Raw genomic sequence first — 68,659 nt, 5'->3', positions numbered from 1 at the left:
CCTGGGTGGCTCAGTTGGTTAAGCGACTGCCTTCGGCTCAGGTCATGATCCTGGAGTCCCGGGATCGAGTCCCGCATCGGGCTCCCTGCTCGGCAGGGAGTCTGCTTCTCCCTCTGACCCTCCTCCCTCTCATGCTCTCTGTATCTCATTCTCTCTGTCTCAAATAAATAAATAAAATCTTTAAAAAAAAAAAAAAAACAATACATTAAAAGGACCTTCCTTGATCTAGTGGGATTTATTCCATGGATGCAAGGATGGCTTGACATCTGCAAAATCAGCGTAATATACCACATTAACAAAATGAAAGATAAAAATAATATGATCATCCCAATAGATGCAGAAAAAAACCATTTAACAAAATTTAACATCCATTTATAAAAATTAAACAAGAAAAAATCTTGAACTATGTTAACTAGATATATTGTGATCATTTCACAAATATATCAAATCATTATGTTGTACATCTGAAACTAATGCTATATGACAATTATATCTCAATTTTTTGGGAAGGTTTACCTTCCCTTAAATACTTTATTGTTACTATTATTATCATCATCCAAACAGCTTAATAAATATTGGGCATATTTTTCTTAAATAACTACAAGAATTTTTTTTCATATGTCAGAAAATGTAGTGTTAACATAAAGTGTTCTTTTTGTCTTGCAGGTATAAAGGGTCAAGTTTTTGATCAGAATGGAAATCCATTACCCAATGTAATTGTAGAAGTCCAAGACAGAAAACATATCTGCCCTTATAGAACCAACAAATTTGGAGAGTATTATCTTCTTCTCCTGCCTGGGTCCTATGTAATAAATGTAAGTATACAGCCCTCGTTTTGGTTATTAAAACATTTTAGAACTTGCAGTAGTTACCCAGAAGGAATCCGAAATAAGTGTGGAAAGTCCCAAAAGTAGATACATCAGGACAGAAGGAAAGGTCATCATCAGACTTGCATTTGGCAGGGAGTGGGAGAGGTGGGAATAATAGGAACATACCAAACAAATCATGTTTTTTCCCAACTGGCAGTGTTTTCAATAGAAGCCAAAACCTATTTCTTGCAACATGTTCTATGATAAAAGATGGAATGAACCTTATTATTAATAAGAATAATTAAACAATGTAGTCAAAGTACTTCCAAGCTTCATGGAATACCATTTCAACGCCCATTTCATGAGACATAATTTCTGCTATTAAAAAATGGACTGGGACACAAGTTCCTTAGAATTCATTATAAATAAAATTTGATCCACAAATTTTACTATATAAAGCTAGTAATAGACATATTTTGCAGCCCTTCCATAAGCAAATGATGGTGAGTTCCAATCAATGCATGTAAAGGTGCAGGTTTAATTCTATGAAGATGTTTGAGTCATTTATTCCTAGAGGGAGGCTTGGACTAGTTTGAGCCCAAACAGATGTATGTGAATGAACTAAATGAAAAAGTACCTGATTTAGTTGGCCAGATTGTGCCTCTTCCTCCTTGATAACGACTTTCTCTAACTCTCAAGATTCTTCTGCTTTGCTTAGTGGGTCTGATGCCAGTTACAAGCAGTCATTCTGTATAGAGCGACTCCTGGGAAAAGGTGGTCATCTACTCAGTAGTAAAAACTGGCTTTGCATTGTTAGATCCTAAAGGTGAAATAATGAAAGGCATGTTTTTCAGTTCATAAAACTGTAGGATTCAGAGCTTCTGTGTTCCATAGGTTATTCCCACAGAGCCCAGCAGGGGGCCCATCAACTGCTAATCTTCTTAAGAATCGCTCCTAGAACTGGAAAGACCTCAATTCACTGTGAATTTTTGCCTAAAAAGGCCCTTTATTTTCCTGTTACAGTGACATTTCCATTCCATGAAAAAATGTGTGTGTGTGTGGGGGGGTGTCTTTGTAATGAATCTAAATTATTTTTATGTAATGCCAAAAATAAGGCACACCTTTATAAAGTTATGAATTGTTCATTTCCTTTTAGACTACCGTAGTACCTGTTGGCTTTAGCCTCTAGTTCTAGGACAAGGTTGGAAGGCAAGACTTTGGAAGCTGAAATGAATGACTAAATGATTTTCCCCCATTATTTTCCTTCTCCATATATTTCTATATTATTTCTATTTCTCAGGGGCGCCTGGGTGGCTCAGTTGGTTAAGCGTCTGCCTTCAGCTAAGGTCATGATCCCGGGCTCCTGCGATTGAGCCCCCGTGTTGGGCTCCCTGATCAATGGAGACCCTACTTCTCCCTCTCCCTCCGCAACCCCCAACCCCGCACTGGTGCCACTCACGCTTGCTCGCGTTCTGTCAAATAAATAAAAATTTTTTTTTTTTAAAGATTTTATTTATTTATTTGAGAGAAAGAGAATGAGAGAGAGCACATGAGAGGGGGGAGGGTCAGAGGGAGAAGCAGACTCCCTGCCGAGCAGGGAGCCCAACGCGGGACTCGATCCAGGGACTCCGGAATCATGACCTGAGCCACCCAGGCGCCCTAAATAAAATCTTTTTTAAAAAAAGTATTTCTCAGTGGACATCATCTGTAGTTAGTTTAGCATTTGTCCTATTTTTCCTGATTTCTTCCACCAAAATCAATCAATGAATCAGTCAGTCAATAAATCTAGCTTAAGATTCAGACTCAGAGGGAAAGCCAGGTAAAATCAAAGCCTTTTGAGGAAGCAGTAAACTTGTACACTTGGATCAGCTGCAAGGAAAATGGAATAAATTGAGAACAGAATTCCACTTATAAATACTCTTGATACCCAATCAGGATATTAAGTACAGACTTGGAACAAAGGAAAACAGTCAATTCTTTACATTTGTTCTCCAAAAAATGATGGGGAGAGAATCAGTCTATGGCTTCCTTTTCCTAGGATACATCTCCAGATAAGGGACCTATTTCACTTCATAACTCTGGGCAACAGGCATTGGACAACTCATTCAGTGAGTCAGCCTGAAGCTGTTACTAGCCTGGGAGGCCTGGCAGCTGGTTATGTGTGTTTCATAAAGGCCACATTTTAGTGGTGGATGTCAGTGTTTTTAGTGTTGGCACCACGAAACATCTGAAATCACTCTCAGATGATTGTTTTTTGTTTCCTCTCAGGTTACGGTCCCTGGACACGATCCATACCTCACAAAGGTGGTTATTCCAGAAAAACCCCAGAACTTCAGTGCTCTTAAAAAGGATATTTTACTTCCCTTCAGAGGACAACTGGATTCTATCCCAGTATCAAATCCTTCATGTCCTAAGATTCCTCTGTATGGTGATTTGCCAAGCCACTCAGCTGCAACAAAGCCTGGTCTGTTCTTATTTTTAGTGACTGTCTTTCACATATTTGTCAAATAAAGCAAAATGTGAAACACAACCCCCATCATCACCTGGAATCAGGGATTACTCACGCCAGGTTACTGCAACTCTTTTAACTCCCTCTGTGGGACCTTGACTCAAGAAACGCCATGGTCCTTTCCTAAGAAGAGAAATGGTTGTTTTCAAACCACAAGCAATGTGTGGTGATAACAAAGGAATGATTTAATCGTGATGAATGGAAGAAACCTACCTTTCAGGTACTGTCCACTTAACACTTAACCTTGAAGTTGTCTTAGAAATTTAACTTGAGAATCAAGAAAGAAGTTCCTGCAAGAAAAAAACAGAGCAAATTTTGTATATACAGAGAGCCAGATGAATATAAGCCATAAAGATGAACATTCACTGATTACCTACTATCTACAAAACCTGGCCATGAGTGCTGTATGTGAAGATATAGTAAGTGCCATATGTAATTACTTCTCAGCACAGGGAGAAAGGATAGGACTAGGAATATTTCATGTCACAGATGTTCTAAGGAAATAGGAGTGGAGAGAGGCAACCATGTCTCAGTGGCCCAAGAAAAACAATATGGGCCTGATGGGATGACAAGGTTCTAGATACAGAGCCCCAAAACAGGTCAGTTAACCTTTCTGCACTCAGATGCCAGTTCTGTTATGCTGAGGACCTCCAAATGTGTAACTCTAGCAGCTTGCCTGAGCGTCAAACTCAAGTCCAACTTCCCACTGTACATATCCACCTGGATGTGACCCACTGGTACCTCAAACTCATGTTGAAATGGAACGTATTTTTCTCCCTGGAGCTGCTCTTCCCCCTATACTGTCTCTGGTACCAGCAAACTAGAAACCCAAGAGCCATCCTTGATGCTTTCTCCTCCTCCCTCAGCCCGTATATTCAGTCAGTCACTAAAGATTGATGTGAATTATAAATGTTGGTTTGATTCTCCCTGTGTGTGTGGCTGGTAACATTGTCAGTTTAGGCCATCATGACTCACTGGCCCCACTGCAGCAGTCTTACTGGTCTCTTGCGCCCAGCCTTCTCCTCTTCAAATCCATCTTCACACAGCACTGGGGAGGACGGTCTACTCAACAAGCAACAACAATCAACTTGCTTATGGTTCCTGTACACTTAATGCACGGTTTGTGTCCCGTATCTGAATACCATTCTGACCCACCACTACGTTTTCTTTCCCACTCCTTTAAAACTCAGTTCCGGTGTCAACTCCTCCAGGAAGCCTTTGCTGACCTTCATCCCTCCCATTCCACTCCCTCCCAGTCAATCTGGGGACCTTCCCTCTTTGGTACTCAAATTAAATGGGTTACCTCTATTATGAATTTACAACTGTATTATAATCTACTTTCATGTGTGATTTTCCCTAATAGAATGTGAGCTTTGAGGCCAGGGTCTATTTAATTAGTTTGAAAAATACATTTTTTTTATCTTCAGAGCCCAGTACTTAGTAGAAACTGAACGAATGAGTGAACAAAGAGTTCTATGAACCTACTACACCCAATCTCTCCCAGAAACTGTGTTGGGCTTTGAGTCATTTTGTCAAATGAAGTCCTATGCTTTGGCAATCTCTAGCTCAGTAGCAACACTCAGAAGAGTTTTCAAATACGTATCAACAAGTAAATTCAAATATGGTGTTTTTATTGTGCTTTGCATTTATCCTAAGGTTCATAGTAAATTATGTTACCTGTTAACAACACAAACTACCTATTAGAAAACAAAATTTTTACCATTAGTACTCAATTGAAACAACTGTTCTCCACTATCATAGTTAACCTATCTTAAAACATTTTATATAAGAATTAAGGGGGAAACCAACCAAAAAAGAGCAACTCCTAAGCAGATTTCTAAGTGCTATATATTGCTCATGGAATGTGAGTTGCCTTGGTTCTTTAAATTGAAAGTTCTCTAGGATCTGAAAACAAAGCTATGCGGTGCTTGGTATGTGATGAATGCGTGAGAACCACAAATGAGTGGGAGATACCTGGGCACTTAGGAGCTATTCCTGTGCCAATCATACTTGTTCATCTAAACAGAATTTGTAGTCTTTTTATCTCTTATAAAATCTGGTAATAACTTGAATATCTGGATCATTTTTATTTAAATAAACAGTAATTTATTATGTACTTGAAAGTATGTATCAATATTACAGAAATGATTTCGGTATGCTACAAAGCACATAAACTCGATTTACCATCAAGCCTTATTTTTCAGTCAGACATTCTGAGTCCTAACTTTTCTAAGATACCAATTTTCAAAGGGACATGAACCAAAATCTGAACTGATTCAGCCTTAATGTAAACTCCTTAAGGAAATAATGTTTTTTAAAATCAGAAATTTTATCAAACTTAAAATCATTTAGAGACAAGTAAAGCAATCTCCAAACCAAATCTAAACCAAACCTGAATTTAATACAGAGCACGTTCAGGGTACATATTTTGCAGCAAAGTGCTCAGAAGTAAACTTTGTAGTGAGGGTTTAGTATGATTGAATCTCCACTAACCAAGTGTCCAAAGGGAGAAACCACCATGTACTTCCAACCATACTCAGACCAGAGCCCCAAATCTCCGCTCATGACATCTTTCCTACTATCCTCTTACCCTCTTAGACTGGTGGTTATGCTCCTCAGGTCCTAAGTTCAGGTATAATTCCTTTTATGGAGGAAACAACATGGTAAAGGTTTACAAGATAGAGAAAAGAAGATAGAATGCAGGAGTCAAATTTTAATTAGAAGGCAAGAACCCTGAGTTCAAACCCACCCCACATTCAGTTTCCTTACCGATTAAATGAAGGCCCCTGCTTGACTGATTCTGTGACTATCAAAAGCAGTGGTTTAAGATGCCATTATTTTGATGTCCTTTTTGGTACTTGCCCAGGCAGAGAAAGGATAACTAACACTAGGTGACATAAATATTTTGAAAGCAGCATAATATACCTTATTAAAGACCAGGTCTTTTGTCTCAGATACAAACAGAATTGACCTGAAAACTGAAACACTGGCTAGGTGGAATGAGCATTAATAATAGTTAAGGCATCTCCTGAACTAACACAGCTTTTTATGTACCTATCTAAATTATGATAAATGTTAACATGAGTAAATCTAAATGGAAGGGAGTATTTTAGAGAAACGTTAAGTCCCCACAAGTTAAGTGTTAGTTTGATTTTGGTACTTAATTATCACGTTCAGAGCAGAAGTATTAAAAGCCTCTTAGCATTTTTTAAAGTCTAAGAAATCAATGTTGTGTTTTGTTCCCGAAGCGGATTTGCATTTGTAATGTTTTTAAAACTGTTATAAGAAGTTACCTCTAGCTTTAGAAAGTAAAAATATCTGATACTGGATTGGAAATACCTTTCCTAGGGAATCCAGAAAAAATGAGCACAGCATATTGTCTCATTGCAACAGGGTAAATTGCTTATTAAGAAGTTTGGTTTTTATTCTACAGTGACAATAGTTTATTTTATGACAGATCCTTATATCTTCCTCATGACTTTAGATGGGGGAAAGGGGGAGAAAATGATTATTGAAGAGCCAAAAAAAAAAAAAACAAAAACAAAAACAAACCACCTCACAATACCTAAAATAGAAGTTTAGGGAAAGAGTTGAACTTCATTAGAGACTTTACATTCTATCACTAATAAGCAGATACTCTACTGGCCACAAAACATCTTATCCTACTTTAGCATATGAACTACTCCACAGCCTTTTATAGATGTTTCACAGCTGATTTATAAGTTTTCTCAGTGACTTTCTTCTCTACTATAATTAAGAACTTGCATAAATTGTCTAAGACAAAGTTTATTGGGTAGGGGCCATGACTACCTCTGAATTTAGAATATTCTGGGGTTTTTTTTAAAGATTTTATTATTTATTTGAGAGAGTGTACACGAGTGGGGCGTGGGGGGGAAGGGGGGAGGGTAGACAGAGGGAGAGGGAGAAGCAGGCTCCCTGCTGAGCAGGGAGCCTGATGCAGGGCTCAATCCCAGGACCCCCAGATCACAACCTGAGCTAAAGGCAGACACTTAGCCGACTGAGCCACCCAGGCGCCCCTCCTGATCCTTAATAAGAATATTCATGTAAGCAATGAATATGGTTTCCTTCCATTACCATTACCTTAAAAACAAATATGCAAATGTAACAAAGTCTACATAACTAGACAGAACTGATTACCACCAAATAAAGCCTGGACAAGACCAAATTTACTTATCATTTTATGAGGCAGTAATATTGCAACAACTCTTCAAAACCCAGTCACTCCAGGACAGTTATGATAAATACCCATCCTATTATATATGTTATATCCTAAATCACTTTGTACCATGGGGCAGATGATGGATGAAAAATGTGCCTTCTGATTAAAAAAAAAAAAACCTGCAAACTTCAGAATGCACATTAATGTAGTAAAGGCTTTGAGAAATCATGCAGGAAAGGAATGCATTTTCCAAACATAAGCCAGAGAACTATTTCCTTAAATAGTTTAGCCTAGTACCATCCCTCTGAACTTACATTCCTTGATTACCAAATACATTTTGGAAAATGCTGGTACAGGGAGAAGTCTTTTGTCCCAAGTAATAAATTTTGTGGATTTCAAAGTGTTGTGAGACACAGAACGTAGTTATAAACCAAGATTTGCCTTCTGTAAGAACTGGAAAATTAACAACCCTTAACCCTCATCACTGTAACCCCTGATGTCAAATTTCCAGCAAAGGACAGACTCACGGTTGCCCTCTGAAACACATATACAACAGTTTAAATGAGACACGGCTGAGTACAAAATGGCTAATTTAGAGGTACCAATTTCTAAAAAATGACGAATATCTCAACTTAGTAAGTGGGAAAAGGTTTTCTATTTTCAAGAGAACTCATTATATGCAGGACCCCCTTTGGCAGAAGTTCGATGGAACATTTTAGCTAGACTTCAATATTTGCAGTTCTTTAGAGGGTCCATTACTCCCCACTCCCCCAAAAAGGTAGTTTTAAAATGAACTAAATTTTAAAATATTAGAATAGGGAAAAGAAGTAAAGCAAGTAATTAGTCCATTTTTTTGGATGACAGAATTATGTGGTTTTTTTTCCGACTTCATTTTTGAAAAGAAGTTTTCTATTTCTATTTTTTATAATGAAAGAAAGCAAATGATTTAAAGACTGGAACCTCAAATTTTAGAGGTACCAGTTTACACAGGTAATTGCTACACCTTAACACATTCATTAAACATTTCCCAGAGTTTATGCTGAAATAACACTTATTTAACTTAAGTCAAAGTTAATTTAAAAATTGTTTTCCCTTATGGACCACGGACATGAAGTTTTGAAGGATGAATAATGAAGGATTTCTGGACCAAGATGGGAAGTTTGTGTTTAAACAAGCAAGAGCAGAACTCCCATCACATCTTTGCTCTCTAGCCCAGCAAGCTCTCCCGGGGGGAGTGTTCTGTCCCATTAGAGGTCTACCTACCATTAAAGGATGCCTGCAGAGAACTCCCAGAGTAGCGCTTCCACCTTGTGGTTAGAAAAGTCTTTAACTAAAGAGATTTGGTCTTCTCACTTGCCTCTTAAAAAAGAACAAAATAAATGTGAGAAAAGGTGGAAAAACTTAATACAGAGGGATGTTTTAAGAAAGCTTTACCAATTGTTACAATCCTGATAGCATATCAACTTTTGAAAAACCACTGTTTTGTTAGAATGTTTCTCTTTTGCCTTTGAAGTAATTTTTGCAATTATTGCAATATTGCAGACTCTTTTTTCTGGATATTTTTTTAAAACTGTCTTTTCCTCTTATAAATTTGAGAAAACTACATAGCTGTTTTCTTTGACAATCATCCTTTACTGAATGCCTACTGTCCACACAATGCATTATATTAGGCACCTGGGGGGGGAGGAGATACAAATGGATGTTAGAACCTGCTTTTGGAGAGAAGATCCAAAGCAACATATAAATAAATTTAAGTGTGAACAAAGTACCTCAGAACTGAGACAGTGTAGAAGGGAAAAAAGGTTAATTCAAGGCTAATTCAGCTGCGTTTTGGAGTGGTAATGGTCATAAATGGATACAAGAAAAGTATTAAAAGCTACCATTTATAAGTCTTTACTACCTGCCAGACCCTGTCGTATGTAGGTTCTATAGATTTGTCTCTAATTCTAAGGTCACAAAGCAAGGGCCAGATCTGCTATTTGAATTTAACCCTTCCCACTCCATTAGAACAAAAATAACTCACGAGAGAGGATACAAATGAACTTTGTTGCAACCAAAGGGTTTAAGAGTACAATGGTGAAAACAAAGTAGCTGTTTCTAGAGAAGTCTAAATATCTAAAATGAACACCCAGAACATTTGCAATAATATTCAATAAGAAATAGAATTATTGAAGTTTTTTCTGTATTTAAATCGGGGAACCAACATGAAGCTATCTGTAAATTATCTATAAATGAACCAAAAATGGGAGAGACCAAAGGCAGTGAGGTCAATTTAGGTAGGTTTTACTGTGATCTTGGGAAAAGGCCTAATACAGGGTGTGACCTGGAAAGATGTGAACCAAAATTAACACATAATAGTACTATAATTTAACTGAGAAATGTTTAAATGGAATTCATCTAACATGACAGTAACAAAGATGAGGGAAAAAAGACAAATTTTGCAATTTGGAATGTGAAAGATACTACTGTAATAAGTTGACTTTCTTAGTAGGACATCTAAATATATTTTCAAGCAGATCTGTGGGACTGAAACAGGATGAAAGGAAAATGTCTATCAATTTTTTTTTAAGATTTATTAGAGCATGAGCGAACGGGGGGGGGGGGCGGGGCAGGGGCAGAAGGAGAAGCAGACTCCCCGCTGAGCAGGGAGCCCCGTATATATAGGGCTCAATCCCAGGAGGCCGGGATCATGACCTGAGCCAAAGGCAACCACTTAACCGACTGAGCCACCAGGTGCTCCAATGTCCCTAATTTTTAAAAACATGAATCTTTAAAGAGCTTTAAAAGAGAACAAAAATTTATGTTTTAGGATCATCTCTCTCCTAAAAAAAATCAATTACGGTCTTCTTATCCAAAATATAATTCTAACAATTTTAGTACATCACTTCAAATGTATTACCTATAATAAATTACTGAACATGTGGGGAGTCTCCCATCCGCTTGCACTTGAGACTACTCTTGTTTGTTCTGTTGCTTTTTATTAGTTCCTGTTAACAGTCCATTTTATAATTGAACATATTTAACACTTCTGAGCACCTTATGCGCTGCTGCTTTAATATATTTATCTTTTTAGGGGCGCCTGGGCGGCTCAGTCGTTAAGCATCTGCCTTCGGCTCAGGTCATGATCCTGGGGTCCTGGGATCGAGCCCCACATCGGGCTCTCTGCTCTGGGGAAACCTGCTTCTCCCTCTCCCACTCTCCCTGCTTGTGTTCCCTCTCTCGCTGTGTCTGTCAAAATAAATAAATAAAATATTTTAAAAAAACCTTATTTTTAAAAGCAGTACTTGTAAATGTCAATAATTCCCTACCATACATAAGGGAAGGCTTGCTCTGTATGATAGACAATATGGCCACAAACTTTTAAACGGTATTTTTTTAAGCTGAAGAAACACTTTCTGTAAAGATGAAATCAAACTCCAGTACAAAATCCAAACAGCGAGCAAGTGCAACTACAAACTTTCCACGATGCCATGACAACTTGCAGTTACCACCCTAAACTAACAGAGGTCTACACACTACACGCTAATCAGTACCTTTAAAACCTTCATTAAAAATGAAGGTGAACAAAATGATGCCAACAGCTAACTCTAGTCTGACTTTGGAGCCTACAGACTCCTGCTTTGAAGTCAGCTTCAAGACAGGTCCGAATGCTTTGAGATTCACTCAATAAATTCTTATTGATCACCTATATATCGGTGTCACAATCAATTGGCCTCATGGAATTTAGCTTCAGAGATGATGCAGAGAAATTACAGAAAATTACAACAGGGCTTTTCATGCTGACAAGTAGCAGGGTGGTTAGTCCTAGCTCCCCTCCCTGCCCCAGCTACATCCCTTCCAGAACATTCACCATCATTTGTTGAGAAACCACGTAAGCCAAGCTGCCATGTGATAACACAAGTGAACAGGAAGGAGAAAACAGCATTTCATGGCCCTACTAAGTAAATTTGTAACATCATTCTCTCAGGTGAGTCTTACTCCATGCCTTGCAGGCTCCCTGCTGCATCCAGCTGTCCATTCATAGGTGTACTGTCACAGTGGGCAGCCTTGGCCATTCCAAAATAGAAGCACATTCACACCTGCACCTTTGATTACCCAAGTAGATGATATTCAAGTAGAATTTCTATTTTAACAGAACTCATTATTATAAAAGTTTATAAAATCCAATAATCATTCTAGAAACAATTCTTAATCATTTAATATTTTTATTTGTAAATCAATAAATAAGTATACTAAACCTAAAAATTTAGACAATTTAATGAATAAGCATGGTGAATGAAACTGTCTGCAGATCTGAATGTTTTGTAAGTAGCATAATTACTGCATACCATAACCTGAATGCACATAACTTATATTTAAATGTTATATTTTTTAAAATCAGGTACTTCTCTAAATTTTAAGGAAGTGAAAATCATTTAAAATATGAGGAGTAAGGGGTTAAGATGAGCTATATGTCCAATTTTAATTACATTAAAACCCAAATATAAACAAAAGTGAAATTTTTCTAAAAGAAGTATTTACTATCGCCCCTCCCAGAGTAGGTAAATTACACTACAGAGAAGAAATCTACAGGTACAGATAATTTCTTCCTTTGATATGTGTAAAAAAATAATTTTATGTTGTCTAAATTTTTAGGGTTATATAGTTACAAATATAGAACTCTACTTTTATAGACATGTCCACTAGGGGAAATAAGTTAGCACAATCATTTGAATTGGTTGTCTACATACTGGACAGGGCTTATTCCTTTTCTTTAGCTTCTTTGCACACGTAAAGCATGCCATAAGATGTCCCGTTTTGCCATGAACAATGCAACCATTTTTAGGTCGACCTTGGCAAATCACACAAGGTTCAATGGCATTAAGGGGAAAACTAGATTCCACAATTTCTTCTTTGTCTTGTGTTTCTTCCCTCTCAAACTCTTTGACATCTTCTTGGCTGCTATAAATGATGCTGTTAGAAGTTGATGGCTGGGAATAGTCCTCACTTTCTTGGGATTGGGAGGCTTGTGTGATTTTATCATCATTTTCCTCAGCACATGATTCTCTGGAATCATTCACTACAGTTTTTTTACAATCAGGGACATCAAAGCCCTCTTCTACTTGTGTTGAGTTTTCTAGTTTGGCTTTCTCAGGCATTTTCCCTTTTTCTTCAGGAAGCCAGTTCTCACGAAGGGCCCAACATCTGTTGCAATGAGGTGGAAGAGGAGGATTCATTTCATTGCACGAAGCACACTTCCAATAGTCCTTCAATGAAAAAAGACAGAGTGAGTTTCTGGAACCCTTTAACACAACTAGTCATAGCCAACACTAGCAACTTCAGTATGTCTGAGGTAAAATCTATCACACAGTTCAATTCTCAGCATTTCATGTTTTATATAAAATATCTGACATGTAACAATCTTTCCTCAAGCATGAGATTATAAAGTACATAACTTTTTCAGCCAAACCATGCTAAAGAATTCTAAAACAAAAAATGTATTCACCGTGATCTTAACCACGTCCCAATAAAGTTATCTGTTTAAGGACAAAGCTGGTTCATTTAGTTGAAGCAAGGGTGATACAGCCTTTTATTCTAAAATGAGGCCTGTACTCACTTCACGCCCTTAAAGGTTCAACCTTGGATGCTGTGCCCAATGTCCACCCAATCAATCTAGATGAAGCTACCACCCAATGCGCCATTGACTAAGACTGCCTCAGAAGTGCTCTAAAACCTGGGCTCAACTGAGTGTTCCCTAACTTCATACACAAAGGAAACACTAAAACATTCTTCTCAGCAATCACTGCCAGCTACAATCTGTCATCCTTGTCATTACCCAAAATGTATGCCCCTTACTTACCTCTACTTTCCTGTGTCCTCATCTCTGTAAGTGCTTATTGCTTCTCCCATACCTCAACTTACTTCCCAAACCTTTCCAATGTGGATAATAAACTCCCTTACCATCCCCAGCCTCTTTAACAAACATATCCCTATCCCCCTATCTTAACTGAAGCATGGTTCTTGCCTGAGGACAATGTCCATGTAAAACCTGCCATGAATAACCATTTTCAATTTGCCTCACAAATGACCTAAGAAATTAGCAGTATAAGGATGGAGACGACTTCATTCTCCCACATTAGTGCTTTCAAGTTCTCAACTACCCAACTGATAAAACCAAAGACAAAAGTTCTACAATATGGGAAAGAAAGTGCTTCAAAGAGCCCAATAAATTGCAGGATCTTTGGCATCAAATGAGTCAACTAGTTACTTGAATTATTTTCTAATACAGCAGAAGTTTTTTTTTGAAAATCTTACAATCTCATCTTTTTTGCATTTGGATAATAACTTTTAAACTAGCAAAGGAAAATGAGATTTCCCAAATTAAAAGCAATATTAAGAACAAAAATTAAAGCATTAATATTCAGTTAAAAAAACACAACTTCCAATACCTCAGGAACCCCATGAAGCATGAAATATAAGTATTTTTAAGTCCTGAATTCTTTTATTATTATTTTTTAGAGAGGGCGAGAGAGAATTTTAAGCAGGCTCCACGGTGGGCGTAGGGTCGATGCAGGGATCCACCTCAACAACACTGAGATCACAACCTGAGCCGAAATCAAAAGTTGGACTGACTGAGCCACCCAGGCACCCCTTAGTCCTGAATTCTTTTTTTTTTAAGATTTTCTTTTATTTGAGAGAGAGAGAGCAAGCATACATGTGACCAGGAGTGGGGGGGAAGAGCAGAGGGAGAAGGACAAGCAGATTCCCCCCTGAGCGCTGAGCCTGATGTGGGGCTCAACCTCAAAACCCTAGATAGAGATCATGACCTGAGCCGAAATCAAGAGTTGGGACACTCAACTGACTGAGTCCCCCAGGCACCCCAGTCCTGAATTCTTAAATGGCAAATCCTACCTACCACATTCTCTAGTAATAAACAAGATTGGCAAAATGTTGATAACTGTTAAAGCTGGGTGATAAATACACTAGAAATACATACTACTACCCTCTATGCTGTACATACTTGAAATTTTCGATAAAAAAATTTTCAAAGTTCAAATCCCAACACACACACAAAAAAAACCCTAAAAAATTCAGTAACAGGGGTGCCTGGGTGGCTCAGTCGGTTAAGCATTTGCCTTCGGCGCAGGTCATGATCCCAGAGTCCTGGGATCGAGCCCCGCATCAGGCTCTCTGCTCAGTGGGGAGCGTGCATGTCCCTCTCCCTCTGCTGTTCCCCCTGCTTGTACTCGCTCTCTGTCAAATAAATAAATAAAATCTTAAAAAAAGAAAAACTCAGTAACAGATTCTGACACAACAAATAAAAGAACAAAAATGCTTTAAAACTTTTCTAAACAGATTTTAATTTTATAGAAAGTACTTCATTTTGGGAAGCAGACTAGCTGTATTTTTCTAACCTTAACCTCTATGTTTTCTTAATTCCTTAAAAAAGCAGATGTATACTTACAGCTAAGGAAATTTCAGGATCTTCTTCAAATGAATCTGTATCACTCTCCCCTGCCTGATACACAGTTACTCGATATACCTAATAAAATAAATTCATTAGCATCAATTCATCACCTTTTTTCCTTAACCAGGAAAGCTTCTTCGTGATAAGTCCTAAACGAAAAGCATGTACTACTATATATGAGAAATTCTGAGACAAAGGTCAACTGGAATAAGTGAGTATAAAGGGGGAAAAGTGGAGGACCATGAAATCCTGCCCCACTATGGTTAAAAGGCAACAGACAGGATGTTTAAAATGAGTAAGGCAAAAAATTCAGTATAAGCATTTTTATTTTATAAATATGGAGATATTAAGTAACTGTGAAATAGCAATGTTGAAGGTAGTCACCTCCAGTGACTTTAACTGTGTGCATACTTTACTTTTGTAAAAAGTAAATTAATAATAAAAGAGGGGAATTTTTTTAAATTTATTTTTTAAAGTAAACTCTACCCCCCAATGTGGGGCTTGAACGCATGACCCCAGGATCAAGAGTGGCATGCTCCACCTACTGAGCCAGCCAGGCTCCCCAAAGGGGAATTTTTTAAAAAAACAAGACTATTATAAGAATGTTCATTAAGGAGTATTGACTTTTTGACATTTACAGTTACAGGAATATAAATCAGACAACAAGGAACTACAAAAAGCCTCAAGTCCACATAACAATATTCTAGTTCAAACAAATCAAAAGTCAAAGAGTAAGTGAAATCAGAATACATTATTTCAGTTGTCATCAATGAATACAGAAAATATTAAAGATCTTTAGACTTTAATTAGAGAAATAAAACTACCTCATCATCTTCATCTGAGAGTTCTTGTCCTTCTTCACTAAGACTATAATCTTCTGAATCGAGAGACTCAACTTCAAATTCTACACTGAATTGATCTGAAACTGAATCCTGATCCAACCAATCACCTGAATGTTCACTTACACCAGCATCAAGATCCTAAAATCAGGGGGGAGAAAAAAAAAGTTAAAGTACATTACCTGTTGCCTCTGTAACAGCTTCCTAGCTCATCCCTGCAGTCATATTTACTTCTTAGATCCCCCCTGCACAATGACACTAGATTAAGATTCTGGGTTATTACTACATTAATATTATTTACCCTGTTCAAAATCCCATTAAAGGAAAAAGGCTAAATCCCCTTGACATTCAAGGTTCACACAGGACCGTATTAACATTTTCATCTTCTCTCCAACTAGACACCCCAGTTACTAACTGGCCCTTTACAGGAAAAGTTTGCTAACCCCTGTATTCTAGGGTGCTATGAAGAAAGCAAATTAAAAGCTGTTTTTTAAAGTTTTGGCTAATGTTCAAAAAAGAATGACCCAGAAACTTTTACAATATTGTACATGTAAAAAGCATCAGAAAGATCTTAAATTTTGAAGTCAGAAGTCCCTGGTTTTGCCTGAATTCCAACTGTGGCAATTATGAGATCTTAAACAAGTTATTTAAAACCCTCAAGCTTATCTTTCCCATCTGTAAATGGAATTTGAGGCTCCTGAGATATCATATAAACTGCCTAGTATAGAGCCTAGAATATAGCCTTTAGTTCCTCAACTTATTAAACCCATAAGAAAGATGGAAGGTAAATGCACTTTTCTTTTTCTCAAGAACCCGTATTTTTTTCCATAGCATTTATTAAATGTATTAATTACCTGTTTCATTGTTGATGATGTGTCTCCCCCTGAGGGCAGGGACCATATCTACCTTGACTACCCCTCCACCCCAGTGCCAGACAGAACCTGGCACAGAAAACACCAACAGACCGAATGACTGAAGAACTTGCTCTCCGTGCCATCTAGTGGCCTACAGAAGTAATAACAGCTCTAGTAAATCCTGTATCCACTAAAATCACTGCTTTGGAAGAGAAAAATGTAAACATAGTATGTGTAAGAAGTAACAATACAGAAAAAGTAAGAATAAGTTTACTATCACAACTGATTCAGTCCCTTACACCTTCTAGGAACTATAAAATGATCACTAATATCCAGAATAATGACCATGAGATACTGCCATATCACAAATAAAAGTTCTATTTTTAATAGTATTTTAAAGATAAATGTTTAATGACAAGAAAGATAATATTCCATTTGTCAGGTATTCTTGTTAGCAAAGACCTTTTTTTTTTTTTTTAACCAAACTTCTTTCAATGACATCTCTTTTTTTTTTTTTTTTTTAAAGATTTTATTTATTTGACAGAGAGAGATACAGCGAGAGAGGGAACACAAGCAGCGGGAGTGGGAGAAGCAGGCTTCCCGCGGAGCAGGGAGCCCGATGCGGGGCTCGATCCCAGGACCCTGGGATCATGACCTGAGCCGAAGGCAGACGCTTAATGACTGAGCCACCCAGGCGCCCCTTCAATGACATCTCTTAAGAGTTTTCCTCCTAATGCTTTGGGATTTTGTATCAATAATCAAAAAGTACTAAAATTCTCCCACCATCCATGCAGTAACATACCTATATTCCACAGCCTTAGTATGGAGGCTTAGTATTATCTAGGCCTACGTATGGCAAATGTGTAGCTTAGACTATGCTGACTTACTTAGCTACAATAATAAAGATACTGTTACTCTAAATATTCAAAACAAACCAGCCTTAGAATTCTAAGATATCTAACTGAACCAAATTTGCTTTTCTGTTCCCTTATTTTTTAAAAAGTAAAACAAAAATCCGCAGACCATCCTATACTCCAATTTATTTGAATTTACTATTGGTGCAGTGGCCCACAAAGATTCTCCAATATGTAGGATGACAATAACAACTATTAATATTGGTACTAATTTTACCAACACACCCCACAACTATCTCCCACCCTTCTCTCAAACCTAGGGTTGGGAGTAGAAAAGATTTATATAGTAGTTTTATTTTTATTTCTTTTTAATATTTATTTATTTGACAGAGAAAGAGCACAGGCGGGGTGAGGGGCAGAGGGAGAAGCAGGCTCCCCACTGAAGGGGATCCCAGGACCCTGGGATATTGACCTGAGCTGAAGGCAGCCACTTAACCAACTGAGCCACTAGTAGTTTTATTTGACAGAAAAATTTAGCACTGTGTATAACAGCAATAGCACAGCATATATGTGCATTCTACCCAAATGCTTATTAGGACTTCTAGAACTAGATTTTTTTTTTTTTTTAAAGATTTTATTTATTTATTCATGAGAGAGAGAGAGAGGCAGAGGGAGAAGCAGGCTCCCAAGGAGCAGGAAGCCCGATGCGGGACTCGATCCCAGGACCCTGAGATCATGACCTGAGCCGAAGGCAGACGCTTAACCATCTGAGCCACCCAGGCGCCCTCTAGAACTAGATTTTAAAAACAAGAGTTTTGGGTTTCTTTTTCTTTGAAGATTTTATTTATTCATTTGACAGAGAGAGAGCACAGACAGGGGGAGCAGCAAGCAGAGGAAGGGAGAAGCAGGCTCCCCACAGAGCAGGGAGCCCCATGCGGGCCTCAATCCCAGGACCCTGGGATCACAACCCGAGCCGAAAGCAGATGCTTAACCGACTGAGCCACCCAGGCGCCTCAAGAATCTTGTTTTATTTAAAATGAAAAGATTACCGGATTTGATGGCGTCCCTGTTGATTCACTGCTACTGCTTCTTTCACAACATATCTCCCTTATTACACACAGAGCAAGGCTTTCATCAAAGGAAAGGGAAATACTATCAGATTTGTGGCGCTTTCTCTGCCGTTCACCAGGTAATTCATCTGAATGTTCTTCTGGATACATAAAGAAAGACAAGTCAATTAAAACCCTATACTGTGATTCATGTAGCAAATGAGCTGCCTTGAGTACCTACTTGTACCAAAATTTAATTTCAATGATATTAAACAGAGAAAATAGTCAATTACTACTGTTTCAAAAGTCAACACTTCTATTGGATCAATCCAACTGAGAGCTATGACAGAACACTGTATTTTTTTTAAGTAAGCATTATACCAAATGTGGGGCCTGAACTCATGAACCCAAGATCAAGAGTCACATGCTCTACTGACTGAGCCAGCCAGGGGCCCCCAGAACACTGCATTTTAAAAAAGCTTTTCAAGCTTCTGGGGTGTGTGGTGGGCTCAGTAGGAGAAGCGTGCGACTTCTGATCTCGGGGTCATGAGTATGAGCCCCACGTTGGGTGTAGAGATAACTGATATACATACGTAAATAAACTTAAAAAAAAAAAAAGGCGTTTTAAGCTTCTTTCAGAACGTCATCTACATTAACTCACAATTTAATCCATCTAGAGTTTTCATTAACCAATCAAAATTTGTCAAAAATCATACTTTAGGATATAAGATTTGTTTCTGAAAAGAACCAAAAATGTTTAATTTACTTAGAAGGCTTTTTTTTTTTTTTTAAAGATCCACCTATTTTAGAGAGTGAGCGAGCATGAACGGGCGGGGCAGAGGGAGAGAGAATCTCAAGCAGATTCCATGCTCAGCACGGAGCCCAAAGTAGGGCTCAATCCCACGACCCCGAGACCACAACCTGAGCTAAAACCACAAGTCGGATGCCCAACTGACTGAACCACTTAGAAGGTTTTTTTTTTTTTTTACATTCCAATTTCCTCAGTACCCTGTATTTTCAATAAGGATCAAAAGCAGTGAAAATGGTTTATTTTATTTTAAATAATGAATTATCTCTGACTTAGAATGTTACCAAATCTGTCAGGAACATAAATGAGAGTCCTACCATGTAGTGTATCAAATTCCAAGTGAATTAAAGAGCCAAACACAAAGAATAAAACCATCCAAATACTTGTAAGAGAATATTCTTATAATACTGGGGTAGGGAAGTATGATGTAACACTGCAAAGCCCTCAAGAAAAAGTTTATCAACATTAGACTATGTTAATTAAGGCTTACATGGCAAAATAAAAGTTAAAAAGCAAATGTCAAACTGGAAGAAAATATCTGCAACATACATAAAACAGTTACTATCCATTATATACAAGTCCTCACCAATCAAGTAAAACAAAACTTGATTTAAAATAAAAAAGTCAAGGGACCCCTGGGTGGCTCAGTTGGGTAAGCATCTGCCTTCAGCTCAGGTCATGATCCCGGGCACCTGGGATCGAGTCCCACATCGGGCTCTCTGCTCAGCAGGAGCCTGCCTTTCCCTCTTCCTCTGCCCCCGCTACTCATTCGTGCTCTGTCTCAAATAAATCTTAAAAAAAAAAAAGTCAAAGCTATGAAAAGGCAATTCACAGAATACAAAGAACTAATAAACATATGAAAAAATCTCCTACCTCTTACTGACCAGGGACACGCAACAAGATTAAAATGAGATACCATTTTTCACCCACAAGAATTACAAAATTTAAAATGAGAGTTTCAAGAGATTTGAGAGAAAGGACATTTTTATACACTGTTGGTAGAAATCTAAAATAATACATTCTGTGGGCAATGTCTATCCTAGAGATTGATCGAGAAATACCTGCATAATTACTTAAGGATGTATGTGGCAAGGTGCTCATTGCAGCCTTTTATCTAAGTACCAAACAGGGTTATGGGATTAAATAAACTATAATCCACATGCCTGAAACAGGTACAACTCGCACACCTCTGCTCACTCCATTTCCTTCTCTTGACCTTATTTGCCAGAAGACATCTTTTTCCTCTGAATTGCCCAAACACTCTTATAAGTAATTCTGTGTTGATCTCCACAACTAGATCACAAGTTCTTGATAGAAATTCTTAATCATGTTTATATTCCCTATAAAAGGTGATCTTAGAGCCTAAACCACGCTGATTCATAATTTTTACCTCCATTAAAAATAATATTTGGGGCTTTTTTTGTGACTATTAAAGTATTATATTACTCATTATAGATTAAAAAAACAGGAAATTTTTAAGAATGTAATAATTTGTAGTGCTACCATTGAAACCAATATTGGAAGTTTACTGTAGGGGCGCCTGGGTGGCTCAGTCATTAAGCGTCTGCCTTCAGCTCAGGTCATGATCCCAGGGTCCTGGGATCGAGCCCCGCATCAGGCTCCTTGCTCAGCGGGGAGCCTGCTTCTTCCTCCCCCTCTGCCTGCCGCTCCCCCTGCTTGTGCTGTCAAATAAATAAAATCTTAAAAAAAAAGTTTACTGTAATAATTTTCCAGTTTTCATTTTTTATTTCCTTTTAAAAAACATATCTGAATCATACTAAATGTACAATTTGGGATGGTTTTCTCTTAAATCTTCTTTTACATTATTTTTAATGGCTGCAGAATATGGTGTCCGTGACATAGGTTCATATACTGTTCATCATTTTTAAAGATTTTATTTATTCATTTGAGAGAGAGAGAGAGAGCATGAGCAGGGGGGAGAGGCAGAGGGAGAGAGAGCAGCAGACCCCCACTGAGCAGGCAGCCTGACACAGGGACTGGATCCCAGGAACCAGAGATCATGACCTGAGCCAAAGGCAGATGCTTAACCATCTGAGCCACCCAGGCGCCCCTATACTGTTCCTCATAATTCAATGATTTAGTCCACAAATCTGAGCACCTGCTTACTGTGTCACAGTGCTAGGCCGTGGGTATACAAAAGTGAAGTCAGCCATCATCCCTGCCACCAGAGGAAGTTTAATTTCAAACACCAAGGCAACCGAAACATAATTATTTACAAGCTATAATGCATACTATGGGGAAACAAGCAGGGGGCTAAGGGAAAGAGAGAATTTGCTTTTCTGGCTGATTAGAGACAGCCTCTCTCAGAAGGTCACATTTAAGCAAAAACAGAAAAATGAGGAACTGACCACGTAAGCAGAGATAGGAAGAACTGCTGGCAGAAAAAAACTGTGCAAACACAGGAAGGAGTTTTGACTCGAGGAATCAAATAATCAGCACAGTGGAAACAATAAAGGTAGGCGGAAAAGGCCAAAAACCAGGTTAAAGGTAGGATCATGGCCTTGTAGGCTGAGGTAAAAAGTGTGTCTTTTTTTTTTTTAAAGATTCTTTTTCTTTCTTTCTTTGAGAGAGAGAGAGAGAGAGAGAGAGCAAGGGTGAGTACAAGCCAGGGAGAGAGGGAGAAGCAGACTCCCTGCTGAGCAGGGAGCCCAATGTGGGACTGGATCTCAGGACCCTGGGATCGTGACCTGAACCAAAGGCAGACGTTTAAACAAATGAGCCACCCAAGCGCCCCAAAAAGTGTGGGTTTTACTGAAGTAACAAAAGTGGCTAAGTGGGAAGTGATACAATTCAATTTACCTTTTACCATCTCTTTTGGTACTACATGAAGGAACACAAAGAGCAAGAGTAAGAAAATCAGAACGCTGTTGCTATGGTCAAGAAAAGACAGGGCAATGGTCTGAACCAGAGTGATGACATTTTCTACTATATATGTCTTCAGTTATAAATGATGCTGTAAGGGGCGCCTGGGTGGCTCAGGCGTTAAGCGTCTGCCTTCGGCTCGGGTCGTGATCCCGGAGTCCTGGGATCGAGCCCCGCATCGGGCTCCCTGCTCGGCGGGAAGCCTGTTTCTCCTTCTCCCACTCCCCCTGCTTGTGTTCCCTCTCTCACTGTGTCTCTATCAAATAAATAAAAATCTTTAAAAAAAATAAATAAATAAAAAAATAAATGATGCTGTAATTAGTGTCTCTACATATATAATCTTTGAATTTCTGATTATACCTCTAGAATAGATTTCTAGAAGTACAGTTACTGGAATAATGGTAAGAAATACAAGCCTTTTTATAATTTATAAAGGTTTAACACCAACAACTTATACACCAGTAGTACATCAGTACCAACACACAAGCTAACAAGGATGAGTCAAAAATTCATCTCTGCTAATGTGATAGCCTAGAAAAGACACTTTTGCATTTTTTATTGTCTATAAAGTGAAATCATGAAGATCCATCCACTCCCTCCTCTTATTTATCAGTCATTTGTATTAACTACGAAAAACTTGGGTTTCTGGCCTTCTTGCTATATGGATTTTTAATATTTTAATCAATTTTGGGGAACTTTTTATGTAATAAGGGTATTAACACTGTCGAGTTTAAAGTGACTATCCTTCAAATATAATTTTTTTCATTTATCTTTTAAACTTATTTGGAATTCATTTTGGCATATGGTACAGATAGAACTTGTCTTTTCTTCCCCAAATAACTAACAATTTGTTCCATGCAGTTAACAAAACATCCTCTGTCCTTACCGCCCTCTGCTCTCATGTACACACTAGTCCGGGTTTATCTATTCTATCTCACCGATCTGCTGAACTCCTCTTTCATCTGAATCATACAGTTTTAGTTATTATGACTTTTAATCAGGCAACACAGCCTCCTCCTCCTCCTCTACTATCTTTTCTCTGTAAAAATGTTCTCAGCCATTTTATCTCATCTTCAGTTCCAGAGGTTGTTCACTTTGCTTTTAAACTGAATGGTGTGTTTTATCACTTATTAGAAACAAATATTTTAACTGTTAAGGTAACTAAGGACTAAAATAGAGTTAATACGCTTGTCCTCTATTATCTTGAATAATAGACAGCTAACTATGAACTCCAGTGGGGCCCAGGAAACCGTGCCTGCTATAGTCAACCAGAAAAATGTTGCTAAGAAAGCAATTTTTAAACCAAATAAATCACATAAAAATAAAAATGAAACTCAGAAATTCATCTAAAGCAAAAAAAGCGCACAATTTCATTAAGCCTAAATGCATTAATTTTATTAGAGAATAAACAGTAAAAAGCTGTTTGAAAGTGTCAAATAAGCATATATACCTGTCTCACTAATTGCTCTCCTTCTAGATGAGGTAGATGGTCTAGAAACCAAATCTGAAGATGAAGGTTTCTCTTCCTGCAACTCTTGCACAGGGTCCTAAGCATTCAAGGGGGGCGGGGGGGAACAAAACAAAAACTTTTAACACCAGGAAGCTAACAATAATTGGTTTAAAATAACCTAACTTTTAAGAAACATCACACTAGGATGTGTTCATTTCAAGATTACCTTTTGATCACTCCCACCTTCAAGGTGACACCTATTTTCACTCACAGATGTGCCTGAATCTGATGGTTCTGATGGGGAAAAAAACAACAACAACAAAGAATCACAAACTAAGAAAGAAAAACTAGTTTGTCAGTCCAGGACAAACTCCTTACACAATTTAACCTTTCAACAAACATTAAATGTGTATCTCCCAGGAGCCAACCCCATGCTAGATACTGGAGATGTAAATAAGATAATTCAATTTTAATACTGAGTAGTATTACATTAACAGTAATAAAAGTATAATAAATAGGATAAAAGAAGTATTATAAGATAAATCAGTGAAGAATACAGAGCAATGATTATTTGGTAGGGACAGGTCAGGGTCTGAGGAGCAAGGAATCAGGAAAGGTTTCACATAGTAGAATATGAAGAAGCAGAACTAAGAAAGGCTATTCCAGACTGAGGGAACACCTCATGAAAAAAGCATCCAGAAGTGAGTTGCAAATGCCTGCTGCAGGGAATTATAGGTAGTCAATTATTCCTGGAATGCAAGCAGGATCATAAAGGATCCTGTGTGTCTTGTGAAACAGCACAAGGACGTCAACGAGCGGCACTCCTGCCATCAGGTCTGCATCACTGCATTCTTCCCCATCGACAGTTCAGAATCTGCCCTGTGGCACTGCTGCAGCCACTCACCATTAAAGAGGTTTAATCCAAGAGATAAAACTGATTTGCTAGTTCACAGCAAGTTTATCCAGAGAACAATAAGGAACCCCTAAATGGTCATTTTAAGCAGAGGAGTGACAAATCACTTAGGCAAAATAGAAGAAAAAGAGAGCAGAGGCAAGAAGGCCAGTGCCAGACAGTAACGGCAATAATACAAATGCCGAAGTATTAAAGCCTAAACCAAGGCATGGAAGAAAGATCAATTCCAGACAAGTTAAAAAGGTAAAAACCAACAAGGCCTGGGGTCTGATATACAAGGCAAGGGAGAAAGGTGTCAAGAAGGACTCCAAGATTCTGCCTTGGATGGATAAATGGTGGTGCCATTCACCAAGAGAGAAACTTCAGAAGATAAACAGATTACGATGGAAATATAATGAACTAAGCGGATGATACTCATTCAGGTAGGTAGGTTTCGTTTGTAGTTGGATGTATAGACCTGGAGCTCAGAGTCAAAATTTTAGATAGGGAGTATACACAGTTGCCAAAAATCATAATCAAATACGCTTTGTTACTCCCTTGGAAACATTTTCATCTTAATAGGAATGTCAGGCCCACACATTAACATTCTGAATTTATGCACATTATCATAATAGTTTATTTCTTTACACTATGGGTTATGTATTATACTGATATATATACTCTACATTGTACATAAAGAGAGGTTATATTTTGTTTTAATGTAATAGAAGAGATGTTACAATACAGATGTAATAAAAAGGAAGTACCAGGTGTGACAGGTTGAGAACACGGTTACAGGAGGAAGTTAATTCTACTAAACTGAAATCTGAAACAAACCCAGAATGGAAATAACCTAAGTAATCTACAGGTTACCATCTCATTAATAAAATTTTTCTAGTAATCTACCAAGGTTTCTTTACATGAATGAATGAACACATCAGGGATAATATTTAAGAAAACTGAAAATACTACTATAATACTACAGTAGTTTGTTTTATTTGCCTTCATTTGATTTCATAAAGAGCTTTGTAAAACAATAAAACATGTCACCAGTCTAACAGTCACTTTTACTCTAGGATAAGACAGTGATGCCCTTTTCTGGGTCTTAAGTCCTAACTGTGGAAGACCATTCAACTCAACACATTTATTAAACATCATATTAATAAAACACTGTACTGCTGATGCATAATGCAAACCTGATTAGGATACAAGAAACAGAAATGCAAACAAGTGTAACAAAACAACATAACAATAAAGTCTAAATACAGAATAGTGGAAGCACAAAAGAGTGGCCAGTTCCCTGTAGGAAGTAAACAAGCTTCTGAGAACAGTTTTTAATTGTAGTTCAAGGATGGGCTTTAAGACATCTATGGTGTGCTGGGAGCCAGCTCCTACTGGTACTCAAAGCGGACTGTATACCTTTCTTACCAACTCCATGTATGTAGCCTGAAAATGGCCACGCTGGGAGTTATTCACACCATGGAACTCAGGGAACACCACAAATCAGGGCTTTTCCCCCTGAAAAGTGGGCTGTTAAACATTTACCAGCATACCACTGTATATGTTTTATGTGTATCTCTCTGAAATAAGAACCCAATGCTTTCATCAGATTATCCAAGGAGTATGTAACCCAAAAATAACCAGTTAAGAACTGCAAGTCTACAAGTAGGGAAATTAAATGCCACTTACCTGAATGAATTGATAGTTTTATCTATTATAAAAAACAACAAAAAAGGGCTCATCCAAATGGTCCTACTTAGGTATCTATATTACTTCCCAAAGCCTTTCAATACATGTTTCAAGGTTTGATTATATCTCGAGTAAGCATGCCTTGAAATTATCTACCTTTCAGAAACAACAAATGTTGGCAAGAATGTGGAGAAAAAGGAACCCTCACGCACTGTTGGAGGGAATGCAAACTGGTGCAGTCACTGGGGAAAACAGCATAGAGGTTTCTCAAAAATTAAAAACAGAATCACCATATGATCCAGTAATTAATTCCACTAATGAGTATTTACCCAAAGAATACAAAAACACCAATTCGAAAAGATATATGCAGCATTATTTACAACAGCCAAATTACGGAAGCAGCCCAAGTGTCCATCAATAAATAAATGGACAAAGAAGATGTGAGATACACACACACACACACACACACACACCCAGGAATTAGTATTCAGCCATAAAAAAGGATGAAATCCTGCCATTTGCAACACTATGGATGGACCTAGAGAACATAACGTTAAGTGAAGTTAGTCAGAGAAAGACAAATACCGTATGATTCCACTCATATGTGGAATTGAAGAAACAAAACCAGAAAAGAGAGACAAACCAAAAACCAGATTCTTAACTATCGAGAACAAATGATGGTTACCAGAGGGTAGGTGGGCAGGGGAATGGGTTAAACAGGTGATGGGGATTAAGGCGTGCACTTGTCATGATGAGCACCAGCTAATGTATGTAATTGTTGAATCACCACATTGTACAGCTGAAACTAATACAACACAGTATATTAACTATACTGGAATTAAAATGAAAATATAAAATTTAAAAATAAAATGTTTAATAAATGCTTGTGAAACCACCCCCCCAAAAAAACCCAGAAATTATCTTTCAAAACAAATTCTAATACTGATATCCCAAGGCTTAAATTGATGGAATAAGGTATTTAACTTTACATATCAGAAACAGACATTAGACCCTTAGTATTATTATTTTAGTTCATGTAGTTCATTTCTTCCTGTTAAATGACTCCACATATACAAAATGTGTTTCAAATATTTTTATGGTTTTGTTTATCGTATTCAAAATTAACTTACCATGCTGATTGACTACTACCAAGTTTTTGTAGATCATTGTATATATTTTCCTTGTAGGGAGGAAAAAAAAAAAAAGATGTACATTTTAAAATAAAAATATATTAAACTGGACTTAACCAGACTTTTAAATACATATTAGCATGAACTATATTGTACACAAGCTAAATTTTAAATCACTGTATTCAAACTATATCACTGGCAAGCTTCTAGGTCCTAAAAAGTAGCATGATAATTAGTTGTACAATGATTACACACAGTTACTCTTACTAATCACAAAGGTCTCTCTAGCTGAAAAGACTTCATATCTCCATTTCCTGAAATGTGCCTTGTTTGGACTTTACCAAAAGACCCAAGGGTGTGAATGCAGAAAGCTGGTTGATATATGTATTTTCAAACAGAAAAGAAAATTTTTAGCTCTGTGCTTAAAGCTTAGAAGTAGACTGCCTAAAAAGGCAGTGCATTGTGCAAAACCCACTATAGAAGAACTTGATTTTGACTTCTATTAACCATGAACCAATCACCTAATGGATTTTTTTAATTTTTTTTTAAAGATTGTATTTATTTATTTGACAGAGAGAGAGACAGCTAGAGAGGGAACCCAAGCAGGGGTAATGGGAGAGGGAGAAGCAGGCTCCCTGCTGAGCAGGGAGCCCAACGTGGGGCTCGATCCCAGGACTCTGGGACCATCACCCAGGCCGAAGGCAGACACTTAACAAACAGCCACCCAGATGCCCCTGGATTTTCTTTCTTGATCTTAAAATCTATTAAAAGATGAAGCTTCCTTCAGTCATTTAATAAATACAGACTGAAAACCCACTATGAACCACTGTTCTAGAAACTGGGGAAAAAAAAAAGGAATAAAATGGAAACAAATCTCTGCCCTCATGGACATCCCAATAGGAAGACAATTCACTTACTCTAGTCTTCACTGATGTTATGGTACACTTTTCTTTTAACTAATGATTTTAGGCAATGTTATGGTCACATGGTATCATTTTTAATTCTCATGATTAAGGGGAAGTGCCAATCCCAAATATTTCTTTTCACTTTTGGGACTAATGATACAGCTCCATGAACTCATAAATATCAATATTCCTATTCCTGTTCTTTTCCAAGTCAGTAACTTCCCCAGTGTTTAACCTCTCAACATATTAGAATTCAAGTCAAAGATAACTTTTAAATTACACTTTCAATATGAGAAACTATACAATACCTCAGAACATTAACAGAAAATTCAACACTCAAAGGGTACAGAATCACCAATACTGTTAATTTTTTTTTTTTAAAGATTTTATTTATTTATTTGAGAGAGAGAGAATGAGAGACAGAGAGCACGAGAGGGAAGAAGGTCAGAAAGAGAAGCAGACTCCCCGCCGAGCAGGGAGCCAGCCCGATGTGGGACTCGATCCCGGGACTCCAGGATCATGACCTGAGCCGAAGGCAGTCGCTTAACCAACTGAGCCACCCAGGCGCCCCTGTTAATTCTTAAATTTATAAAAATAAAGCTTATATCTCAAGGCCAAGTATAAAATAGTAACATAAATTTATTAGATAAATGTGATTTCTTAATGGAAAGATGTTTACATAGTGTTAAATTAAGAAGCGTGACAAAATTAAATATGGTATGTTCACAACACATCTGCACATAATATAAAAACAACAGGTAAAAATACCATTCGAAGGACACCTGGGTGGCTGAGTCAGTTAAGTGTCTGCCTTCAGCTCAGGTCATGATCCCAGGGTCCTGGGATGGAGTCCTACATCAGGCTCCCTGCTCAGTGGGGAGCCTGCTGCTTCTTCCTCTCCCTCTGCCCCTCCCCTCTGCTCATGCTCTCTCTCTCTCTCAAAATAAATAAATAAAATATTTTTTAAAATTACCATTCAATGACAAACTATAGTCTTTTTTTTTCTATTCTTAGCTTTCTGTCTTTTCCTACTGCCCAATAATATACATTATGCTTATATAATAAAATTGTTTTAAAGTTGTAAATATTCCACTTAATTACTATCTTTTTAGCTATAGTATTACTGAACATTAAATACTAGAATCTAGTTAATTGTTTCAGGTGAAAGGTATTCATTCCATTTATGAAGATACACAAGCATGCTAAGCTCCACACAGACTGTGCTAAACCAAATGGGAAAAGGAATTCCAAATGTAAGGAAAGACAGACTGAAAAAAGTCTTCAGTTTCCAGTAGAGTAATTCTAGAAATGTTATCTGGGTTAAATTCAGCTGATTAAGTGCTGTAATGGTATATGACAAAATAATCTCCAAAGTAAGGCTCAAACTTAAGCCTTTACCACAGTGTGATCTAAAGATTGTCTTTGAAAGTAACTGCAATAATAATTTTTTTTAATATACAGTAACTGTGACAAACATTTATTTATTTATTTGAGAGAGAGAATGAGACAGAGAGCATGAGAGCGGGGAGGGTCAGAGAGAGAGGCAGACTCCCCGCTGAGCAGGGAGCCCGACATGGGACTCGATCCCGGGACTCCAGGATCATGACCTGAGCCGAAGGCAGTCGCTTAACCAACTGAGCCACCCAGGCGCCCTTTTTTTTTTTTTTTTTTTTAAGATTTTATTCATTTATATGAGAGAGTGTGTGCACAAGCAGGGAGAGGGAGAAGCAGGGAGCCCGACTCAGGGCTCCATCCCAGGACCCTGAGATCATGACCTCAGCCAAAGTGAGATACTTAACCAACTGAGCCACCCAGGTGCCCCGGTGACTAACATTTAAATGATTTCTATGTGTCAAACACTGCTTCTTACACACTGTCTCTTCATAACCTCCACATGAGGTATTTATATTATCCCTACAAGTAGGGTAAACTGAGGCTTAGAGAGGATAAATCAATTTACCTAGTCACACAGCCAGTAAATGACTGAGCTAGGTCTCAAACCCGGGTTTATAAGATTCCAGAACTCAGGTTCTCAAGCAATATGCTATTATTACTAAGAAATTAAATTTCTGCAGCTTTTATATATACAGGAACAATTTTTCTCTGACAAAAGGCAGTGAAGATGCAGGTAAACTGAAACGTTTGTCCCGCCGGCTTTTTACAATGGAGCTGAAGTATTTACCTGTGCTCTTTCACAGAGAAGCTTGGCACTCCAAATAAATCCCCTAGAAGATCATTGGAACAATACACAATATGCTGTTGCTTCTCATCGTATAATCGTTTAGTCATAATATACTGGCCAAGATAAAATATAACCTGAAATAGAAATAGGATTTCTGAGCATTAAAGAAAATTAAGTGTTAGTTTCAAATACATTCAATATCTCATTTATCTAAAGATGGTTAAACAACCTGCAACCAAACCCATAACTGTCTAGAATAACAACCATTCTGTACTCTAAAAGCTTTTAAATCTTTTCCTTTTAATTTGATGGGAGTAGACACTGCTTTTCCAATTTACTTAAATGAGTGTGTGTACGTAACAGACTTTAACTCTGCCCAGATATCTAGGTACCACATACTAGGAAGAAGGGAAAAGGCAGCAAAATGCAAAACCATTGAGAGCAAGAAAAAGTTGCAACTAAAATACAGAAATGACCTGGAGTCATTTAGTAAATAGTAAATAGTCCCAAACACCATACATCTCAACAGCCTATGAGGTAATCATGGATGAGGACCACAGGAAAGTAACCAATTATATCTACACAACAGTTTGGAAGAATTCAGTGAATAAAATAAACTCTTGAAGATATCAATATAATCTATGCAACAATAATCAAAATAGTGACCCTGAACCATGCATATACAGTTATTGTATGCTCCATTAAGACAAAGAAGTGATACACCTTAAGATATCCACATACAAACCTATTAACCACCTAAATATGTATGAATTTTTTTACAGTTTAAATGTACTCTTACAAGTACTGCCTCATTCTCTGATATTTCATAGAATTGTTTTCACTGTATTAAAGATAAGGAAATGGGACCTGGTCTTCTGACTCCCAGTCCAGTGTTTTTTCTACCACCCCATACTAGCTGTCATCACTCTCCCATATGCCCCAGAACAAAGATCCTGCAACTGAAAACTCAATCAGACAATAAGTATATATATTACTGTTACATGGTTTAGCATAAGCATTCTATACCTTTATAATGGCCTGATCAATTTTCTCCTTATTTCTACTACTAAATGCATACCTTTTTGTTTCCTTAACCAATTACGTGATGATAATGAGGTCAAACCCAAATTAAGAGCCCTAAATACATCCTTAACCTCGGAAACATCCTTAACCTCGATGCCCCCCTGCAAGCTCCCCTACTGTCTGTAGACTTAAGTGGTTAAGAAGGCCTCAGACTTAAAGGAATATTCCCTGGTGATTATGAATTGAAGATAAGTTGACAGACAGTGGGAAAAGAAGAAGAGAACCTACACTCCTACCAAACATCCCATAATGAAGTTTATAAAAGTGTGGCTGAAAAGGAAAATGGTGTAGAGTCTCTTCCTGACCCACTAACCTGATGTAGATAAGTTACTTCAGTGTTTTAAACAATCTGGGCCCCATAAACTAAGTGGGAGAGATGGGGAAAAGGCACATTTCATTCACAATGAAATTTTGCCTAAGATGGCCCAATCTCTCACTGAAAATCATGCTTCTGTGCACAAATTTAAAGTTAGAGAACATTACATTGAAATGTATCCATTAAATAGAACATATGTTCATGAATCAGCTCACCTCTATCCCAGAAAGATCAGTATACTGTACTCATGTATCTCTAGTGCAGAAGTTCTTAACCTGGGATCCATGGATGCCCAAGAAGTCCTTGGATAGAATTCAGGGGGTCCATTAATTTGGATGGGAAAAAAAAAATTTTTCTATATTTTCACTAACTTTTAACTGAAATTTAGCTTTTCCTTCAATTATGAATATAGGCAACAAACCACAAAGTATTAGTAATACCTGTGATTTATGTCACCAATAAAAATCACAAGTGTTTTCTTATCATACTATGCTTGGTGTAAACATCTCAAAATACTAACTATACTCCTCACTACTTTGAAATTACATTTATTAAATCTGCTGCTACATCTTATTATTTAATGTGTTAATAAAAAACACTCAAAAAAGCACATATATCACAAACATGTTTAGTATTTTGAAAACTATCTTACATAATTTGTTTCCTTTGTAATCCTATACATTTTGGTTCATGCATTTAGAAACAGGATTCTGAGAAGACTTTACCAGTCTGCCAAGTGGGTCCACAGCACAAAAATGCTAAGAACCCCTACAGAGTTTCCCTCTGTCTCAGAGTTCCTAGCTGAGAAATGATATTCAAGTATAATTAGAATTTCAGCTTCAAATTATAGTCCAAATGACCACAACACTTAATATTGCTGCTTACTGAAAAATCCCTCTATATGGCCAATTTCTCCCCATGGCTACATGTAACTAGCAAGACATTAGTTATCTTGTTAACTCTTAATTTAGCTTACCTCTTTCATAGTATAAGTGTCTTTTTGTGCACCGACAGACTTTAACAACTTCAAAAGCAAAGGCTTTGGTCTAACCTACAAAGAACAAAAAGCTGCTATTATACTTCCAAAATTATTCCACAACTATAAGCCTCACAGCAAGATGTCCATGAAGAATTTCAATAAAGGTAGCAGACGTTATATTTGACAATCTCACAAGGTTAGAACTAAAAAACTAAGTCATAATGTTTTCACTAAATGTAACAGACTATAGAAACTGAATATCACTGTCAAGGTAATTTGGAAAAAAAATGCTGAGATTTTATTACTGTGCAAATAATCACAGAATCCTCAAGTATTATCAGTTGCAATCAAACACAGTATCCATGCCAAGGCAGTGAAAATTTTTCTTTTTCCTCCAGCTATTTCTATTATCTGCTTACTACCTTACAAACTTAACTATAAATGGAATACTCCAATGAGATTACCATAAACTAAATTGCAAAATCCAAGAGAGAAGAGTAAGTCTTTAGCTCTGTTTCCCAATCTTTTCTTTCCACATGTTAGGCTCCCGAAGGCTGGAGGACTTAAATAACAAGGATAATTAAGAGCAGATCTGAGAAAGCAACTCACAACCCTCAACTACAAACCATCATTTTCTTTCCTACTATATCATGTTACCTCTTAGTGGGTCTACATTTCAAGTATCTACTGACAAACACTTATTGAGCTTCTACCATGCACCAGACAGTGCTAGGTGTGGGTGGCTGGGTGGGGGGAATGATAAATAAAACATGAGCTCTATTCAAGGAACACACCAACTAGAGCAAGGGTCAATTTTTTCTATGAGGAGCCAGACAGTAAGTATTTTAAGCTTTTCCTGCCAGCTGGTCTGACTCAGAAGTACAGATATGTAAACCAAAGGCCATGGCTACATTTCAATAAAACTTTACAAAAATAGGAGGCCAAATATGGCCCACAGGCTATAGTGTGCCTGACCCTGATTTAGAGGTTTTCCAAGCGGTACTGAGAAAATAACTGGCAAAGAGGCAGGGATATAATATACTTTCTCCCTAACTGTTGCTGTATCAAAATCTTTAAAACTCAAGTGTCTTTAGAGCTTGCCACCTCCACACAGACTGGTGCCTCTGTGACTCTCTTCAATATACTCCTGTCCTTTGCCTAACTTTGAAATCTAATAGCATCTCAGTTTGGAATCTAACTCTCAAAACTAGATTTAAGAAAATTGCCTCTTTCCAGCTAATCAACAGAATATTCTTTAATAACCAAAAAACTGGGCGCCTGGGTAGCTCAGTTGGTTAAGCGTCTGCCTTCGTCGGCTCAGGTCATGACCCCAGGGTCCTGGGATCGAGTCCCATATCAGGCTCCCTGTTCAGTGGGGAGTCTGCTTCTCCCTCTCCCTCTGCACCCTCCCCCTGCTCGTGCTCTTTCTCTCTCTCAATAAATAAAACCTTTTAAAATAATAATAATAATAAACAAAAAACTTAAAATACACAAGTGTGGTACTGAATCATTCATTAATTGTTCTGATCACACTTTTTTGTGTGTGTGCTTACATATACACTTTACTTTCAGGCTAAAGAATGAACTCTCTCTTGAAAGATAAAAAATTAAAATTTTAGGAGGAAAAAAAGTATGTATATTAACTTCAAACTACATAGAACAACTCAAAATAAAAATCTGCAATGGAAAGTCATCAGTTTTTTATTAAGACCTAAAAGACATGCAATAAGAAAACTATAAAAGACAATACCATTCTTAATCTTACATTTAATAACAAAAAGATAAATTCCAAAGATCTAGATGTGAAAATTAAAAACACTACCAGAATATATAGGACTATATCTGTATAATCTTGGGATGGGAGAGTTCTTCAAAGCATGATATGAAATGCAAAAACCAACAAGTCAATAAATTTGACTTCATAAAAACATTCTCAATAGGAAAAAGACAACAGAACTAAATGCAACCTTTGTCAATGATAAAAGTTACATAAATTTGAAACCAGAGAACTACTACAAATTATTAAGAAAAACGCAATAAACCTAAAGGAAAAGTGGAGAGATAAGACCAAGCAAATCCCAGAAGAAATAAATGATTTAACAAATGACAAGATGCCCAATCTCAAGAGAGATCAGGGAAATACAAATTTAAACAATGATACAGACCCTTCTACCAAAAAAATAGCAAAATGATAATAAAAAGTGATAATACGCAGTGTTGGCAGAGATGAAAACTGCCACAATCTTGTTAGCAAGTTATGAATAGCAATCAAATATATGTATAGTTTAGGACCCAGGAGTTCTGTATACAAAATCTTATAGAAGGAGTCACATAACACAGGATACAAGTACAAAGCAGCACTATTTATAATAATCAAAAACTAAAGGCAATTTTAAAAAAACCTATAGCAGAGGCATAAATTTCTAAAAAGGTACACTAATGCTTTGGTACACTATGGAGCCATTAAACAGAATTCTACAGATTTATTGACATGGATGGAATTTGCACACCTGTCTTAGCAGAACAAAACAAGACAATAACAGATTAAAATTTGCACATATATATGTGGGTACACACATAGGAAAAATCTAAAAGGAGACATGATCAAAAGAGAAGACTAGAATTTTCAGCTTCCACCTTTTACATTTCTGTAATGCCTAAAATCTTTACAAGCATGAATTACTTTTGTGACTTTTAGAAACCATCTAAAAAGTTAAATACTGACAAGTCAAAATAGAAAAAAAATCGGTCAATAACAAACATAACTTCAGCATCCATGCTTAAGAATGTTAATGGAACTTAATATTAAATCCAGGGTGATAAAAGACTAAGAAAATAAATACCGATTCTTACAGTCAGCTTTTACATTTATGCCTGGCATAAATGGCAGAATTTAAGCTGTGTACATACAATTTCACTTAGAGAACCGTGCTATAAATGGGGTCTATGGAATTTAGATCACCTCATAAAATATTCTTAAAAGTTACGCTTGAGACAAAAATACCAACCAGGGTCTCTTGTTCCGAAGCTGGAATCTGTGAGGTGCTTACAGCACCATCAGTAGACACAGACATGTTGGTATTGCACATTTGCCTACGAGTGGGAAAAAGAAACACACAAGATAAAAACTTGAAATAATGAAACATCTGTGAAAAAAACCAGAGTCATATGGAAAGGATATAAATAATGCCCTTAAATACTGTCTTTATTAAAACTAAAGCCAGTAGCAAGCGGGTCCTTACCTGCATCGGTGTAGAATAAGTGCTCTACGTCGCTGACCACAGGTATCTATCTCTAATCGCCAATGAATACAGCTGGGAAAAAGCATGGTTTAAATAGCCCCAGCTGGAGACAAGTCAGGACTTAGCTCCTTTTACTACCTCCTAGGAACTTGTCCGAACTTGACCAGCCCAAAGGGAAAAGCTGAGTCAACTTGCCCACAGAACCAGCCCAAACTCGCCCAGACACGGCGCCGGGTTCACGCAGGCTACAGAACAGGCACCTGTCATTATCCGGACCCCAAGCCGGGAGACTGCGGACCACAGCGCAGCACACACACACCCCCGCCCACGTGACCTTTACCCCGACCACCCGCGGAGCCCCCTGGCCTCTGCCCGCCCGGCTCCCGGGCCCGAAACCCCGCCCTCCTCCCCAGCGGCCACAACCTCGCGTCCTACCAACAAAAACCTCCACAAACCCACGTGCCCCGCGCCCCCCCACCACCAAATGCACAAAGGCTGCGGGCGGGGAAGAGGCTGCAAACGACAGCGAGCTGGGAGACCCAACTCACAAAATAAACCCAGAACTGCCCACGCGCTTCCCGGCCGGTACCTGCTCTTCACCAAGCGGGGTTGTCCGCGCCTGGAGTTGGGGGGAGCGGAGACCCTCGAGGCCCCCCAGTTCCCTTCACTGGGCGCGCAGAAGCCCGACGCCCTGGGCCTCGGCGACCATTCTACTCGCAGGGCCCAGGCTACTGGGGCGCTCGAACGCACCAGGTCGAGAGAAGGAGGAAGCTCCGGGCGGCGAAAGCGGCAGGACCTCGGTCAGAGGGGTTAGGACTGCCTCTGGGGCTCGGGCTCTTGCTCCATTTTCCTTCCAGCCACACAGGGCCGCAAAGGCCCCAAAGGGAGCCGAGCCAGCCGAGGGGCGCCCAATGCGCGCCCCCTGCCGCCCGAGGGGAGCGCGCCGGAAGCCGCGGCTCATCCGGGCGTATACGCGCGCGCGCGCGCCCCAGCCCCACCACGTCCGCCAATGGGGGGAGAGGGCTGGGTCGGCCGCCTCCGCGAAGGGGGAGGCCCGGGAGCGCGGCGTGCGCAACCTGGGCTTGCAGCCTCCGCAGGGCGGGAGGGGCTGTGGGGCGCTCGCGCGATCGGCCGGCCTGAGCCGCCAGTTCCCCCGGGGTGGGGCTCGGCTCAGGCCGCCGCGCCTCGTTTCGCGCGCGGCCCTGGGGACTTCTTTATCCGTTGTGCTATTTCTGTGTGCCCTGTGTTTACAACTCCAGACCGCGGTGGAAACTGCAGGCACCAGGCATATCTAAGTGCAGCTACCAAAAATGAAACCAAAATTAACAGCTGTGCGATATATTAAGGCCACACTGCCGGCTACTGGAGTTGTATACAAATGAGTTATTTCAAGACTTGTTTAAAAAAAAAGTATGATTAAAACTACTATAATATAGACTTGTACACGATGCATACAAATGTTCTAGTTGGAGAAATAGAAGACTTGTGGGTACCGTGATGGGGGGTGGCGGGGGCGATAAAGAACAGTTTTCACTTTATGCTTTTAGAATGTTTGGGTTTGTTTATATAACATTCATTCTCATTAAGAATATACATTTAGGGACGCCTGGGTGGCTCAGTCGGTTAAGCGTCTGCCTTCGGCTCAGGTCATGATCCCAGGGTCCTGGGATCGAGTCCCGCATCGGGCTCCCTGCTCCGCGGGGAGCCTGCTTCTCCCTCTGCCTCTGTCTCTCATGAATAAATAAATAAAATCTTAAAAAAAAAAAAAAGAATATACATTTATGTATTAGGAACTCTACTGAAAGACTCACCTTGCCCCTTTTGGCACATAGGCGTGGCAATTTAAAAAGTGAGTAAGGACCTAAGAATTGAGGTGGCTCAACACAAAAGCACAGAAAGCAATTAGTTCCTTTTTTATAGGAACTTTCTTTTTTTTATATAAAGTTATAACTTTCCCCTCTCCCATTCCCTAGCCTATAAAAAGGAATCTTTCTTAAACATACTGGTCACTCAATTGATTTGTTAACATTATTATCTTCAGGGATTTAGTTTGGCTTTTAAAAAAATCTCTATAATATCAAATATAGTAAGGTTTCTGGTTGTGAAACTGTGTGCTTGACACGGGATAAAAGAAAACCTCAAGAGATGGAGAAAATACAAGAGAAGAACAGAAATGAGGGAAGAAGTGATAGGATTTAAGGTGCTGGGAGAGAGGTGGATGAGGCAAGGATTCTATCTTTCAAGAAATTGGTATTAAAAACTTACCATGTGTAACAAGCACTACCCAAGGCCACAGGTAGTGAACAAGATAGTCATACTCCCTGCTGTCATAGAATCTACCAGGCTGACTCTGAATTTCCACCCAAAGTGAATGAGATACCACTGACAAAAAGTCTGGAGGAAATGAAAAGTTGCCTGGTTGTTTTGAATGATGCATCACAGAACAAAGAGTTCAGTGGTAGAAAATGTGGAACTGAAGCTCAGGCTAAAGACCGAGCTTTTGAGGGGGATGATTGGCTCAACATGTAAGAACTGATGAATTCCTCAAAGGAGAGAAGAGACTGGACTGGGATAAGGCAGCAGGGGTAGAAACAGCAAAGAATGAGAGGAATGATCAGAAAGCCACCCAACACAGGCCATATAATGGTGTCCCAAAGATGGTGTCCCAGAAATGGTGAGTCAAGTAATGATACTGAATACTGCAGGAGTCAAAGAAAATGAGGGATGAGAAATCACACTGAATCTTCTCACTCGAAAATCTGTTCCTATTGTTTGTGACTTTACCATTAAGAAAAAAATGCAGGGGCGCCTGGGTGGCTCAGTTGGTTGAGCAACCTACTCTTGGTTTTGGCTCCGGACATGATCTTGGGTGAGGCGATGGAGCCCCGAGTTGGGCTCTGTGCTCAGGGGGGAGTCTGCTTGAGATTTTCTCCTTCTCCCTCTGTCCCTCCCCCTGCTCACGTGCGCTCTCTCTCTCTCTCTCACTCTCTCTCTCAAATAAATAAATAAATATTTAAAAAAAAATTCACACCAGCTGCTGCTGTTTCCCTGCATTTCACTATTATCCTATGTCATTCTGCCCTTATACTTACTCCAGGCTTTTCTGGAAGCAGACTTCTGCTTAATTTTTAGTAGCATTGCTCTTGATACTCTCCTTTGTTCCAAGAGATGGAGACACCTTGAGCATCTTAATATTCTTTGGAACCTAAACTCTGCAAAGACATTCACAATAGACTTTTGTCCTGGTCCCAGGACCACTTCATACTTGCATTTATTAACGATAAAAAAAAAAGAATGAGGAAAAATAAACAAGATTTATCTCAGAAACAGTGTATAGAATGTTTAGAATGCTGAAATTGTCACAATATTTACTTGGCGGTCTAAAATTACAGAAGTAGGGGGCACCTGAGTGGCTCAGTCATTAAGCGTCTGCCTTCGGCTCAGGTCATGATCCCAGGGTCCTGGGATCCAGCCCCACATCGGGCTCCCTGCTCGGTGGGAAGCCTGCTTCTCCCTCTCCCACTCCGCCTGCCTGTGTTCCCTCTCTCGCTGTCTCGCTCTCTGTCAAATAAAGAAATAAAATCTTAAAAAAAAATAAATAAAATTACAGAAGTAGTTCAAATTCCGATTACCTTTCCATACGTCTGGAGATAAATAGTGTTAGTTAAAAAGCAAAATCCCACTAAATGGTTAATATAAACACAGGCATTTTGTTTCTATTTCGAGAAGTAATCAACTTTTTGTTTAAACTTGTCAGTTTAAAGTATGCAGAAACATCCACAGAATAATTAATATCTAATGTAACCACTGCCTAGAATTCACATTTGTCATTTCTACTTCAGGTATATTTAAAAAAATGGAATATTAAAAAAAAGTTGAAATTCCCCAATTTTTGTTCTTAATCTCATTCGCCTTCCTCTGTGAGGCAGTTATAACTATCAGTTTGGTGTACACCCATTGAGTCCATGTTTTTTATAACTCTGACTATAAATTTATGAATCTGTACATAGTAAATACAGTAGGCTGCAAACATACAAAAGGAATTACTGGGCCAGGGGGTAGTAAGCCTTACGCCGAGTTTCAAAATCTAACAAGAAAAGCTGTCTTGGGCGCCTGGGTGGCTCAGTTGGTTAAGCGACTGCCTTCGGCTCAGGTCATGATCCTGGAGTCCCAGGATCGAGTCCCGCATCGGGCTCCCTGCTCGGCAGGGAGTCTGCTTCTCCCTCAGACCCTCCCCCCTCTCATGTGCTCTCTTTCTCATTCTCTCTCTCAAATAAATAAATAAAATCTTTAAAAAAAAAAAAAAAAAAAAAAGAAAAGCTGTCTTATCTTTTTTCAGTATTGTTTTGGCTGTTCTAGGATCTCACTTTTAGAATTAGTTTGTGTAAATCATAAAAAAGAATCCTATTGGAATTTTGATTCAAATTGCATTGGATCAATAGATTAGTTTGATGTCTTTTCAGTCTGGATTCTTCATTGTCCTAAAGAACATGACACTTTTTTTCAGGTCTCTCTTCACATCCTTTAATAATGTTTTATCATTTTCTCTTTAGGACAATGATTGATTTTTGTATTTTGATCTTATAGCCATTAAAACTGCTGTATTTTGTTTTATAAATACTGCTAGTTTTTCAGTAGATGCTCTTGAATTTTTTATGACAACAGTAATATCATCTGTAAAAATCATCAATCTGTCTCCTCTTTTCTTATAACTTTTCTTATAACCATTAGAGCAATTATTATTTTATGGAACAGTAGCAAAGATAGTGAACATGCTTGTCTTATTCCTGACTTTAATAAAAATGCTTTTAAAGTTTGATGTTTGATGTAAGTTTTAGGTAGGTGCCCTTTACTACATTATAAAAGTTTCCTTCTATTCATGTTTTGGAATTTTTAAAAATATGAATGAGTGGGAATGCCTGGGTGGCTCAGTCAGTTAAGCGTCTGCATTCTGCTCAGGTCATGATCCCAGGGTCCTGGGAATGAGCCCCACATCAGGCTCCGTACTCAGTGGGGAGCCTGCTTCTCCCTCCGCCTGCTGCTCCCCCTGCTTGTGTGTTCTCTCTCTCTCTCTGACAAATAAATATTTTTTAAAAATGTCTTCTTTAAAAAAATACGAATAAGTGTTCAGTTTTATCTAATACCTCTTTATGTATCTGGAGATGATCATGTGGCTTTTCTCCTTAATCTGTTAGTATGTTAAGACTGTAGTGATAGATTTTCTAATACTGAACCATCCTTGTATTTACTCAGATAGACTCTACTTCGTTATAATGGGTCTTTTTTTTTTTAAGATACTGATGAACTGAATTTGCAACAGGAATAGTGTAACAGGATGATATGGAGCGTAACTGATAGCTTATCCTGTCCTTAGAGGTTACCAAATATCTCAGGGATTTAAGTGGAGATATTGTCCTATTGAGAACAGTTACTCAATTCTCCAAGGCTAAGTTCAGATACGGTCCCGTTCTTGACCTGGGATTCTGGTTCCCACAGCTCAATACAGGCTCAACTGGTTTGATGACTTTTAGCATTGACAGTTTTAAGGGAGGACCAGGAGCAAAACAGGTTACCTTCTGGAGGAATGAAGAATTTATAACCTCACCTACCTGCCCCCTAATTATATCTGAGACTTGTGACTACATCTTGTCTGAACGTTGCTGAGCCACTCAACTGGCAGAAGAGACATAATGAGGCTGTGTAGTACCCCCTGCTTTGGTGTGGAAGGGTTTCTGGAGTTTCTCACAGGTCAGTGGTCCCTGAAAAAGATGGCAGGGGTATAAGGAGTTTTGCTGGGAGCCCCCAAGATGGCCATTGCCGTGGTAAGAGAACCCTGGCAGCACGAGACACTATAGGATGTCCATTGGTGGAATGTGCTGAGTTGGGGCAAAAAAAGTTGAGCTTCATTCGATCCTCCCTGTCCAACTTCCTGCCAGGACTGGGCCATAAGACCCTTGGGAGAACTAGCTTTTGGATACCTGCCACCTGGAGGGAACTGATACCCAATTTGCATTAAACAGAGAGGCCAAGACAACCAACAGAAAGGGGACAGAAATGTCTCCCTCGTCTAGCTGGTATTTTTCATATAAAGAAAACATGAATATGTCCAACTAATAAAAGTGCAACAAATTTTAAGGGCAATCATATAAGGAAAGATCATTTTCCCCCTCCTCCTCTTTACCCCCATCAATGCCAAAGGAGTAAGGTAGTAGTTTTCTATTGCTGTGTAATGAATTACCACAAATGTAGGGGCTTAAAGCAATACAAATATATGGGCTCATAGTTCTATGTGTCATAAGTCCTAGTAAGCTCGACTAGGTTTCTCTGCTCCAGTTCTCACAAGGTCAAAATGAAGATTGGCCAACTTGGGTTCTTATCTGGAGGTTTTAGAGAAAAACCTGCTTTCTAGCTCATTCATTCAGATTGTTGTCCAAATTCAGTTCCTGGTAACTGTAGAACTGTGACCCCCTTTTCCTTGCTGTCAATGGGGGCCCCCTCTCAGCTCCCAAAGTCTACCTACATTCCTTAGCACATGGCCCCCTCCATCTTCAAGCAAGCAACAGTGTGTTGAGTTCCTCCCTTATACTTCAAATCTCTGACTTACTCCTCTGGGACTGGCCAAAGGCTCTTGTGATTAGAACAGGCCAACTCAGGGGCGCCTGGGTGGCTCAGCCGGTTAAGTGTCTGCCTTCAGTTCAGGTCATGATCCCAGGGTCCTGGGATCGAGCCCCGCATCGCGCTCCCTGCTCCGTGGGGAGCCTGCTTCTCCCTCTGCCACTCCCCCTGCTTGTGTTCCCTCTCTCACTGTGTCTCTCTCTGTCAAATAAATAAAATCTTAAAAAAAAAAAAAAAAAAAGAACAGGCCAACTCAGATAAACTCCTTTTTGCCATGTAATATAGCATAATCATGGGCATAATATCTCATCATATTCACCAGGTTGTACACACACTCAAAGGGGAGAGGATTATACAGGGTAAGGATCGCTGAGGGTCAGTTCTGGAATTCTGCATACTGGTAGTAAGAACAGGGAAGAGGGTATGGGACGTGACAGATCCGTGCCTCACATCCCCATTTCCAGTTCCAGGTCACCAGAGCCACAAATTTAGCCTGGTCTAGGGCATGAGGAAGGAAAACTTTGAACCGAATATGAATTGAAGTTTCAAAATGAAGGAGTCAGTCTTAATAACTGAAATGAGACTGTTTTAATAACTAAAAGAACTGAACAATGATGAAGTTGGATTGAGATGTCATTGAGGGAAACTGCCTCCCAGTAAAAACAGGGATTACATAGTGCACTCAACAAAATACATTTGATTGCAGTAAAACTCCAATAAGAAACTTTTTTTTTTAAGATTTTATTTATTTTGGGAGAGACAGAGCAGGCAAGCGAGAGAGCACAAGCAGGGGGAGAAGCAGAGGGAGAGGGAGAAGCAGACCCCCACTGAGCAGGGCGCCCAATGTGGGGCTCCATCCCAGGACCCCAGGATCATGACCTAAGTCGAAAACCAACTGAGCCACCCAGGCGCCCCTATACTGGTATTTTAAATTTGGATTTTTTTTGTCTAGGTTTTTGAGATTGGTCTCTATTGTTCTTTCCTTATACACCCTTTTTTTTTTTTAAGATTTTATTTATTTATTTGACAGATACACAGTGAGAGAGGGAACACAAGCAGGTGGAGTGGGAGAGGGAGAAGCAGGCTTCCCACTGAGCAGGGAGCCCGATGCGGGGCTCTATCCCAGTTCCCTGGGATCATGACCTGAGCTGAAGGCGGACACTTAACGACTGAGCCACCCAGGCGCCCCTCCTTATATACTCTTATTTTGATATTAAGGTTTTAATGGTTTTATGAGTTTAGTTTTTTTCTATTCTCTGAAACAGCTTATATAAGACTGGAATTACCTGTTCATTAAAGACTTGATAAAACTGGTCTATGAAATGATTAAGGCTTGGATATGTCTTTTGGTATTAGAAATTTTTGACTACTAAAGAAATTTCAATTTCTTTAATGATTAGTGTTTAGATTTCTCATTTCTCCTGAAGTCAGTTTTGTTCATTTACATTTTTCCTAGAAAATTATGCATTTCTGGGGCACGTGGGTGGCTCAGTCGGTTAAGCGTTTGCCTTCAGCTCAGGTCATGATCTCAGGGTGTTGGGATTGAGCCCCACATCGGGCTCCCTGCTCAACCGGGAGCCTGCTTCTCCCTCTCCCTCTGCCTGACGCTCCCCCTGCTTGTGCTCTCTCTCCGTCAAATAAATAAAATCTTAAAAAAAAAAAAGCGGGGGGGGGGGCGCCTGGGTGGCTCAGTTGGTTAAGGGTCTGCCTTCGGCTCAGGTCATGATCCCAGCATCCTGGGATCAAGCCCGGCATCGGGCTCCCTGCTCGGCGGGAGGCATGCTTCTCCCTCTCCCACTCCCCCTGCTTGTGTTCCTTCTCTCGCTGTCTCTCTCTCTGTGTCAAACAAATAAATAAAATCTTTAAAAAAAAAGAAAGAAAATTATGCATTTCAAGCTCATGACTGCTATAATTATGTATTGAGCAAATAATTGTGGTACAACCCAGAACTGGCAAATCTGACAGCTTAGGCAGAGATGGGTGTTCTTGGATGACATGTTGGCATGAGCTTCAGATTAAAATCTCACGAAAGTAGTATTGTCTTGCAAGACTGTAGAGCAATCTTTGGTGGCATTAAAGCTTTCCTCCCAAGGCAAGCTGGGTGGGGGTTGCTATCCTCAGTGGATGCTTTGAGTGGGTCAGAGAATTCCTGCCTTGGAGGTCAAGAGTCTCTGCCTGACCACTCAGTTTTATGCTGTTGCTAGTCTCTGAGTTGTTTGAAACTAACAACTACAACTGGATCCGGATGTTTCTGCTACTGATCTTCAAAGTGCTTAAAAAAGACACTGCCTTCTCCATGATGAGGTGCTGCCTCTTCATATGGGTTTTCAAATTTTTTCTCATGTGGCTAGATCTAGAAGGGGACAGCCAACTTCTATTTGTCAGTCCTATAATTCAGGTCACTGTAACACTTGGTTTTGGTTTTGCTTTTAAAGTCATGATAGTCTGTTTCTTCATTGTGAGCCAACACTATCACTTACATAGAGTATGTCAGACATTTGGGGTCAACTGTTCCCCAGAATCCAAAATAAAGGACAGAAAGTTAAGAAAAAGAAGTACAAATGACTGGCCTTGCAGTACATGCTCAACGAAAAATAGCTCAGGACACTCTCATTGATGAGTCTTGTCAGCATAGTGAACTTACTCTCTTTGGCTGGAACAAACAGGCACTGAAAACATGGGGGGAAATAGAGCTATAAACAATACATATTGTAATGGATTTTTACTAAGTAGAGGGGTTGCACACTTAACTCACTACAACTCAGACAGGCAAATAAAAAAATAACATTTTAATTTTACCTACAATTATTGCTGAGGCTATACTTGGATTTTAATAGGAAAACTAAGTGTTCAATATTATTTAAATCTGGCTGGGTTTGATCATTTAAACAGTCAATGTAGAGAGTTTCCAGTCTCTTTTAAGTAGAATTATTTATAGGTGCTTATGGTGTTTAACAGTTTATCTTAAGGATTTCAATGGGTAGTCATGCAGTAAGTATTCTGGTTTTAAAAATAGATGGATAAGGGTGCCTGGCTGGCTCTGCTGATGGAGCATCCGACTCTTGATCTTGGGGTTGTAAGTTCAAGCCCCACATTGGGTGCAGAGATTACTTAAAAATAAAATCTTAAAAAAAAAAAAAGATAGATGAGGGGTGCCTGGGTGGCTCAGTTGGTTAAGCATCTGCCTTCCGCTCAGGTCATGATCTCAGGGTCTTGGGATCAAGGCCCACATCTGAGCAGGGAGCCTGCTTCTCCATCTCCCTCTGCCCCTCCCCCTGCTTGCGGTCTCTCTCAAATAAATAATAAATAAATAAATAAAATCTTAAAAAGAAAAAATATGGATAGAAAGGAAAAGAAAGGGAAAGAAATGTTCCAGTTTTTTAGATTTCCCTCACTCTCTGCTTTTCTAAGTTGGTATTTTAGTATGGGGGGAGGGGTGCTCCTGGCCATGTGCTGTTTGTGCTTTGTCAACCCTGCACACATACTCTGCTTTCCAGCCTGATGTCCCTTGTCTACCAGGTTCCTCCACATTCTGTTAGCTTCTGACGCTGCTACCTAGAGGTTAAATCCCAGTCTCCACTAATAAAATCTAATCCCATTCCCTTGCTCTGTGAACCCCTTGGCTCTAGCACTTACTGCTTAGATTTGGGAGCTCCCTTTTTATTGCCGATACAAAAGAAAATCTCTCTTGATTTCAATTAGGCTATATATGCATATACATGTGTGTTTAAATTTAAATTTCTATTTATAGGGGCACCTGGGTGGCTCAGTGGGTCAAGCGTCTGCCTTCGACTCAGGTCATGATCTCAGGGTCCTGAGTTTGAGCCTGAAGTCGGGCTTCCTGCTCAGTGTCTGCTTCTCCCTCTCTCTCTGCCCACCCCCACCCCCAGTGCTTTCTCTCACTCATGCTCTCTCTCTCTCAAATAAATAAATGAAATCTATTTTTTTTAAAAGTTAAACGCCTGGGTGGCTCAGTCAGTTAAGCATCTGACTTCGGCTCAGGTCATGATCCTAGGGTCCTGGGATCGAGTCCCACATCGGGCTCCTTGCTCAGCGGGGAGCCTGATTCTCCCTCTGCCTCCTGCTTTCTCTGCTTGTGCGCTCTCTCTCTCTCTGACAAATAAATAAATAAAATCTTTAAAAAGTTAAATATAAAAAAATTTAAAAATAAATTTCTATGTATAAATGTATACATATTTAAATTTTGATATTTTATGCATCTATCTACATTTAAAGGGACTATACATGTTTCGTCCTCAGCAGTTATTCACCATAAAACTGACTTAATTTTTTAAAATAAAATTGAAATACATAAATAATACATAAATTCTTTTAAAAAGGGGACAAGGACAAATCCCCTTCCAGCCCCCCATCCCTGTCCCTCATCGTCCCAGAGGCAACCTGGCTTATCAATTAAGTTTGTGTCCTCTCAGTTCTTCTTTCATATATTTACACACCTTTACATGTGTTCCTTAGGCAATATGTAATTTCATTCTGTGGTGTCATTTATTTTCTTTTTGTATAAAATGGCATCAACAGTACATCCATAACTTGCTTTTCTATCCAGTTGGACATGGTGGAGAGCCACTAAGATCCGCACCAACTGCAATAGCGTTCTCGTAATGGCCTCCTACCGCTGCTTACGTAGCTTGAATGTACACTTTGTTAGCCATTGTTCTATTCATAGTTCAGTGTTTCCAGTTTTACCCTATGAGGAAGGCTGCAATGGGCATGTTTGTACATGTTTTCTTATGCAAAGGGCCAGTGCTTTTCTAAAGCAGACACCAGTAGCTGGAATTGCTGGCTCATGGCATAGATATTTTTGTTACTCGGTGTTGCCAAATTGCCCCTCTACATGACTGTATCAATTTTATATTCCCATTAGCAATGTGCGTGTATGCTTTCCCACACCCACATCAAGACATTTTATTAGAATGTTTAATTTTTGCCCATATAACGATTGAAAATTGTTAACCTGATGTTCTAAATATAATAATTTTTTCTTGATAATTGGTGAGGTTCAGCTTCTATTCATGTGTTCATTGGCCAATTATATTTATTTTTCTATAAATAACTTGTCCTATTATTTTTCTCCATATTCCCATTGGTCTGAGTTTTCCCTTTTTGTAGGAGTGCTTTATAGATCTAAATGCTAACCTGTTTTGTGCTAGACATATGGCAAATACTATCTCCTAATCTGTCACCTGTTTTTTGACTTTGCCTGAACATGTTGTAGGTGTTATTTACACTTACCAATCTTGTAACTTCGCTGATGACGCCTTTTGTAGCAGACAACTTCGACATGCTCCTCGCATTGATCAGTCTTTGTGGAGTCAAACTTATCAGTCTATTCCTTTACATATTTTGCATTTAGGGTCTGGTTTGGAATGACTTCTAGTTTCCCAAAGTCATGAACATACTCTCCTATAGTCTATTCCAATATATGTAGAGTTTTCTTTTTTGTTTGGGTCTTTAATCCCTCCAGAATATATTTTTGTGAAAGGTTATTAGGTAGAGAATATAACTTTATTTTTCATTTTTTTTTTAAAGATTCTATTTTTATTTATTTGACAGAGAGAGCGAGAGACACAAGCAGGTGGAGCAGCAGAAAGAGAGGGAGAAGCAGGCTTCCCGCTGAGCAGGGAGCCCGATGTGGGGCTCGATCCCAGGACCCGGGGATCATGACCTGAGCTGAAGGCAGACGCTTAATGACAGCCACCCAGGCACCCGAGAATATAACTTTATTTTTATCCAAACAAATGATCAGCAGTCCCAACGCCATTTACTAAATTTTAATAGCTCCCCTACTGAGAGGAGATTCCAATTTTATGGTACATATCACCCTAACTTGGATGAACTAGCCATCTACAGGAATAACCCACGCTAAGTAAAGGCTTACACACAGGCGGCTGAAATTAGGTAAATACCCCAGACTTATCTAAGTGAGCAGGATGTGTCCTTCAAATGAAAACTGTAACTTAGTTATCTTAGAGACTTCTGAAATTAATATATAGTAAAGGACTGCTATATTTATATACAGGAATTACATAAAAAATGGAATTAAATAGTAAGAATTTGATCATGATTGTCTGGCATGGAAATAATTCATCAGAGAAAAACATAAAATTTTCTAGGTCTTTCCATGGCTTAAAAGAAATAGCTTTCTACATTAGTCTACTCCTTTACTTCTGATGATATGCCAATTAAAAAGCTTTCTGATAGTCTATCTAGTTTCACAGCTACCTTGACATAAAAGGAGGGGATGCCCACAGAGAGGAAATGAGTATTTCAGGTATATCTACTTTTCTGAATTGAGAAATTGATACTCTTACACATCAGTCCCTTAAGAGACTTTAAACAACTCAAACCAGATAGTTTTCTGAATTTCTAATGCTGTGGTTTTATCTCTAGTGCTGTATAGTGCCCAGTACATAGAAGGTATTGAGCCCATTTGTTGAATGGATGGATCGCCAAACCATCACTGTTGTTTTGTTAGGTTAACATTTTAAATGCTATGAATCATAGTCACCCCCCACCCCTGACTTGTATTACTGTGTAAATGATTTCTTTCTGCAGAGGGATACAGACCTACAGCATGAAGTAGAGCCAATCACATTCAAGGCAGATCACAAATACCTCATTCATTTATTCACTCATTCAGTAAGAATTTGCTAAGAACTTATTAATCATGATGCTAAGCTCTGGGGAATACAATAATAATAATTTTTTTTAAAGACCATAGTTATCATATTTAACCAGACTCTAGTCTGGTAGAGGGGGTTATAATTGCCAGTAGTTGGAAGTTCTAAGCAGCAGATTAAAAATGATGGTGAAACTAAGCTGTTTGTACTCAGAAATGAGAGAAAACCAGACAGGTCCACGGACCTCCAGGGTCTTTCCCCATCCAACCAAGGGTCAGGTATCAAGTACAAAGTAAAAACTCTAGGTCTTTCCAGAAGATTGGGGAATCACACAGATCAGCAGACCAAGAACTGTTAGACATTTAGGTGCTTTCCAATTTTTTGCTATTAACAATAGGGTCATGATAAACTTCCCTGGACAAAAATCCTTATGCACATCTTTGCTTCCTTGGGATCAACTCCTCCTTCCTTGGGATCACATGGATTCTCTGGGTCAATGAAAGGCTATGCCAATTTACAGTCTTGCAATCAATAGAAGAGAGCACTTGTTTCCCCATATCCCTTGGCTACACTAAATTTAGAAAGACATGGATTTATAGGTCTCTATGAAAATTCAAACTGAATGTTTGCCCATTTTATATATTAAGAATTTCCATTTTCGGGCGCCTGGGTGGCTCAGTTGGTTAAGCGACTGCCTTCAGCTCAGGTCATGATCCAGGGTCCTGGGATCGAGTCCCGCATCGGGCTCCCTGCTCTGCGGGGAGCCTGCTTCTCCCTCTCCCACTCCCCCTGCTTGTGTTCCCTCTCTCGTTGTGTCTCTCTCTGTCAAATAAATAAATAAAATCTTTAAAAAAAAAAGAAAGAATTTCCATTTTCATCTCATATCTATTTTAATGAGTTAGAACAACTTGTATGTTACATTTATTTAAAAAAGGAATTCGCTTTACATTATATTTGCAGTGACCACTGGGGTCTTGTTTGTTTGTACTAACATTCCTGACTTGCAGGAGAAGTGCTCTGCAATGCTTTAACGGGTGGGTGGAAGGTAGAAGTGATAGAAGGAAAAAAGGGTGGGGGAGAGGGTTAAGAAAAACCCATACTACGATAGGAAAGGAACACAAAAAGAACAAGAGCGAGGAAAAAAACAAAAAAGCAAACCACGGAAGAGTGAGAAGCCCCAGACTTCTGCACCACAGGCTCTATCTTTTGGTTCAAACATTTAGCAACTGCAGCTTCCTTTACCATTAGAGGAGGAAATGAAGGAGTAAGCACAATTATAGGCTGAGAAGTAATGACGGGGACCACCATGAGAAATCAGCACAGATTTTTTTTTTTTTAGATTTTATTTATTTATTTGAGAGAGAGAGAGCACAAGCAGGGGGAGCAGGAGAGAGGGATTTGGGGCTCGATCCCAGGACCCTGAGATTATGACCCAAGCCAAAGGCAGCTGCTTAACCATCTGAGCCACCCAGGTGCACCGCCCCTCCCTATTTTTTTTTTTTTAAAGATTTTATTTTATTTATTTGACAGAGAGAGACACAGCGAGAGAGGGAACACAAGCAGGGAGAGTGGGAGAGGGAGAAGCAGGTTTCCCCAGAGCAGAGAGCCTGATGTGGGGCTCGATCCCAGGACCCCGGGATCATGACCTGAGCCGAAGGCAGACGCTTAACAACTGAGCCACCCAGGCACACCCCCCCTCCCTATTTTTTAAGGGAAAAATCCTTGTGCTGCGATTTGCTAAGTCACCAGGATTTTAGGGCTCTGACCCCATCAGTCACTCTTTCCTTTTAAGCAGTTCCCTCTCTGGTTTTCTAACTGACTATTGTGTTGTTAATAAACTCAGCGGGGCCCTTCAAACCTCTGAAAAATCTGAAAATGAATTCAAATTCTAACAAGCAGCATTTCTGAATGTTAAATGTAAATCAATTGACTACTTATTTTATTTCTTTCTACCTCTTAGGATCTTTTTCTATTTAAGGGAATTTACTGAGCTAAAATTTAATTTAAGTACTTTCAAGAGGCCTTAGTTTTAAGATGACAGAAGAGGAAGTTTCTCTACAGAGTCTAAGATTCAGAAAGTCGTGGCTCCCTCTAACGGTCAGAAAATGCCACAATCTGTGGTTTTGTTTTCAAACTTAGGGCAGTGTGGTTAGTATTAAAAATCTGGGTAAGGTTAAACGTTTCAGCCCTCATCACTTCAGCACTTTTGGGGCACCCGGGTGGTGCATTCGGGTAAGTGTCTGACTCTTGGTTTGGGCTCAGGTCGTAATTCCCGGGGTCCTGAGATGGAGCCCCGCATAGGGCTCCATGCTCAGTTGGGAGTCTGCTTGAGTTTCTCTTTCCCTCTGCTCCCTCCCTGCCTCTCTCATAAATAAATACATCTTTAAAAACGTGTCAGCACTTTAAAGTTATAAACCCAAACATACCACGTAAAAAAGGAAGATAAATCAATAATTTTTTTGTTGTTGTTTTTTTAAATAAACTCTACACCCAACGTGGAGCTTGAACTCACAATCCCAAGATCAAGAGTTGCATGCTCTACTGACTGAGCCAGCCAAGCCCCAAGAATAATTTAAAAAAAATAAACTATTGTCGGGGCACCTGAGTGGCTGACTCTTGATTTCAGCTCAAGTCATGATCTCAGGGTCCTGGGATCAAGCCCCCCATCAGGCTCTGCGCTCAGTGCAGAGTCTGCTTGTCCCTGTCCCTCTGCTCCTCCCCTCTGCTCTTTCTCTTTCTCTCTCAAATAAATAAAATCTTTAAAAAATAAATTCTTGTCTGTTTTTAAAAGTAAGGCTGAGGGGTGGGGGAATTGGAGAGATGTTGGTCAAAGGGTGAAAACTTGCAGTTAGAAGATGATTAAGTTTTGGGGATCAACTGCACAGCGTTGTGTTTATCGTTAACAATACTGTATTATATACATCAAAGTTGCTAAGAGACTAGGTCTTAAATGTTCTCACCACAAAAAAAAAAAAAAGAAAAGAAAGAATTATGCGAGGTGATGGAGGCATTAGTTAAGGCTACGGGGGTAATCATACCACAACACGTAAGTGTATCAAAGCTGTACGTTTGTATAGCTTACACCTGCATAATGTTATATATAGTTGTCCTATAATTGAGATAAACTATATCTCAATAAAAATAAAAGATAAAAAATAAAAGCAAGTGAAAAAAAGATAGATTAATGGATACATATTTACCAGAGTACCAATTTACTTGTTTTCTGATATATTTTCTAAATCAGCAGCTGTTTAAAACATGTATTTCTAAAATTTCAGTAAAAACAATATTATATAAATTGTGCAAATAAATCACTTGAAATTTAAGTAGAGTCTTTATCATGATTAAAAATTAAGTTAAAAAAAAAGTAAACTAGAATCTAGACCAGAATGTTGCCCAGCATGGGTGAAAACAGTCATTTAGCTCAATGTAAAGAGAGAAATCCTGTGTGACCAATCAAGTCATGAGCTTCTTCAATTATCACTGTAATCCTATCTGCTAGGTATCAAAATATTTTAAGCAGGAATTTGGCTGTGATCCTTAATTCATATATTTAACAAATATGTACTGGCACAATGCAAGGCATTTGAAAGATCACCTGATCAAAATAAAAAGTCCTGGGGCGCCTGGATGGCTCAGTCCGTTAAGAGTCTGCCTTCGGCTCAGGTCATGATCCCAGGGTCCTGGCACTGAGCCCCATGTTGGGCTCCCTGCTCAGTGGGGAGCCTGTCTCTCCCTCTCCTGGTCCCTCTGCCCCTCCCCTTGCTCTTGCTCTCTCTCAAATAAATAAATAAAATCTTTAAAAAATAATAAATATTAAAAAAGAAAAAGTCCTTGCGTTTTGGGAGCTTGCAGTGCAGTAAAAGAGAAAGACTACAAACAAATATCTAATTGCAAATTGGGATGAAGCTTTAGAAGGAAGAGAACTGGGTTCTTAAAAGAGAGACTAATAGGGGCATCTGGACAGAGAAGTAGATACAGACTCCCTGAGGTCTGCATGAAGGGGAGTTCCACAAACAGAGGGTGGGGACAGCTTTGCAGCCAGACGGAAACTCTGACGGAGACACCATAACTAATAATCACTCAATTAGTCATAAGGCTGCAGTGTACAATAGGTGATATATTAACAAGAAAATTCTTGCTCCTATATGTGTCATTGCGTAACATTTTAGTATGTTGCATACGGCCATGTTCTCTGGCCTTTAGATTGAAGGCTCTGTGATGAAAGGAAATGTCTTCCATTTACTTCCATTTTTCTGGGTTAGTACAGAGTACTACATGCAGAAGACTCTTAACTCATGCTGCCAATTGCATAAAGGACTATTTCTTTGAGACTACCTCGTTGGGAAAGTCCCCTTGGTTAGATTGCTTCACCAGGGATTTTGTATTCTTAGCATCTAACAGCATGTCTGTTATATTCAGTGCTCAATACATATTTGTGGACCCATGAAGAAAAGACCAAGTGAATGAATACATTTCTCACTACACTCACGTGTCTATTTCCATGTGTCCAGTTAAACCACTCATTTAATCATTCAATCATTCAACAGATCATCACTGAACACACGCAGCGTGGGAGGCATTGTGCCCGTGTTGGGAGTACAAAGATGAGCAGAAACAGACAAGACTCTACCCTTGTGAAGCTTATAGTCTGTTAGGTATTACAAAAGTCAGAGGTAGAAAATTGATCAAGCATATTCTGTGTTTATCTTATTGCCAGGAGAGAGTTCCTTGATTTAACCACATAATTTCCAGAAGCTCCGAGCAGGATTCTTGGTGAACAGAAGCCAGAGTCTACTATTAGGGCTGAGATGTAGACAACAAAAGGCTGGTGGACTGGCGTTGGTCTCTCAGTGAGGAATGTGGTTCTGTTGCAGGCCAGGTGACAGAGCGCCTATAACAAGGGAGTAAATCTAACTTTTTGAGTTAGGTTTGCAGCTTCACCCAATGCCTGTGGATTGGAGCTGAGGGGAGTTGGGGGGGTCGGGGGGATGGGCTGAGAAGAAGCAAAGCAGAGAAGATTCCATAAAGAAGATTAAAGAGATGCTGCTGGGTCAGCGCAAACATCTCAAGAATGTGACATGGGTGGTCTCACTGCCCTTGTTTGGGGTAAGGCTGTCCTTTCCTACCCAAGCTGACAGTGAGGTCCCCTTCCCTTCCCTCCTAGAGAGGGAATCTGCATAAGTTCGGCAGTAGGGCATTCGACTTTTGTGACCTCCTGACGGGACCGTGCAGAAGTTAGACAAATCCCTCCAACCAACCTGCGTCGCAGAGACAGAGAACCTGCCAGAGTGGATCATTCGGTTGCACAGCTCATTGCTCTTTATATCTCATTTAGAGTAAGACAAAAGCTTCATAAAGATTCAATGCATCTGTGACCGCTCAAGTTGAGAGAGAAACTTTTCAGGGGAATTATTCAGAGAAACTCCTTTCCATTGAGCTACTGTTCTTTCCTCAAGTGACAGATGTGATGTGTCAGTGGCCCTGACAGCTTCCGGTTCTCCAGACCCAAAGCAGGAGGGACAAATTCTATACGTTATATACCAAAAAAAAAAAAAAGAAAGAAAGAAAAGAAAAGAAAAAGAGAAGAGAAAGAGGAAGAAAGAAAGAAAAGCTTTTTCATGCACTAACAAGGAAGTTTTTATCTACTGAGTGATTGTTTTCTCAAAAAGAGGCTCTAAAGATTAGAGGTTCTGTGGCCAAACCCCCTGGTGTTCTAGCTGTGTCACCACTTTCCTAGTCTCAGCATGCGTCGGTTTCCTCATCTGTAAAATGGGGATAACAGGATTGTTAGAAGGATTAAACAAGTTAGTACATATACTATTACAATTTTTAATGATAAGAATATGGAATCCCCCTTGAAGGAACCACAGGGGTCATAAAAAATACTGCCATTATCCAGAACAGACTCATCTCTTTCTTGTCTTTTTTTTTTTTTTTGAGATTTATTTATTTATTTTAGAGAGAGAAAGAGAGAGAGTGGAAGCACAGGGAGGGAGAGAGAAACTTCAGCAGACTCCCCGCTGAGCTCAGAGCCCAACATGGGGCTTGATCTTAAGACTCTGAGATCATGACCTGAGGCGAAACCAAGAGTCGGGATGCTTAACTGCGCCACCCAGGGGCCCCTCTTCCTTAAATGCCAAGCTATTTCCTGCCTTGGGGCTTTGGTCCTTGCTATATCACTTTTCCAGAAACCTCTTCCCCAGTCTTGGGCATGGCAGACCCCCTTCCACCCTTGAGTTCTTGGGTCAGAGGTCATCTCTTCAGAGTGGCCTCTTCCAAAGCAGCCCCTCCTCCATCCTTAGCTACTGTCTATGCCGTTCCCAGTGTTTATTCTCTTCACGGAATTGATCACACTCTGAAATCACCTTGTTTACTTCTCCCCTTGTTGGGTGTCTTCCGTCACTGGAACGCAAGCTCCACAGGGGCAGCGGCCATGACATCCTGAAAGCCTAGGGCAGCGCGTCACCAAGCTTCGAGTGAACCTCTTGCAAGGGTCTTGTGAGGGCAAAACTCTTCATAATGATACTAAGACTTGATTGGCTTTGCACTGACACGTGCGGACCAACTGACGGTGAGAAGACAAGGGTGGGCAAAACTCCTGGCCCCGGCTGTACCAGCCGTCACCGCATTATTCTTCACTACCGTGCCCTCCCGTGAAACAACAAAAGCCAGTTTCACTTAAGAGTCGCTTAACAAAGTCCTTGAAGAACAGTCACAATGATTCATATTATGTAGTCCCGACCCTTGAATACAGGACTTCTCAGGAGCCTGGGTGATACAAAGTACACAGAGCACTGGGGCTGGGCCCTGACGTATGCATGCGGGGACCTCAAGGAAGAGCTCTCCCCTCGTCGAGTTGTGAACTGCAGTTTTCATGGGACACCATTGTTTCTTGAAAGAACAGTGACGAACTATGGGCAGAAGCACAGAAGGAAAGATGCGGTTTTGAGAGCTGACTGCTTAGGGCTGATCGCGTCTAATAGGTGACCAGCACTATTTTACCCACTGGTAACAGACACGTTTTCTGCTCTCTGGAAGCTTCTAAGAGAATAAAGAGTCGAGGTCAGGATGGAGATTTGCCTCATATTTGAAGCAAGGGGCTAGGAGGAGAAAAAGAGTTCAAAAGGAAACCATTTAGGAAACGCATTAATTAAAGTAACATCTCTGTGAACCACTATTGTTTATTATTAGCAAAGCAGAGTGGTTAACGGCTCTACGCCAAAATGGAGAAACGATCCTCTATAACTGGAACCATAATTGTTTTTTTTTTCCAGCAAAAGGAGATTCGACTTATACTGATACTTTAAGGATCTTGCTTTTTTCCTTTTACAGAGAATCCTTGCTCATCCAGAGAATGTTCACAGTGAGAACATTCAGAATTAATTGGCAAGAGGCGGTATCACAGTATTTGTAATCACCCGATTACAAATACTCTGTCAGATTTATAACGAGAATGATGATTAACTTTTCACCCTTGTGCCATATACATTGTTCATTCCCAAAGTCACTTAAGTTTATATATTGCAGTCACAAATCTTATACTTTTAAAATAATGCTCTTAATAAACTCCTCTTGAATTTCTCTTCCCCCAAAGATTCTCGCCACAACCACAGTTTAAACAAGGCTTCCCTGCTCTCTCCCCTCTGTGTCCTGACTGTGCATTCATTCCGTGTTGGCCCGGAGTCTGGGTCTGCTCCTTCTGAACCAGTGCTTGAAGACGTAAATGCTGGAGAAGACAAGCCTCCGTTTCAGAGGCTGAGGGCAGCATACTGCATTCCTTCAATCTTAGGTCTGATGGAAAAAGTTCTCTAACCCAAAAATAAGCAAAGCTGTCAGAAGAGCATATAGAAACTTTTAAATTTTTAACAAAAAGTGTGACTTTAGAAATTACGCATTGAGAAGATTTTAAAACAAAATTTAGAACTAATGTAAAGAAAAAGAGTAACTCATCTAGGATAAGCCAGATGTCCTGCCTTAGGAATAATACTAGAAATGACAGAAATTTTAGGCACCTGACTGGCTCAGCCAGAAGAACACACGACTCTTGATCTCAGGGTCTTGAGTTTGAGCCCCACATTGAGTGAAGAGATTACTTAAAAAATAAACGTTAAAAAAAAAGATAGAAACTGGGGCCAAAGAAGTGGCCCAAAACGACTGCCTTCGGCTCAGGTCATGATCCTGGAGTCCTGGGATGGAGTCCCGCATCGGGCTCCCTGCTCAGCAGGGAGTCTGCTTCTCCCTCTGACCCTCCTCCCTCTCATGCTCTCTCTATCTCATTCTCTCTCTCAAATAAATAAATAAAATCTTTAAAAAAAAAAAAAAAGAACAGCTGTAAGGAGATGCATGTATTCAGTGCCTGGCTCTATTCATGGCAGTCAGTAAAACAGATCCCTATCTCTGTGAAGCTTACATCCTGGTGGGAGGGGGCAAGAGTAAACAATATATAAGCACATGAAAATGGTACAATGTAAAGATACATGTTCTATGGAATAAAGAAAAAGTGGGGCAGGGGCAGGAGATTTCAGAGTGCCGGGGGAGAAGGTGAGGTACTCTGCAGTAATAAGATCAGGATAAGCCTCACGGAAAATGTGAGGTTTTGAGGGAATTCTAGAATGGAGAGAGAGTTAGCCACATAGACAATGGGAAAGAGCTTTCCCCGCAGAGCCTGAGCAAACCCCCCAAGGTGGGAGTGTGGCTGGAGTGTGCGGCGACAGCATGAAGTCCTGGTGGCAGGGCAGAGGAGGCGGGGAAGGGTGAGAAAAGAGCTCCTGTACTATATGGCCTGAGGCTGCTGGGAGGATTTGACTCTGGGTACAACGGGGGCGCCATTATGTGACTTCAAGCAGAGGCATGACAGGGCAGGCCAACTCTAGCTGCTGCACGGTGAACTGTGGGCAGTTCAGGTAAATGTGGGGAGATCCTTTAGGAGACCATCAGAGTAGCGGTGGAGATGGTGTGAAGAGGTTGGATTCTGGCTGTTTGGAAGGCAGAGCCAACCAGCCTGCCAGGGTGGGTAAGAAGGTGAGAAAAAGAGAAATGTCAGTAACAACTTCAAGATTTTTCATCTGATGGGACGCCTGGGTGGCTCAGTTGGTTAAGCAGCTGCCTTCAGCTCAGGTCATGATCCCAGGGTCCTGGGATCAAGTCCCGCATCGGGCTCCCTGCTAAGCAGGGAGCCTGCTTCTCCCTCTGCTTGCCACTCCTCCTGCTTGTGATCTTCCTCTCTCTCTCTCTCTGACAAATAAATAAATAAAATCTTTAAAAAAAAAAAAAGATTTTTCATCTGAGCAAATGCTAAGATAATGTTGTGGACAAAGGGGTTTGGGGTCGGGGAAGAGCAGTTCAGTTTGAGAGATCTCTTAGACCTCCTAGTGGAAATGTTGAGTAGGCCATCAGATAAATGAGTTAGAGATGAGATGCCCCAATCTTATTGCCCCACAGTCTTCTTGTCCCTCCACTAAACTCCCTGGCTCTAGTGGGCCGGAGAGGTCTGGGAATTCAAAGGCCCTAACATAAGACCCATTTTAAGCCACGTAACCAAGAGGCCAGTCTGAGTGAACCACAAAGCTCCTCATAATCAAATCACTTTGTGGCCAAAACTCTGGCACTTTCTCCCCAGATGGGGAGAAGCAATCCTCCAACTGTTTGGAAACCAGTTTTTTACTTTCAATCCATTGCAGACTGATACTTTTATAAAATACAAAGTCAAATGGCTGGCTGTCATGGTAATATCAAAGTGCTAATAAAGTTTCACAACACTTACTCTCAACTTCTGTACTTACTTTGTTTGAACGGGTAAGAAACTGTTCATGGACTCACACTGGTCCATACCTTAAGTGGCACTAGTCCAGAAAACTGTTATCAGATGCGTGATCCCGTAGTTCGTAAACCCTGCAATGGTCATTCTTTGAAGAACATTTCTAGCATGTTCCAGATGAACATCTTGACTTCCTTTGATTTCTCTGATCCCTTAGAGTAGGGGAAATTTAGACTACTCTACTTGAATCTTCCACCGGGAAAGAGGGTGAGGCCAAGGTTGGGTTAGAATGGAAACAAACATGATGACATTTGAGTACCCATGATGACAGGCCTTGTCATACTTCCATGGGGCCACACAGTGCAGTGTTGGGGGAGGAGAGGACAAAAGTTGTAGCCCATAGTCTCCTCGGCAAAATCCCTGAGTTTCAGAACAGCATTGAGCTTTCCAGAGGTAAGAGAGATTCACAGGCTTGACATCCCTGTGAGGAATGCTATTTGAGTGCAGGCACTGGATATCCTGATATTCTTTATTTCAGAAAAATGGTCCTGTGTTTGGCTGAAGAGTTTTCCATGACAATCACTTCATTTCTTCCCAGCACACAGGCTCTCACTAATATCCACAGTCCTATGTGTGTGGGCAGTGGGAGGCCCTCCAGTGAAACTCCATTCTCCTATGATTTTATGGAAGTCTTGGAGCATTACTAGAAAGTTTTTCCTTGGTCCTCTCATAGAGTATCTATAGAACCTTCCAAGATGGAGGCATAACCTTTAAGTCATTGGTGAGAGTGCTTTCTTGATCTACCAACTCAACTTGAAGAATTGGGGGAAATACTGGGAATGAGGTAGCTACTGAATAAGTATAAGGCTGGGGCTGGGGCAAGGGGAGTACTGGGTAATTAGGGATGATCAAAATCAAGGAGCAAAAAGACGACAGTGGAGGGCCAGGTAGAACACGTCCCACCTAACTGGAAAGTTTCTTCCTGTTAGAACTGGTTCACTCACCCCAAGGCACCAATAGCTTCAGGTATGGACTCCATCTATGTGTCCCCATGTCCACCAAACGATTTCTTCTCTCCCGTCCACCTGGCCCCTAGGGTTTGGTGTTCTATGGACTGCAAAGATGGCCGGGGTCAGGCTAGCAAGTACTCTAGTTTTGTCTTTAACCAACTGCATTCACCTCATTCTTCCTGGGTTTTAAAGTCTAACAGAGCAAGTCCTCCATTCCTGCCCCTTTCACCCTCAAATTCTCATTGTTATACCTTCAGCAGCAAGTAGCAATTAAAAGTGGCTTAAACTAATAAGGGTTTACTTTTCATCTAGAACAAGAAGCCTGGAAACAGGTACCTAATGGCCTTGTTTTAGCAGCTCAGCACTTTCAGATCAGGTTCTCTTCAACTCTCCTCTACCAATTAGTACAAGTCTAGACATCCACAGCTACATTCAAGGCAGGAAAAGGCAGTGCTGGCCACATCTGCCCCTTTTAGCAGGAAAGCAAAACATTCCCCAGAAATCCTCAGCGATCTCCAATCACATTTCACTGGCGAGATCTTACACGACTATCTCTAACTATGTGGCAACATGGTGAAAAGAAAATTTAGCATTTCTAGCCTCTGGAGTAGAAGCAAAGAATGGGAATGGGTGTTTGCTTAGGAAACCAACCGTGTTTCCACAGCATTTTTTTTTTTCCCTGTATAACTTTTTGTTAAATTGTATAAAACATCCTGATTCTGGCAAATATGGTCAGCGAGCCACTCCATGACTAAGAACTCTAGTCCAAAGAGGTTAGTCTTTCTTCTACACTCCAGGCAGAGAAAGACCTGGAGAGTCTGATCGTTCCCGTAGTAAATCCCAGTTTTGGAGACCCCAAATCTCAACAGACTAATTGATTTTGAGCCTCCCATCTCCTGGGAAGACCACTCCCCATCACTCTCCTATACCAAACCACCAACACTAACTTTAAATTGAGAGAAGGAGAATTGAGAAAACAGGAAACTGACTTTGGGGAGTGTAAGAACAAACAGGAAAAGGAAATTGAAAACATTTGTTTGATACAGATCATTTGATTGTAAAAGAAAAAATAATTTTGGAGCACCTGGGTGGCTCAGTCATTTAAATGTCTGACTCTTGATTTCGGCTCAGATCATGATCTCAGGGTCATGAGATTGAGCCCCAAATTCAGGCTCCATGTTGGGGATGGAGCCTGCTTAAGGTTCTCCTTCTCCCTCACCCTCTGCTCCTCCCCAACCCCTGCTCTCTCTCTCAGAAAAAAACAAAATAACAAAACAAACAAAAAAGAATTTTTATGGGTAATAAAAATTCAACATTTAAAAATGCATATGAACCTAAAGCTGCTCTAAAAAAATAAAGTCCTTAAAAAAAAAAAAAAAAAAGGAGGGCATAATCCTGGCTGGTTAAATAAATAAGCAGTCTTGTTCTTGTGGGGTACATAGTATTTATGAGATTTTTAATTAAATAGAAAAATGTGAATTACTATGGTTTGGGTGATGTGCTGTTTTCCAAATTAAAAACTGCATATACAAAAAAAATCCCTCAGGGCGCCTGGGTGGCTCAGTTGGTTAAGCGACTGCCTTCGGCTCAGGTCATGATCCTGGAGTCCCGGGATCAAGTCCCGCATCGGGCTCCCTGCTCGGCGGGGAGTCTGCTTCTCCCTCTGACCCTCCTCCCTCTCATTCTCTGTCTCAAATAAATAAATAAAATCTTTAAAAAAAAAAAATCCCTCAAACAGCCATAAATAATTTGGTGAGTTGGCAATAATTTACCCCTTAAGGACTTCATATGAAGTGTGAAGCAATTTTGATAAATCAAAGGAAATCATATGTCCTCTAACATAACAAATATGAAAATAAATTACATTTAATGTTTTGCATTTTTTTTTTTTAAGATTTTATTTATTTGACAGAGAGAGAGAGAGAGGGGGAGCACAAGTAGGCAGAGCGGCAGGCAGAGGGAGAGAGAGAAGCAGGCTTCCCGCGGAGCAGGGAGCCCGATGCAGGGCTCGATTCCAGGACACTGGGATCATGACCTGAGCCAAAGGCAGCCGCTTAACTCCTGAGCCACCCAGGCGCCCCTTGCATATACTTTCTAAAAACAATCCACCAGTAAAAAAAATGCACATGAACAAGAAGAGTTCTTACAAGGGTCAAACAAAACCTTTCTCGTTTAATCAAATCTGTTCTCAACATAAACAAATGAGAAATCGAAATTTTAATCTGAAAAAGCAGAACCAGGAGATTTTGGAGATGAAGAGTCCCTTGGAAATCATCTGGATCTAAGCCCTCATTTTGTAGATGAAGAAACTGAGAACCAAGAGTCAAGCAAGATAGGCCACAGTCAAAGGCTGTCTATGTGATGGCAGAGGCTGGGCCCGAACCCACGATCCTGGCGTCCAGGCTCACCCATTCCACCGAGCCGCACTAGCTCCAGACTGGACTGGTCTTTTTCTTGGCCGGGTTATCTTGCAGTAATAGAAACCAAAAATGCATAACTGATCATCCCTTAATGGGCTTGCGAACTTTTTTTTTTTCCCAAAGCATGCTGGCAGTTGGTAAAAGTAACTGTTGATCTTATTAATAGCAACCCATATTTCAAAAACACCTTCAGGAGCGAAAAAGGAAACTCCTCCTCAGGACCACACATCATCCCTGCTACAGAAAGAAGTATGTGCACTACTTGCAGAGTTACTCAGGGTATTTGGCGCTTTACAATTTTACTTATAATAAATTACCATTATGGTCATAGACTCACACACAAAAAGCCCCCTGCTCATGTCAACCAGCACTCAGTATCGCATGCTGCAACAGCAACAGAATTGTCGATACTCGAGGATTCCGTATGTTCTCACACGCCGACCCGGCCCTCTCCAATCTGCATTTGCTACCATCACTCCGCGGAAACAGCCTTACTAAGGTCAACAGTGAATTGCCAGCAAACGCAATGGTTATTTTTCTGTACACATCTACCTTAACCTCTCAGCAGTGCCGTCACATCTGCCCACCCTCTCTCCCATTATCTTAGCCTCGGCTCCCTCCTACCTCTTTTTCTTCCTTCTCAGAACTATATTCCTCCACCAGTGTTTGCTGGAGTTCCTCACGGCTCGGCTGTAAATGGTCTTCTTGTTTTATACGGGCCTCCTAGGCAGGCCCATCCTGATCTGTGTTTTCATCCGTATCAGTCACACCCTGTAAACTCCCCACGTACTATCTCCATTCCAACTAAAACACTTCCTGACTTCTAGACCTGTGTATCTGATTATTTGATTAACATTTTTTAACTGGATGTCTCAAAGATGCCTCAAAATCAAGATGGCTATGTATTAACTCATCATCTTCCTCCTTCCCTTGCCACACCTTGTCTTGTGTTTCTTAACTCACAGAATGGCACCATTCTCTCTCAGCGACACCAACCAGATCTAGGAATCAGTGTGATTCCTGACTTCACCTCCTCCTGTGCCCTCCATTTCCAATCCATCTCCAGCCGGGTTGATGCCATCTACTAAATTCTCCTGGATCTGTCCACGTCTATCATCTTGCCACCGCCACCAGCCCTCCAAGCTATCACATCTCAGTACAACGTCTCCCAGATGGTCTCCTAGCATCCCTCTGGTTCGCCTTCATTAGTTTCAACACAAAGGGGTTGACTGCGACAACACTTAGAACACTCCCTCTTGCTCATACTTGATTCCTAACATGCCTGCAAGGTGTTCTATGGTCCGAGGCCAGCCTTCCTTTCCTCTCATGCCACACCATACCTCCCCTCCCTGAAATGTAGCCTCTCTATTCCGTCCTGTTAGCAGTTCCACTCATCATAATTCCTCCAACCAATGGGCCTTTGCATGTGCTATTCCTTTTCACCAGAATGCAATCCCCTCCCTTTACTTATCTAACTTCCATAATTCCATCAGAGCTCAGCTCAGTCATCTTTTCCTCATGGACACCTTCACTGACAGCCAATTCTGGGCCACATTCTCGTTATATGCTCTAGAGAATTATGTTTTTAGCATTTATCTGAATATGTCATCATAAATACACTTTGTTTTTATTTCATTAATGTCTATCTTTTCTACTAGATAGAGGTTTAAGATCATAGGGCATACAGGGCTGTTTTGGCACAGGGCCTCGTAGAAGGTCTGGCACATATGTTCAGTAAACTTCTGCTGAGTGAATGAAATTATCATTATATTCCTGAGCTTAGCAAGTATAACCCAGTTCAAGTTTGGAAAGAGAAATGCAAAACAGAATATATCTAATAAAACTGGTCTCCATTCTTTTAATCGACTTTCACCTTTGGCCATTCTGTACATTCATTCACCTAACAACTATTTACTGATGGAGTCAATGTGGAATGTCCGATGAATGCTGTTGCTTTTATTTTTTAAAGATTTTATTTATTTATTTGTCAGGGAGAGAGAGCACAAGCAGGGGGAGCAGAAGGCAGAGGGAGAAGCAGGCTCTCTGCTGAGCAGGGAGCCCGACGCGGGACTCGATCCCAGGACCCTGGGATCATGATCTGAGCCGAAGGCAGACACTTAACCAACTAAGCCACCCAGACACCCCAAAGATTTTATTTTTTTTAAGTAATCTCTACACCCAGCATGGGGCTCGAACCCAGAACCCCAAGATCAAGAGTTGCATGTTCCACTGACTGAGCCAGCCAGGTGCCCCTGGGTTATTTTAAAATAACATGAGAATTTTGTTTTATTAGATTCTACACTTTTGGGAGCTGGTCAGACCAGCATTACCACTGCAAATACACACAGATGCTATCCTTCTTTCACTGGTTCCAAAAAGTTCTGACACACAACATGAAAGTAAAAATATCAGGTTCTCTTTATTTGTAACAGATAAAAACTGAAGTTCGGCCATTTAACATAGAATTAAAAACCAGTACAGTTACATCTGTAACAAAAGGACAGTGGGTGTTCATCCACGGCACTGTTTCTGGTTTGTTTCTGTGACTGGGCCTGGTCATTTCCCCAAGGAATTTCCTTTTCGGTGCGAAGATCATCTTCAGGACAAAAAACGTTGATCAGACTCCAGTTCCAGTACATATTTTATTCACTTCTATATACACATACCCTTACCCTATCTTGCTCCAGTCTTTTTATTGCATTCCTATTGACAGCAGTCATTTATTATAACCCGCCCCAACATTGATTATACCCCCCAAGTATTTATAGTTAAAAGAATTTCCACATAGCACAAATCAACTCAGCTGTCTGTGTGCAGAAGTCATATAATCCTCACTGCATAGAAATACTTTTCTCCAGCTTTGGGGAAATAATTATATATTAAACACACACAGAGAACATTTCTTAGACAAACATAATGCCTGAGACTCATCTGGTAAGACAGATTGCTTCATAATTCTTAGCACAATAAAATATATCTTTAGAAACTGAGAACCAAAGAATATTTAAAACAAAAACAGAAAATCACACATACTGGTCACCTGATAACTGACCGATAGTTTGAAATTCTGTCAAAACAGATTTTCAGTGAGGCTTTTCCTTTCAAACAGGCCAGGAAAAAAAAAACAAAAAAAACCCTAAAAGGTCTATTTTTTATATGTGGCTCTTTGTCTTAAGAGTTGTTTTTTCATTTAAAGTTTATATGTAATATTTTTAAAAGATTTATTACAAGAGGGACTGTCTCAGTCAATTTATCGTGAGAAGTTAACAACAGCTTTTAATGCTCAACTATCAAGAAGCTGGAAGGCAGAAACACATTTTGCAAGGAAATGTGTGACACTACATTTCCTTAAGTGGAAACCCTGTATTTCCCTTGTAACCTAATTTTTAAAAATGATCCCTTTAAAAACTAATGGAGCTGATTAAATATTGACTATTTTCTACTTCTCTTTAAAATCTTTCCTCATATTTTCACCAAGTTTCTCCTTAATGTTTGGATAGTATTTACCCTGACTTGCTGCATGAAAATCTTCCTCAGCCACCGTAGAAAGAGAGTTCACTACAAAGCCTTTAGTGCCAAAGAAAGCTCCAGGCCTGCCTCCAATGTGGGAGGCAGGGGGTGATAGCAGGGAGGTGGTAGTAAGAAATGACCAACATGAAATGCTCAACGAGGCCAACAGAACAGGATAAGACACCTGCTCAGTTCCATGCATCGTCTCCTCTTTGGGCCATTTAAACATGCAGCTATTCTATTTTTCAATGTCACATACAGTTTCTAGAGTTCACTGAGAGCTCAGAAACAAGCGAACACCTATAGCAACCGTAGTTTTCTGGATAATGTGTAACTTCTTATATCAATTTTCTACTGGAAATATGGTACTTTTAGATTTGGATTTTCTCTTAGGGTCTTCTCTTCTACACTTTGCTTTCTATGACTGATATTTCATTTCTGTAAGCGAAATAAGCAGGAAGTTGTACTAAACCAACTAAAAGAGAAATGCTAGATTTAAATTCTGACTTGAACGCTTTGGCTGAAATTATAAAAGAGCTCACACTGGGGGCCACCTATGAGCAAGCAGAGGAGTCCTCCCTGTCCTTCCTTAGAAGGGTATGGACACCTACAAACCACAACACATTGGTAGTACAGTGATCTGGATCCCTCTGTCACTATTATAGAACTTCAATTTCACGTATTTTATTTGGCATAATCAAACCATCCTAGAGACTTCATATAATCAATCTTTGAAAAGAAGCAGGGAGCTGTGGTCTTAGAGGTACTCTAAAAGAGAAAGTCCTATTTATGAATAAAATGTCCTTTGTCCTACTTCTTGCAAACCATCATTCAATGAATTTTGCAATATAATTTTTTCTTCCTCTTTGAAAGTAACTTGCACACTGAATTAACACTTTTTTATCTTCTTGGGGTGGCTTTCTTTTCTCCACCAAAACCCAATTATGGACGCTGTACCAGTTTACTCTTACTTCCTTCCTGTTCACTGAGTTTCAAATGGGTATAGGCGAGAATGCCAAATAATGTGCATAACATGCCAAGACCCTGGTTAATTGACAATGGATCCTTAAATAAAACATATCCTCCAAATAAAGTAATGCAGAACTTGAAGTGTCCAAACATGTTATAGCTGAGTTTTTTGGCTAAGGATCAACAAAACCAACGAGCTAGATTGTGATATCCACACATTCACACACACACACAGAGAGAAGGAAAAACAAGCTAGATGTTACATTCACACACACACGCACGCCCGCGAAGCCTTCCCGTGGCTGGAAGAACTAACTGCAGGAAGCACAGACTGAATCGCGCCCGCGCCCCCTGCCCCCCCCACCCCCGCCACCATATGAGAAACAAGAACTTTGGTCTGGGTCGATCCTAGTTTTCTCAGTAGGCTTCAGCAATGGTGACGGGAGACTACCTCAACTATCTCAACTCTCTCTCTCCAGAGAAGAGCAAAGGGGCTATGCTATAAGGTTGGAAAAGGAATTCAGAACAAGGCACAGAGAAGCTATTTTGCCCAGCAATTTATGATTATGTTTTATAGTGCTATTTCTAATAAACTTCCCTTGGCAAATGAGGGAGATGTGTGTGGCACCAGATAGCAGACTCAAGGTAAACACATCCAGTATGCCTCCGTTTGGGAGGGAAAAGGGGCAAGGGGAGGCAGTGAGACTGAGCATCGGTGACACGCCGGGCGCTATGCTACCTGCGTGTGTCACCCCCTGTCATTAAGCATGACATTTACCCTCACTGACCGCAAGCCTCCGGCTCTGGCCTCCGCGGGCTCCTTCGGGGCGGGAGAGCGCCGGCCGCGTCACCAGGGGACCTGCGCTCGCCGGACCCACTAGACGGGGTTTCCGAGAGACAGAGGCCCTTCCCCGGGACGTTAATTCTACCCATTAGTAGACGGCTTCGTTTCCCATGGTGAGCTATCTCAAAGCACACTGGTTCTAACACCTCAGTGTTTCTTTACTCCTCAGCCTCTCTTTTAGAGTAGTTCATGCTCCGTGGAAGGTGGTTATACGAGAGGGAAGGCAAATTTAAAGAAAATTCTTCAGTGAGGTAAAAAATAAACACATACATATTAAATTCAATGCAAAAGGAACGGTCTATACCCGGTATCTCCAATTCCCCTCTCTGCTCCAGTCAGGCTTTCCCCTGGACGCTCAGAAAGCTCTTGTCAGAACACGGGCGCCCTCCACCTTCCCGAGCCCCCTCCTCAATTCCCAGCCTTCCTAGGCGTGACCTGTCAGTGCCAATCAACACGGCCTCCCCCGGGGGGGCCTGTACGCCTTCCTTCCCCTTCCCCGGCCGTCCCTCCTCGGCCTCCGCTGCCAGCTCCCCTCAGCTCTGGAGCAGCCAACACGGACGTGACCCAGGACCCAATCTCTGGGCGGCTCTTCTTCTTCTACCTGTTTGCTCGGTGACCTGCACCAGCCTCACCGCTTTAAACAGCATCTACACAGGACACCTGACTGTCCCTGGAAGAGCCGCGGCTGAGACGCCGACCCTGAACTCTCAGGCTTGTTCTCCCCCAACTCCCCGGCCCCAAACCTCCTCCGGGCTGTCCTATGTCAGCAGATGGCAGTGCCATCCTACCA

At 40.1% G+C, this 68,659-nt stretch overlaps 3 protein-coding genes across 13 annotated transcripts in view; 1 reads left to right on the top strand and 2 right to left on the bottom strand.

The window, feature by feature from the left end:
* Positions 1–5,434, top strand: part of CPM (carboxypeptidase M) — a 69,991-nt gene extending 64,557 nt beyond the window's left edge. For both annotated transcript variants that reach the window (XM_081822043.1, XM_081822044.1), the window contains exons 8-9: positions 667–815; positions 3,078–5,434. In XM_081822043.1, coding sequence (XP_081678169.1) covers positions 667–815; positions 3,078–3,320 — 392 coding nt within the window. In that variant the 3' untranslated portion in view covers positions 3,321–5,434. The remainder of the gene's footprint in view (positions 1–666; positions 816–3,077) is intronic.
* Positions 5,435–8,397: 2,963 nt separating this feature from the next.
* MDM2 (MDM2 proto-oncogene) lies at positions 8,398–37,052 on the bottom strand. 7 transcript variants are annotated; one of them, XM_031035264.2, is made up of 12 exons: positions 36,690–37,052; positions 36,101–36,172; positions 35,867–35,951; positions 32,856–32,930; positions 30,481–30,614; positions 27,394–27,443; positions 23,909–23,976; positions 23,683–23,779; positions 18,542–18,702; positions 15,770–15,925; positions 14,943–15,020; positions 8,398–12,744 (listed from the first exon to the last, which is right to left on the bottom strand). In XM_031035264.2, exons 3-12 carry the CDS (start codon positions 35,945–35,947, stop codon positions 12,181–12,183), a joined length of 1,464 nt encoding a protein of 487 aa, XP_030891124.1. In that variant the 5' UTR covers positions 35,948–35,951; positions 36,101–36,172; positions 36,690–37,052; the 3' UTR covers positions 8,398–12,180. The 7 variants fall into 7 exon arrangements, with proteins under 7 accessions (XP_030891124.1, XP_081678166.1, XP_006740052.1 ...); XM_081822040.1 differs by lacking the exon at positions 35,867–35,951; XM_006739989.2 differs by lacking the exon at positions 36,101–36,172.
* Positions 37,053–64,940: 27,888 nt separating this feature from the next.
* Positions 64,941–68,659, bottom strand: part of SLC35E3 (solute carrier family 35 member E3) — a 15,800-nt gene continuing 12,081 nt past the window's right edge. For 2 of the 4 annotated variants that reach the window (XM_031035260.2, XM_006739993.2), the window contains one exon: positions 64,941–67,185. In XM_031035260.2, the coding sequence (XP_030891120.1) occupies positions 66,999–67,185 (187 nt within the window). In that variant the 3' untranslated portion in view covers positions 64,941–66,998. The remainder of the gene's footprint in view (positions 67,186–68,659) is intronic. The other 2 variants (XM_031035261.2, XR_014145766.1) reach the window with 2 other exon arrangements.

This window comes from Leptonychotes weddellii, chromosome 5 (assembly GCF_054177405.1).
Source record: "Leptonychotes weddellii isolate Sample4059 chromosome 5, ASM5417740v2, whole genome shotgun sequence".
Classification (NCBI taxonomy): domain Eukaryota; kingdom Metazoa; phylum Chordata; class Mammalia; order Carnivora; family Phocidae; genus Leptonychotes; species Leptonychotes weddellii.
The sequence above is the reverse complement of the archived record's forward strand: the minus strand, read 5'-3'. Positions and strand labels throughout refer to the sequence as shown.

Excerpts from the sequence above, each read along its gene's own strand:
- MDM2 (XM_081822038.1), bottom strand. The coding sequence starts at position 36,186 with ATGCTTTTTCCCAGCTGTATTCATTGGCGATTAGAGATAGATACCTGT. Across the intron at positions 18,703-23,682 it reads GAGAGCAATTAGTGAGACAG|AAGAACATTCAGATGAATTA; the intron begins GTATATATGCTT and ends TTATGTATCCAG. Across the intron at positions 12,745-14,942 it reads ATCCTGAAATTTCCTTAGCT|GACTATTGGAAGTGTGCTTC; the intron begins GTAAGTATACAT and ends TTTTCATTGAAG.